The following is a 67,703-nucleotide window of genomic DNA, read 5'->3' as shown; positions in this document are numbered from 1 at the left end:
GGCTGAGAGCCTAAGTAGCCGAGGCTGGCTTCGAGCCTGCGCGATCCTCCTGTCTCAGCCTCCCAAGTGCGGGCCACTACGCCCAGCTGGCTGCGGAGACTGGAAAGGATAGCGGTGGTTTGCAGACAGCCTCAGCTACTTAGTGAGACCCGGTTTCAGAATAAAAATAGGACAGGGAGGTGAATGCCCCTGGGTTCTAAACCCACAAAAAGAAAAAAAAAAAAAAGGTAAAGCCACGATCTTGTCCCCGCAGCCTCCGCCCCCAAATGGGGGGGGGCTTTTTTTGTGGTACTAGGGATGGAACCCAGGGGCTTTCTGCCTCTTATATTCTCAGACCTACTTTATACTTTAATCTGGAAACAGGGTATCACTAAGCCGCTGGAGCCTAAGGAGCTGAGGCTGGCTTCGAACCCGTGCAATCCTCCTGGCTCAGCCTCCCAAGGGCTGGGATTACAAGCGTGGGGCGTTGGCAACGTGTTGGCAACTGGGGGGCCTTTTTCACAGCCCACTCTAGATAAAACCTAACAGGAACCCATCTGTGCCCCACCCTCGGCTCCCCGCGAGCTGCCAGGCACACGCTGCAGGACCCTGCTCAGTGAGACCGGTGAGGTCCCATCCCGTGTCCAAGCAGGAAGGGGGCGCCTCCTCTCCGGTGCGGGGCTTCAAGGCAGCCGGGGCACAACGTTCCCAGAGAGGATATCGAGGTTAGATAGCTGTACTTGACCGGTCTACACGGGAGGCGGCACTGGGAATTGAATCCAGAGAAGTTTCTACCTCTGATCTACGACCCAAACGTTCTTCCCACGCCAGAACCTGGTCTCTTTAAGCTGCAGTCTTCCCATCCCAGCCTCCATGCTCTCCCAGCCTGGCGGTGACCTCCCCACCCTCTGGTGTCCCCAGCCGACGTCAGCGCTGAGACCCGGGGTCCTCCCTTCGGGTTGCTGTTAACCTCAATTCTGATTTTTCTGCTACACTCGTGGAAAAAAAACCTCTGGTCCCGCCCACCCGAGTCCATTTTGCGGACCGAGAAACTGAGGGCTGAGTGCGGTGGCGCAGCCCAGCACGTGGCGTGACTGCCGCCCGCCCGGGGAGAGGGAATCGGGCTCCGCGGCCAGGCCTCCGCACGCGGCGCGCGCCATGTTGGCCGCAGCGGAGGGCGTCGGCGCGCCGCCCCGGGGACCTGGACGCGGGCCCGCGGCTCCCGCTCGGACCACGCCACCCGACCGGCCCCCGGATGCGGCCTGTGCCCCCCACCTCAGCCCCCAGGACCCACCGCACCCGACTTACTGTGCCCGAGGCCTTCATGGCGGTCTCTCCGCGTCCGCCGCCACTCGAGAAAGGAAGTGCTCGCCTTCGCGCAGCCGCTCTCCAGGGTTCATCGCCGGACGTCCCGCCCTCTCCAATCTGCGCTCCTATTGGTCTACTGAACCGTCGCTCAAAGTGGTCGGCTTTCTCATTGGCTGCAGATCCAAGCCTAGTCACGACCGGGCCGCGCTTTACGGAGGGACTACATCTCCCAGGAGGCAGTGCGGTGACAGGTACCTGTGTTCCCGGCGTGCCGCGGCGGCACGCAAGGCACGCTGGGAGCTGCTGCCTTCGCTGGTCGTGCAGTGGTTAGGGTTGTTCATCTTCCAGGGATGCTTAGGCACAGAACGAACCTCGGAGGCGGTTAGGAGGAACTGGCGAGACTTCTTCCCACTCGGGGCTTCTTTCCCCGGGAGATGTGTCATGGGATCTCGAGCCTCGTATCTAAGAGAACTCATCTGTTAAATGGGAAAAAAGCCGGGCGTGGTGGCGCATGCCTGTAACCCCAGTACTTGTGAAACAGACAGGAGGACCGCAGGTCAAAAAATAAAAAGGGCAGCCGGGCGTGATGGCGCCCGCTTGTAATCCCCGCGCTTGGGAGGCTGAGACGGGAGGATCGCACGGGTTCGAAGCCAGCCTCTGCTACTTAGTGAGGCTCTCAGCAAATTAGTGAGACCCTGTTTCCAAATAAAGTATAAAATAGGTCTGGGGGTATAGCCTGGAGATAGCCTCTGGGTTCCACCCCAGTACCACCAAAAATAAATAATAATAATAATAATAATAATAATAATAATAAAATAACGCCCGGCGTGGTGCCACAGGCTTGTAATCCCCCGCGCTTGGGAGGCCGAGACAGGAGGATCGCGCAGGTTCGAAGCCAGCTTCTCTGTCTTAAGAGACTCTGTTTCCAAATAAAATATAAAATAGGTCTGTAGGAGTGTAAAATAGGAGCGTAGCCCGGAGGTAGAAGGGTACCATCTCCAGTACTACCAATAAATAAATAAATAAATAAATAAATAAATAAAATAAAAAGGGCAGAGGATGGCTGGGTGTGGTGGTGCCCGCTTGTAATGCCAGCACTTGGGAAACTGAGCTGGGAGGATCGCAGGTTCGTGGACAGCCTCAGCAAGTAGTGAGGCTCATCAACCTAGTGAAACCCTGTTTCAGAATAAAAATAAGGGGCTGAGATGTAGGTCAGTGGCAAAGCGCTTGCCTTACAGGTGCACTGTGCTAGGTTCCATATCCAGTTCCAAAAAGGCAAAAAGAATAATAAATTAATTAGTTAATTAAAAATAAAAGAAAATAAAATCGGGCCGGGATTGTACCTCAGAATGCCCTGTGGGACAGCCTCCACGACTTAGTGAGGCCCTCTGCAACTCGGTGAGACCCTGTTTCAAAAACTATGGAATAAAAAATAGGGCTGGGGGTGTAGCTCGGAAGTAGAATGCCCCTGGGTTCTATCCCCAGTACTGCAATAAATAAATAAATACATAGGAATAATTTTTTTTTTTTTGGTGGTACTGGGGGTGGAACCCAGAGGTTCTCTACCTCTGGGCTATACTCCCAGACCCATTTTATATTTTATTTGGAAACAGGGTCTCACTAAGTTGCTGAGAGCCTCACTAAGTAGCTGAGGCTGGCTTCGAACCTGCGCGATCCTCCTGTCTCATCCTGCCAAGCACGAGGATTACAAGCGTGGGCCACCGCGCCCGGCTAAAAATATTTTTCTTAGAGATGCTCAGTATGAACTGTGAAGGGCTGAAATGCTAGTGGTTATTCCTGGAGGTCTTGTATTTTATAAGTGGAAATCAAACTCTGGTGTTTGCCTACCTGTTATAGAGTCCTGGGGAGAAGTAGGAGTGTTAGTGTTGACCACGTGACACCCCCAGCCCTATTTTACTTTGATTAATTAATCAGTTAATTTATGATACTGGGGACTCAACCCAGGTATATTCTAGCTCTGAGCTACACCCCCAGCTCGATTTTTCTCTTGTTTATTTGAAACAGGGTTTCCCTAAGTTGCTGAGGGCCTCGTTTAATTGCTGGGGCTGCCGGGCGTGGTGGCGCACGCTTGTAATCCCCGCACTTGGGAGGTGGAGACAGGAGGATCCCGCAGGTTCGAAGCCAGCCATGCTGGCTTAGGAGACCCTGTTTCCAAATAAAAATATAAAATAGGTCTGGGAGTGTAGCCCGGAGGTAGAAAGGTTTCCAGGAACCCCAGTACCACAAATAAATAAATAAATAAATAAATAAATAAATAAATAAATAAATAAATAAATAAATAAATGGTGGGGCCGTCCTGGAACCTCTTTTCCCAAGTCCTGGGATTGCAGGTGTGCACTGCCACGGCCGGCCGAACTTTTCTTTACTTTTGTTGCTTGCACTTCTGGTGTCATGCTTAAGGCACGTTTACACCACTATGTTCTCTTCAAAGAAATTCGTCGTTTTGCCTGTAGCTTCTCCCATGCTCTGCCCCCTTCCCTGAGTGGACTTCCATCTACGCTGCGCTCCCTCTAGCATCCACTAGGTGGCAGAAGAACATCGTTTGCGCCCCCAATTCCAATCCCACCTATCCTTCGGGGGCGCCTCTCCACACTGAGCCTCAGTTTCCCCATCTGTAAGATCAATCTAATAATTGTGCCCAGGTCACCTGGCGTGGTGGCGCACCCATGTACTCCCAGGACTTGGGAGGGTGAGACGGGATCGCAGGTTTGCAGCCAGCCTCAGCAGGTGGGGAGACTCGCCCCAACCTAGTGAGACCCTGTTTCAAAATAAAGCTAAGTTGGGCGTGGAGGCGCACGCTTGTCCTCCCAGGACTTGGGAGGCTGAGACAGGCGGACCCCAGCTTTGCGGTCTGCGTCAGCCACTTAGTGAAGCCATTTGCAACTCAGTGAGACCCTGTTTCCAAATAATGAATAAAAAATAACCGCAAGCTTGTAATCCCAGCATTTGGGAGGCTGAGACAGGAGGATCGCGGTTCTAGGACAGCCTCAGCTACTCAGTGAGGCCCTTTGCAACTCAGTGAGACCCTGTTTCCAAATAAAGAATAAAAAATAGGGCTGGGGGTGTAGCTCGGGGGTCGAATCCCTCTGGGTTCCATCTCCACTACTGAAAATAAAAAAAAATAGAATAAAAAATAGGGCTGGGGGTGTAGCTTCAAAATAGACCGTCCCTGGGTTCCATTCCCAGTACCACAATGAATGAATGAATGAATGAATGAATGAATGAATTAAAATAGGGCTGGGGTGAGGCTCAAAGGTAGAATGCCTCCAGGTTCAATCTGCAGTGCTATAAAGTGTCCCCAGAGCCGGGCATGGTGGTGCACGCTTGTAATCCCTGCGCTTGGGAGGCTGAGGCAGGAGGATCGCGCAAGTTCGAAGCCAGCCTCAGCTACTTAGTGAGGCTCTCAGCAACTTAGTGAGACCCTGTTTCCAAATAAAACATAAAATAGGTCTGGGAGTATAGCCCGGAGGTAGAAAGCCTCTGGGTTCCACCCCCCAAAAAATAAAAAATAAATTAAAAAAAGTGTCCCCAGCTCATAGGGTCGCCCTGAAATTCAAATGGAGGCCCAGGCTCTGTGTTTTCCCGAGTTGCAGTGGGGGGCAGAGGGGGCTGGAGATCTGGGACGCACAGGATGACGTTGAAGTGGAGGCTCAGATGGGGTGCAGAGGGGGCCAGAGGGAGGACAGGGCGGGGCTGGAGAGCTGCTGAGGCAGAGCCCAGCCTTGGCCTTGGGGCCGCTGCTTGTATCTGCAAGACCCAGGTCAGAGTGACCCTCGCAGCTGGAGAGGAGGGGGGGGTCCTGAAGTTCTGCCCAATGTTTGTTTAAAGCTTATTTATTTGCTTGTTTTACATGTTGGCCTCTCCTGGTGATCCCATGGCCCTCTCCTTCTTCCTTCCTTCCTTCCTTCCTTCCTTCCTTCCTTTCTTTCTTTCTTTTTTTCTTTCTAGGTACTGGGGATGGAACCCAGAGGCATTCTACCTCCTAGCTACATCCCCAGCCCCACAGCCCTATTCTTTATTCTTTATTTATTTATTTATCTTTTGGTGGTACTGGGGGTGGAACCCAGGGGCTTTCTACCTCTGGGCTATACTCCCAGACCCATTCCATTTTATATTTAATTGGAAACAGGGTCTCACTAAATTGCTGAGAGCCTCACTAAGTAGCTGAGGCTGGCTTCGAACCTGCGTGATCCTCCTGCCTCAGCCTCCCAAGCGCAGGGATTACGAGCGTGCGCCACCACGCCCGGCTACTATTCTTTATTTTGAAACAGGGCCTCACTGAGTAGCTGAGGCTGTCTGTGAACCATGAGCCTCCTGTCTCAGCCTCCCGAATGCTGAGATGACAAGCGTGCGCCACCAAGCCTGGCCCTATTTTATTTCTTATTTTGAAACAAGCTCTCACTAAATTGCTGCTTGCTGAGGCTGTCCTGGAACCTGCGATCCTACTTTCTCGGCCTCTCAAGTGCTGGGACGACAGAGCCACCCCGCCATGCCCGGGCCAGCGCTGCTACTGCTCAGGACATACCTTCTGCCCGGAAGCAGTCTGTCCCCAGCCCTCCCCTCTGCAGGAAGCCGAGCGGGCCAGCTGGCCCTGGACCACCACGGGGCCCACAGTGAGGGCCTATCCCGGGCTTCTGCTACCAGCCCGCAGCCAGCCCAGACGGTTCCTGGTGGGCGAGGCTGCTGCTGGCCCCGTCCCCACAGCTTTCTTCTGCAGGACCCTTAAGGCGCCAGCTCCTTAATCCAGGGTCGGAGCGCTGGTTGGCCTCCTGCTGTCACGCCTGTCCCCAGCGCCTGCCCTGGGTCCCCAAATGCCCCGAAGCCACGGATTCCTTTGTGCCTTGGATGCCTCCTTAGTGATTATTCCTGCCCCTCATTCATTCATTCATTCATTCAAAACCATGTTCAGGGCTTTGTACTTCACCAAAGACAGTTGTGACCAGGACAAGAGCCCGAGCCAGGCGTGGTGGCCCGTGCCCGTCAGCCCAGGACTTGGGAGGCTGAGACAGGAGAACTGCAGGTTCACAGCTAAGCGCGACAATTTAACAGGGCCCTCTTCAACTTAGGGAGACCCTGTTTCAAAATAAAGTAAAAAAAAATAAGGCTGGGAGTGTGGCTCAGAGGTAGAATGCCCTTGGGCTCGATACCTGGTACCAAAAGTAGATAAATTTAAAAAAATAGGGCTAGGGGTGTAGTTTGAATATAGAATGCTCTTAGGTTCAAGTCCCAGTACCAAAGATAGAGAAGGGGAGGAAAAAAAAGAGCCTGGCATGGGGCGCACACTTGTAATTCCAGCATTCGGGAGGCAGAGACAGGAGGATCGTGGTTCTCGATCCAGCCTCAGCTACTTAGTGAGGCCCTCTGCAACTCAGTGAGACCCTGTTTCAAAATAAAGAATAAAAAATAGGCCGGGCGTGGGGGTTGCATGCTTGTAATCTTGTAATCCTTGAGCTTGGGAGGAAGAGACAGGAGGATCGCACAGGTTTGAAGCCAGCAGCGCTGGCATAAGAGACCCTTTTTCAAAAATATAAAAATATGTCTGGGAGTGTAGAAGGGCTTCCAGGAACCCCAGTACCACACACACACACACAAAAAAAAAAAGAATAAAAAATAGGGCTGAGGGTATAGGTTGGAGGTAGAATGCCCCTGAGTTCCATTCCCAGTACTGAAAAAAAAAAAAACAAGGAAAAGAAAAAGAAAAAGAAAAGGAAAATCAAAGAAAGGAAGAAAGAGAAAGCTAAATTCTAGTCCCAGTGCTGGCGTGGCGCCAGTGGTTAGCCTGGACCAGCACAAGGCCCTGGGTTCCAGCCCCAGCACCACACACCCCAAAACCCAGAGAAAATACCTCAAAACCACAAAACCAGCCCTGCAGAGTTGACAGGGAAAATAATGGGGTAACAAGACAAGGCCCAGGCACGGGCGTGTGCTGAGAGCTCTCCTGCCCTGCGGCGCCCGTCCCTGCCCTTGGTGCAGTGTGGGGTCCTCGGCTTCGTGCACAGGAAGCAGAGCAAGCCGGGTCACCCTGGGGACCCTGGAATGAGATTCCAGTGTGCCCCGCCACCAACCCCGGGCCCCTGGGCCGTTCTCAGAGAGAACAAACCTGGGCCCGGTTCCCAGCACTCGGCTCTTCTCCCGTCCCGTGCAGGGAACACGTTTCTCTCTCAAACCAAAGGCTCAGCTTCCCAATACCATGATTTATAAACAAAACGCTGTAGACACAGGAGGGAAATGACGGGGACCCTCCCTCCATCACCCTCCCCGGCCCCCCAGGTCCCTCCCTAGTGGATGAATGACTTGTGTTCCCTTCTAGAGACAATCCCTGCACATCAGCGAAGACCCTCTTGTCTGTCTCCTTCCACAGAAACCGAAGCTCGCTGGCTGATCGGCCAGTGTGCTCCTGCCTCCAACCGCCATTCTCCCGCCTCAGGCTTCTGAGTCGCGGGTTACAGGTCGGCACACCAGCCCAGCTGGCTTCCCTCCTCCTCCTCCTCCTCCTCCTCCTCCTCCTCCTCCTCCTCCTCCTCCTCCTCCTCTCCCTCTTCACACACACACACACACACACACACACACACACACACACACACACACTTTGGCACAGGAGATGAACCCAGGGGTGTCCTAACTCTGAGCTATACTCTCAGCCCTATTTTATTTTATTTTGAAACTGTCTTGGTAAGTCGCGGAGGGCCTCACTAAGTAGTCCCTCCTGCCCACCCCCCACAAAAGCCCCCAACAAAAGAAGAGTCCTAAACCCTGGAGGGGTTCCCCTCCCTCCCGAGATGGCCCACAGTCTCCAGTGACTGTGCTTCCCGCTTTTCTAAATAAACCTCTGTCCAAGTCTGACTGACGCAGGCAGCCGCGACCCTGAGTTCCCGGGCTGGGTGTGGCCGCCCCGCACTTGCCGGGGAGGACACTGGTGCCCTAGACACTGTCGTGGCTGGGGTCATCGCTGGGAGCAGCCTTTCCGCCGAGCTGCTGGACGCGGTCTGTGGGACGCTGCACCTGCCGGAGGGTTTACTGGAATAAATAAGCCGGTCGTTGCGGGGGAGCACGTCTGTGATCTCAGTGCTTGGGAGGCTGAGACAGGAGGACGGCAGGGCCACCCCAGCATGACTTTCTTTTTTCTTTCTTTCTTTCCTTCCTTCCTTCCTTCCTTCCTTCCTTCCTTCCTTCCTTCCTTGTACTGGGAATTGAAGCCGGGGCATTCTACCTCCAAGATACACCCCCAGCCCTTTTTCTTTTCTTTCTGCAGTACTGGGGATGGAACCCAGGGGCATTCTACCTCTGAGCTATATTTTTCATTCTTTATTTGGAAACAGGGTCTTGCTGAGTAGCTGAGGCTGGCCGCGAACGCGGATCCTCCCGTCTTAGCCTCCCAAATGCTGGGATTACAAGTGTGCGCCGCCACGGCTGGCTCTCCTTTTAATTTTCAAACAGGGTCTCATTGAGTTGTGGAGGGCCTCACTAACTAGCTAAGACTGGCCAGGAGAATCTGAGATTCTCCTTTCTTAACCTCTCAAATACCGGATTATAAGCCTGTACCATCATGCATGGCGACCGTGTTTAAAAATTAAAATAATATAGCCGGGCGTGGTGGCGCACACCTGTAATCCCAGCATTCGGGAGGCTGAGACCTGGAGGATCGCGGTTCGCGGACAGCCTCAGCTACTTAGTGAGGCCCTCTGCAACTCAGTGAGACCCGGTTTCAAAATAAAGAATAAAAAATAGGGCAGGGGGTGTAGCTCGGAGGTAGAATGCCCCTGGGTTCCACTCCCAGACCCGCAAAAAAAAAATAATAACAATAATAATAATAATAATTAATAATAATAATTAATAGCATTGGAGGTGCAGCTTGGAGGTAGAATGCCCCCTGGGTTCCATTCTCAATACCAAATAAAACAAACAAAAAAAGCAAGTAAGTAAAAGTAAAGACAAATAAAAAAATGTTTTTAAAAAATTTGCATTACTGCTGGGCGTGGCGGTGCATATTTGTAATCCCAGCATTCTGGAGGCTGAGACTGAAGGATAGCAGTTCCCAGACACCTCAGCTACTTAGTGAGACTCTGTTTCAAAATAAAGCATACAAGCCTGGCGTGGTGGCGCACGCTTGTAATCCCCGCTGAGACAGGAGGATGGCACAGGTGCAAAGCCAGCCTCAGCAACTTAGTGAAACCCTGTTTCTAAATAAAATATAAAAAATAGGTCTGGGAGTGTAGCCCAGAGGTAGAAAAGCCCCTGGATTCCATGCCCAGCACCACACACACACACACACACACACACACACACACAAAATAAAGAATACAAAATAGGGCAGGGGGTGTAGCTCAGAGGTCACATGCCCCTGGGTTCCATCCCCAGACCCACCAAAAGAAAGAGAGAGAGAGAGAGAGAGAGAGAGAGAGAGAGAGAGAGAGAGAGAGAGAACGAACCTTTCAGCCTAGCATGGTGGCGCACCCTTGTAAGCCCAGCATTCGGGAGTTGGAGACCATCTCCAGTTCGGAGATAGCCTCAGCTACTTAGTGAGGCCCTTTGAACCCAGTGAGACCGTTTCAAAATAAAGAATAAGCCGGGCGTGGTGGCGCACGCGCTTGGGAGGCGGAGACAGGAGGATCGCGCAGGTTCGAAGCCAGCCGCGCTCACTGGCTTACGAGACCCTGTTTCCAAATAAGAATATAAAATAGGTCTGGGAGTGTAGCCCGGAGGTAGAAGGGCTTCCAGGAACCCCAGTACCCCCCCCCCCACACACACACAAACTGATAAGAGGAAGACAGGCTTTAAGACAGAGTCAGCATTATTTAGGACTGGGCTAAAACTCTATTGATGTACAATCTCTAAAGGTAGGCTAGTTCATTGGTCCTATCTTAACATATCTATACTATTAATTCAGACTAGAACCTACACATTTGATTAAAGGCATATCATAACGTTTCTTCACTTTAGAGCAACTTATACAGAAAATTTTAAGATAACAGGGGCCTTTCTGAGGTGTGAAGCCTGGACACAGGCGACTGTTCTTTAGCTGCTTTGGGAATTTTCCTATAAGCTCTTTCCTGCCCTGTGCCTGGGTTTAAATCTCAAGAGGAAGTTAAGCTAAAAACTTAAATTTAAGACTAAAATAAAACTTATAGAATCAAACTCTATCTCAATATAATTTCTAAAAACACACTAAGTTATTGATCTTACTAATGATTATAACAAATTTTGTATTAGCAAAACTTAAACTAAGCCTTAATACCTAACTTAAAACACTTAAAGCGAGGCACAACAACGCAGCCGGTCGCGGTGGCGCACGCTTGTAATCCCCGCGCTCGGGAGGCAGAGACAGGAGGATCGCGCAGGTTCAAAGCCAGCCTCTGCTACTTAGTGAGGCTCTCAGCAACTTAGTGAGACCCTGTTTCCAAATAAAGTATAAAATAGGTCTGGGAGTATAGCCCGGAGGTAGAAAAGCCCCTGGGTTCCACCCCCAGTACCGCCATATAAATAAGTAAATAAATAAATAAATAAATAATAGGGCTGGGGTTGTAGCTCGGAGGTAGAATGCCCCTGGGTTCCAGCTCTAGTACCCCAAAATAAATAAATTAATTGGGCATGTTCTGGACTTTGTCCCTGCCAGTAATTAATCCTGGAGGCGGCTAAAAGTCCACTCTCTGCCCCCCCCCCCCCCCCCCCCCGCCTCTCCCCGCCCAGCTTCCCCTCCCGCCCTTTCTCCACCTGCGTTGCTGGGAAGCAGAGACCGCGCCTGTCCTGAGACGGGGGGCCTCTGCTTGGGAGGTTGGACACCCGGCCACCGCTTTCACTCCTGTTGGCTGAAGCCATCAGCAAACCGAGCCAGCCCCCAGCCCCAGCCCCAGCCCCCAGCCCCAGCACTTCCTGCGCGGCCTCCACCCTGGCCCCAGTCGCACCCCGAGGTCGTCCCACATCCGGACGCCCCATCTCCTCCAGCTTTGCTCTGCCCCCGGCCCGCAGCTCTCTGGGGCCGACAGGTGGTCATGGCCCCCTGGCTCGGGCATGGGGGGGGGTGAAAACCCCCTGGGGGTGACCGAGTGATTCACGTGCACCAGCAGCCTTACCGCGGGGCGGGAAGGAGAAAGGAGGAGGCTGCTCGCACCGCCCCATCCCAAGTGAGGCGGGAGGAGGATGCAGGCTTGGGCCCAGCCTCTGCGATTTAGCTAGAACCTGGCATCACAGAGAGACCCTGTTTGGAAAATGTACAAGATGGACATTCAGGATATATAAAAGTCAATCGCTAAGCCAAGCAGGAGCAGGAGGGGGGAGGGAACGGCGTGGGAACAGGGCAAGGGCTAAATATGTGCTCTCTACCATCTTGGACTCCGCTAAGATGTATGACCACCGCCAGGCATGGCGGCACACGCTTTCGGGGGTGGAGAACAGAGGATCCTGGTTCAGGACAGCCTCCGCTAAGTAGCCGAGGCCCTTCGCAACTCGGTGAGACCCTGCTTCAAAATAAAAATACAGGCCGGCCGTGGGGCGCATGCTTGTAATCCCCAAGCTTGGGAGGCGGAGACAGGAGGACCCAGAGGTTCGAAGCCAGCCGCGCTGGCTTAAGAGACCCTGTTTCAAAATATAAAATAGGTCTGGGAGTGTAGCCCGGAGGTAGAAGGGCTTCCAGGAACCCCAGTACCACAAAAAAAAAAAATAATAATAAATAAATAAATAATACAAATACAAATAAAAGGACAGGGGGTGTAGCTTGGAGGTCAAATGCCCCTGAATTCCATCCCCGGACCCACAGAAAAATAAAAGAAGACAAAAAATAGGGCTGGGAGTGTAGCTGGGAGGTAGAATGCCCCTGGGTTCAATCTCCAGAACTGCAAGAAAAAGAAAAAAAAAAAAGCACCAATAAACAATTTCAGAATAAATACATTTCTCATTAAAAAAAAAAAAAATAGGGCTGGGGTTGTAGCTTGGAGGTAGAATGGCCCTGGGTTCAATCTCCAGTAAGGGGGTGGAGGGAGGGTAAGTCCACTCAGGACCTAGCTCAGGTTTGCCACAAGTGGGTAAACTGAGGCACCAGGGGCCCAGACACAAGTGGGTGCGGAGCCTACTGGCACACAGACAGGACCTGGGCCCTGCCCTTGAGTCCCAGGCCTCCAGCAGCCCGAGTAGGGCCGCCTGGGCCCCGCAGCAGTTCTGGAAATTTCTGCCCCTCCCTGGCCAGGTCCTGTGGCCTCCCCTCCCCCGCCCCACATCACCCTGACTTTCGGTAAACGACTCAGGAAGCCGAGGGGCCGCACAGGAAGAGCCGCTGGGGCTTTCCTGCCCGCCGCCCTGCCTTCCAGAGCATCGCCAGGTCCCCACCCACCAGGTAAGCGCTGGCCTTACCCCAGGCCAGGCCCGGGATGGACGGCGATGGCGGCGGGGGGCAGAATCGGGGCAACCAGCCGAGCCGGCCTCGCCGGCGGGGAGCGCTGCGGCCTCGGCCTGGCTTCCTCCTGCACCAGGCAGGTCCCGGCGCTCGGCTGAGACCCAGCACTGGGCATGCGCAAGGCCTGCGGGGCTGGGGCCTGGGGCGCGCCTCCGCCCCCAACCTGAGCTCCCGGGTGACCCTCCAATGGATGCCGGAGGTTAGGGGTTCAAGCACGCTTGTCATCCCAGCATTCGGGAGGCTGAGACGGAGGACTGTGGTTTGCAGACAGCCGCAGCTACTTAGTGAGGCCCTTTGCAACTCAGTGAGACCTTGTTTCAAAATAAAGAATACAAAATAGGGCTGGGGGTGTAGCTCGCAGGCAGAATGCCCCTGGGTGCCATTCTCAGTACCCCCCACAGAATCGGGGCGTTTCCTAGGTCCTTTTTTTAGTCTCCTTATTTTGGTGCTGGGGATGGAACCCAGAGGCATTCTACCTCCGAGCTACACCCCCAGTCCTTTTTATGCATTATTATTATTAATTATTATTATTATTGTTACGGTCTGGCGCCCTTAGAAAGAGGGGAGCTAGAGCTTAGACCACAGCACCACTCCACAGAGTGACCTAGCGGGATGACCCGAAACAAAGTCAGCCCCGCGTGGGCACAAAAATGTTACAGATTCGGAGAATATGGTTTTGGGGGACCTGTCCCCGAGGACCCCTGTAAGGGGCCCGGACACAATTTCCCTCAAACCACAACAAAACCCAATAAACAGAAAAACAGAAAAAAAAAAAACCGTAGGTTCTTGTCCTGAGCTAAGGATAAGTATTCATAACTCGAACACTTGCTGAAGGTTTAAAGAAGTTTATTAAAAAGACAGAAATACAGCCGGGCGTGGTGGCGCACGCTTGTCATCCCCGCGCTTGGGAGGCGGAGACAGGAGGATCGCGCAGGTTTGAAGCCAGCCGCGAGTGTTGGTTTAGGAGACCCTGTTTCCAAATATAAAAATGTAAAAATAGGTCTGGGAGTGTAGCCCAGAGGTAGAAGGGCTTCCAGGAACCCCAGTTTCACCAAAAAAATTTAAAAAAAGATAGAAATACAGAAGATAGTTACAGCCCCATGCCTGAATGGCATGGGGGGGTGGTCCGAGCCAATTCACCCCACCCCAAGATATAGCACGTGGACCGGACTTTTTATACCCATGGCCTCCATCTTGTTTACATAATTCTGTGGCAGTGAATGTCCCTGTAAGGTACCTCCCCCCAGCAAGGTGTGCAAGGTGTCTCCTTTCAGGAAGGTCAGAGGCCAACCCCCTGCTCCATCCTCCCTAGATCAGTCTTTAGAAAGAGGAAGCCCTAACTCTCCCCTATTGACTTGTTAATTACTTTTAGCTAGGTTAATTTACATTGGAATAGCTGCCTGCTTTTAAGCAGGAATCAAGTCCTTTCTTTACCCAGGTCTGCCGCCATTTTGACACAATTATTTTTGAAATATATGAATAATCAGAGCTTTCTCAAATCTTCCTAGGCCATTCCCAATACTGATACAATTATTATTATTATTATTATTATTATTATCACCATTATTATCATCATTATTATTATTTGTGTGTGTGTGGTACTGGGGATGGAACCCAGGGGCATTCTGCCTCCAGGGTACATCCTCAGCCCTGTTTATTCTTTTATTTTGAAACAAGGTAGATGTATGCCCCTTGGTTCAATCCTGGTGCTCCCCAGAAAAAGATTAAGGGGGGCTAGTGGGGGATGTGATGAGGGGACAGAGATGGGGCGGGGTGGAGAAGGGATGGGGAAGACAAGCACAAAACCCCTCATTGACTGTCCTCAGGCTGGCCCCACTCCCAGGCTCACAGCAGCTACAGGAGCCCCCCACCCCAGCTGCAGACCCCACCATCACTGACCCGCTCAACTCCCACAAACACAAACAGCACCCCTGTCTGCTCCCTGGCCAGACGATCTGCACATCGGTGGTCAATTGCTCATGCCTGCATGGGATCTGGGCTGGGCTGGCTGGGAGCGCACATGGAGCCTGCAGGTTGACTAATGATGTCTGCCCTGGGCACAGACCAGAAGCTGTGGTGTGATTTCACCAAATCTGTGCGGAGGCCCTGCAGCTGTGTTTCTGTCCCCCTCTTCCTTCTGTTTTTCCAGCTCTCCTCTGCCCCACGCAGAAGCCGCAGACCCCTGCCCAGGACTGAGGGGCTGCCTCTCCGCACCGGGCGGTCACACTCATGGTGCCTCCGAGTGAGGAGACACCGCTGATCCCTGAGCGCTCCTGCAGCCTCTCCTCCGCGGAGGCCGGCGTCCTGCACGTGCTCCTGCCTCCTCGGGGCCCTGGGCCTCCCCAGCGCCTGTCTTTCTCCTATGGGATCTACTCGGCAGAGGAGCTGTGCGTGCGGGCTGCCAAGGCCAGCGGTGTGTGCTCGCCAGGGCCGGGGCCAAAGGGAAGGAACTAGTTGCCTCTAGGAGTTGGCGCGGGAGTTTGGGAAAGGAAAGGGGTAGGTGTTTAAAACTTGGAGTTGTGCCCGGCGTGGTGGCGCACGCTTGTGACCCCAGCATTCGGGAGGCTGAGACAGGAGGATCGCGGTTCGAGGACAGCCTCAGCTACTTAGTGAGGCCCTTTGCAACTCAGTGAGACCCTGTTTCAAAATAAAGAATAAAAAATAGGGCTGGGGGTGTAGCTCGGAGGTAGAATGCCCCTGGGTTCCATGTCCAGTACCGGGGAAAAAAGAAAAAAGAAAAAGAAAGAGATGGGAAGTAGTGGGGAAGTACCTAAGAAGTTGGTCCAGTACTGGCTTCTCACTTGAGGGCAATAGGGAGCCACAGAGTGTGTTTGAGCAGGGATGCACAGGATGTCAGAACTAAAGGGGAGAAGGAGCCCCTGTGAGGCTGTGGGGGGGACCCAGGGGGTGAGCAAGGGAGCTGATATCCCCACCTCCGCAGGCATCCGACCCGTGTACCACTCTCTGTTCGCTCTGGCCACAGAGGACCTGTCCTGCTGGTTCCCCCCCAGCCACGTCTTCTCCGTGGACGATGCCGGCACCCAGGTCTTGCTCTACAGGCTGCGGTAGGAAGCGCCTCTAACCCCCAGGGGCCGCACAATGTTTCCATCTCCCTGTCCACGCCACAGTGAGCCCCGAGAGGGTGGGCCACTTGCCTGAGGCCGCTCCCGGGCCTGGGCTCCCCGGCGCCTGGAGGGTCTGCCCCTGCCCCTCATCCCCCGGCCCTCTCCCTCCACCCCACAGCTTTTTCTTCCCCCACTGGTTCGGGCTGGAGAAGTGCCATCGCTTTGGGCTGCGCAAGGACCTGGCCAGCGCCATCCTGGACCTGCCGGTCCTGGAGCACCTCTTCGCGCAGGTGGGTGGCAGGGCCAGGCGGGGCGGGCGCCGAGGGCCAGCGGCCTGACCCCCCTGTGCCGCCAGCACCGCGGGGACCTGCTGAGCGGACGCCTCCCGGTGGGCCGGGGTCTCCCGGCGCAGTGCGAGTGTCTGAGCATGGCTGTGCTGGACCTGGCGCGGATGGCCTGCGAGCAGGCCCGGCGGCCGGCGGAGCTGCTCAGGACCGTGAGGTGAGGCCCCGCTGACCCCGCCAGCCTGTCCGGGCCGGGATGCCCCCCCACCCCCCCCACTCCCCCAGCCGGCCTGTCCGGGCGGGATGCCCTCTGTTCCTCAGTCAGCCTGTCCGGTGCCGGATGCCCCCCGCTCCCCCAGCCGGCCTGTCCGGGGCGGGATGCCCTCCGCTCCCCCAGCCGGCCTGTCGGGGCGGGATGCCCTCTGTTCCTCAGCCGGCCTGTCCGGGGCGGGATGCCCCCCGCTCCCCCAGCCGGCCTGTCCGGGGCGGGATGCCCCCCCCCCGCTCCCCCAGCCAGCCTGTCCGGGGCGGGATGCCCTCTGTTCCTCAGCCAGCCTGTCCGGGGCCGGATGCCCCCCCCCCCGCTCCCCCAGCCGGCCTGTCGGGGCGGGATGCCCTCCGCTCCCCCAGCCGGCCTGTCCGGGGCGGGATGCCCCCCGCTCCCCCAGCCGGCTGCGGCCCGGGCCCTCCCCACACCGAGGTCCGCTCCACCCCCCCGCAGCTACAAGACCTGCCTGCCCCCCGGCCTGCGCGGCCTGATCCAGGGCCTGAGCTTCGTGGCCCGCCGGCGGGTGCGCGGCACCGTGCGGCGCGCCCTGCTGCGCGTGGCCGCCTGCCAGCCTGACCGGCACGCGCTCATGGCCAAGTACGTCATGGACCTGGAGCGGCTGCACCCGGCGGCGGCCGCCGAGACCTTCGGCGTGGGGCTGCCCGGGGCCGGCGGCCGGGACGCGCAGGGGCTGCTTCGCGTGGCTGGCGGCAGCGGCCTGGCCTGGAGGCCCGCGGAACAGCAGGTGCGGGTGGGCGGGGCCGAGCAGCAGGTGCGGGGTGGGCGGGGCCGAGCAGCAGGTGCGGGTGGGCGGGGCCGAGCAGCAGGTGCGGGTGGGCGGGGCCGAGCGAGGCACAGGTGGGCGTGGACCGGAGGGCGGGCCAGAGGAAGGGGTGTGGGCGGGGCCAGCGGGGCGGGCCCATAAACAGGCGGCGGGCGTGCCCAGGAGGATGGGCCTCTGGGAAGGTGGGTGGGCGTGGCAGAGGAGGGCGGGGCCCCGACGGAAGTGCAGGTGGTGGGCGTGGCCGGAGAGAGGAGGGGCCAGAATGAAAGGGGAGAGTGGGTGGAGCTTATAGAAAAAAGGCTGGAGCCGGGCTGGGTGGTAGACCCTTGTTACCCAGCAGTTGGGAGGCTGAGACGGGAGGATCGGGAGGATCGCGGTTCGCGAACAGCCTCAGCTACTTAGGGAGGCCTTTGCAACTTAGTGAGACCCTGTTTCAAAATGAAGAATAAGCTCCGCGCAGTGGCGCACGCTTGTGATCCCCGCGCTTGGGAGGCGGAGACAGGAGGATCCCGCAGGTTCGAAGCCAGCCGCGCTGGTTTAAGAGACCCTGTTTCCAAATAAAAATATAAAATATAGGTCTGGGAGTGTAGCCCGGAGGTAGAAGGGTTTCCAGGAACCCCAGTACCACACACACAAAAAGAAGAAGACGATAAAATCGAAAGCCGGGCGTGGTGGCGCACGCTTGTAATCCCAGCATTCGGGAGGCTGAGACGGGAGGATCATGGTTCGCGGACAGCCTCAGCTACTTAGTGAGGCCCTCTGCAACTCAGTGAGACCCGGTTTCAAAATAAAGAATAACAATAGAGGTCGAATGCCCCTGGGTTCCATCCCCAGAGCCGCAAAAAAAAAAAAAAAAAAAAAAAGGGGGCTGGAGTAGTTTGGGGTGGGGCTCCGGGAGGGGTGGGGTCCGACAGGCCTAAGGGGCGGGGATTGAGCGGGGAGAGGAGGGGCCGGCCTGGTGGTGGGCGGGGCCAGGTGGGCTAACCCAAGGTCCGGGAGGCGAGACCGAGGGAAGGGAAGAGCTGGGGCCCCAGAGGGAGGAGGGTCCGGGTGGGAAGGAGCGGGGTGGGCGTGGCCTGGATGGCGGGCTCTTGGGCGGGGCGGGCGCGGTCCAGGCCCAGCCGATCCAGGGTAACGACACCCCCTTCCCAGGTCTTCCAGCTCTTCTGCGACTTTCCAGAGATCGTGGATGTCAGCGTCAAGCAAGCCCCCCGTGGGGGCCCGGCCGGGGAGCACCGGCTCGTCACCGTCACCAGGACCGACAACCAGATCCTGGTGGGTGGGAGGCCCCCCCTTGCCCCAGGGCCGGCTCGGGGGTCGGGGCCTGCGGCGGGCTGACCCGGTCCTGGTCCGTGCAGGAGGCCGAGTTCCCGGGGCTGCCCCAGGCGCTGTCCTTCGTGGCGCTCGTGGACGGCTACTTCCGGCTGACCACCGACTCCCACCACTTCTTCTGCAAGGAGGTGGCCCCCCCGCGTCTGCTGGAGGAAGTGGCCGAGGGGTGCTATGGCCCCATCACGTAAGACCCTCGCCCTCGCCCTCGCGGCCGCGCCCCAGGCTTTCCAGCGTCCTGGCCCAACACGCGGGGAAGCCGTCCAGAGGGGCAGCCCCTGCCTTCGGACTCTGGGGCCCAGGGCCATTTTCTGGGGAGGACGGGGAGCAGGAGCCCCACCTGTGCCGGATTTTGTTTTTTGGTAGTGAAGGTTGAGCCTCGTTCTACCTCCGAGGTACAACGTCAGCCTTTTTTATTTGGAAACAAGGTCCTGCTGGGTTGCCGAGGGCCTTGCTAAGCTGCGAAGGCTGGCCTCAACCCTGCACTGCAGTCCTCCTGTCTCAGCCACCCATGGACCAGGATTACGGGCACGTGGCACAATGCTGGATTCCACACTTCTCTTTTATTTTTATTATATTGAGGATGGAACCCAGGGGTGTTCGAATTCTGAGCTGGCCTCGAACCTGTGATCCTCCTGTCTCAGCCTCCCAAGTACGGGATGACAGGCGTGTGCACTACGCCTAGCCGAGCCAATTTTATAACTGGGGGGGGGGGGAGAAAGTTAACCGTTGGGGTCCCAGAGCGTGAGAGGGCCCAGCACTGAACCCCGTGGGGACCTGGTTTCTCTGCCTCTCTCTCCCCCCCTCTGGCCGCCCCACAGCCTGGACTTTGCCATTAACAAGCTGAAGGCGGAGGGCTCCCTCCCCGGCTCCTACGTCCTGCGCCGCAGCCCGCAGGACTTCGACAGCTTCCTCCTCACGGTCTGTGTCCAGGTTGGTTCTCCACCAGGAACAGGAGGGCGGGGTGGGGGGCTTCCTGGCGGAGGTGACCCTTGAGCTGAGGAAAGGGTATGTGCAAATGCCCGGGGGTGGAAAGAGCTCCCGGGGCCTAAGGGGAGAGGTGAAGGGAGGGCGCTCCTCGCCCCCACTCAGGGACCCGTCCCCTCTGCAGACCGCGCTTGGCCCCGATTACAAGGGCTGCCTCATCCGGCGGGACCCCTCGGGAGGCTTCTCCCTGGTTGGCCTCGGCCGGCCCCACAGCAGCCTTCAACAGCTGCTGGCAGCCTGCCGGGAAGGGGGGCTGCATGTCGATGGAGTTGCACTGAAACTTACGTCCTGCTGTACCCCCAGACCCAGAGGTGAGCCCACCTTCTCCCCTGCGCTGTCCCGTCCCTCGGGGCCCTGACTTCTCTGTCTGTAGCAGCGTCCTTGTAGAGCAAGTGGTGGAAAGCACAGGCCAAGGGGTTTGCTGGCTCAGGGCTGGAGGTCAGCCTCCAGGTAGAGCTCGGTCCAGGAGTTGGAGCCAGGCAGTATCACTCTGTCCCTTCTGCTGCTTGTGGGTGAATTTTGATTCAGGCAACTGCCCTTTGTGTGTGCGTGTGTGTGTGCGTGCGTGTGTGTGTGTGTGTGTGTGTGTGTGTGTGTTACTGGAATGGAACTCAGGGGCATCTACCTCCAAGCCACACCCCTAGCCCTATTTAATTTTTATTTTGAAACAGAGTCTCACTAAGTTGCAGACGGCTTCACTAAGTAGCTGAGGCTGGCTGCGAACCTGCGATCCTCCTGTCTCAGCCTCCCAGGTACTGAGATGACAAGGGGGCGCCACCAGGCCCAGCTAGGCAACCACTCATTTTGCCCTTTTTTTTTGTGTGTGGTACTGGGGCTGGAACCCGGGGGCATTCTACCTCCGAGCTACACCCCCCAGTCCTATTCTTTATTCTTTATTATTTGAAACGGGGTGTCACTGAGTTGTAAGGGGCCTCAGTCAGTAGCTGAGGCTGGCTGCGAATCTGCGATCCTCCTGTCTCAGCCTCTCAGGTACTAGGATAGCAGGTGTGCGCCACCACGCCTGGCTCAGGGGCGTCCTTTGAAATAAACCCTGTGCCCGGAGTTGTGGTCTCAGAGCGGAGGTCTGGGCGTGTTCTCAGCTCGGCTGGGGTCCAGGAACTCTCAGGGACCCTTTGACTTGTGCGTTTCTCCCTCCGTTTCCTCCCTGTAGAGAAGTCCAACCTGATCGTGGTCCGGCGGGGCTGCAGCCCGGGCAGCGCGCCCGCCGGGCAGCCGCTGAGCCAGGTCACCTTCCACAAGATCGCGGCCGACAGCCTGCAGTGGGTGAGCGCGGCCGCCCCATCGGGAAGCCCCCGGCCCGGCCCGCAGCCGCCTCACAGGCCCGCGCCCCCTCCTCCAGCTCGAGAACCTGGGCCACGGCTCCTTCACCAAGATCTACCGGGGCTGCCGCCGTGAGCCCGTGGACGGCGAGGCTCGGGAGACTGAGGTGCTGTTGAAGGTCCTGGACTCCAAGCACAGGAACTGCACCGAGGTGCCGGCGGCTGGTCAGGGAGCGGCCGAGCTGCGGGGAGGGGGGGGGGGCTTGAGCCCGTCATGCCAGGACTTGGGAGGCCGAGACTGATTCGCGACCAGCCATGTAGCTCAGGGTTAGAATGCCCCTGGGTTCAACCTCCAGTGCCCACACACCTGAGGCGGCTGGAGGTTAGGAGGACCACAGGGCGGGAGCACGGGGAGGAGGCCAGGAAGACCACAGGGCGGGAGCCAGGGAGGAAGCCAGGAGGACCACAGGGCGGGAGCACGGGGAGGAGGCCGGGAGGACCACAGGGTGGGAGCACAGAGAGGAGGCTGGGAGGACCACAGGGCAGGAGCATGGGGAGGAGGCCAGGAAGACCACAGGGCAGGAGCCAGGGAGGAGGCCGGGAGGACCACAGGGCGGGAGCACGGGGAGGAGGCCGGGAGGACCACAGGGTGGGAGCACAGAGAGGAGGCTGGGAGGACCACAGGGCAGGAGCCAGGGAGGAAGCCGGGAGGACCACAGGGTGGCAGCACGGAGAGGAGGCCAGGCGGCCTCAAGCTCTTTCTGGGCCCACTTCTACTGTAGCGTGAGAGCTGGCCAGGGCTCCGTGTCCCACTGGGAAGTCACTATAGCGTCTGTGCACCCAGCGTGGGCTCCAGGCCCACAGAGGCCTTGGCCAGGTGCCCCCGAGGCAGGTCCGTGAGCACTGGCCTCGGAGTCCTGGGTCTCATCCGGAGCCAAAGGAACCCACGTGTCTCCCCCCCTCTGCCCCTAGTCCTTCCTGGAAGCCGCCAGCCTGATGAGCCAGGTGTCCCACCAGCACCTCGTCCTGCTCCTCGGCGTGTGCATGGCCGGAGACAGTGAGCCCCCACCCCACCCCCGTGGCAGCATCTGAGATGCCCTGAGCACCTGGGAGGGGCCGGGACCGCGGGGCCACTGGCCACCTCACCCCTCTCGGGAGGCGGCAGCACCTGATTCCTGCTGATACCAAGCCCAGAATGGTCTTGAGTTGCAGCGGCCCGGGCTCCCACCTCCCTGTGCAGCCTCCAGGGCCGGGCGGGGCAGGGAGCACCGCGCAGCCTCCCACCCTGCCGCCCTCTTGCCGCAGGCACTATGGTGCAAGAATTTGTACCCCTGGGAGCCATAGACACCTACCTGCGCAGGCACGGGGCCCTGGTGTCCGCCAGCTGGAAGCTGCAGGTGGTCAAGCAGCTGGCCTACGCCCTCAGCTACTTGGTGAGCCCCCCACCCCCACCCCCCGCCAGTCTGCTTCACCTGCTTGCGAGGGAGAGGTCTCCTCGGGGTGGAGGGGGAATTGAGAGTGGGCTCCGTAGCATGGGGAGGAGTTTGGTAAGGACGTAAAGGGAGGTGTCTAAGGCTCAGGGCTCTGACAGCACCGGTGGGGAATCAGAGGACGGGCTCGCTGTGAGGGCAGCGCCCAGTGATGACCCGCAGGGGGAGCTTTCCAAACAGGAGCGTTGGAGTTGGGCTTCTTTTTCTTTTTCATTTATTTATTTATTTTTGCAGTACTGGGGATGGAACCCAGGGGCATTCTACCTCCGAGCTACACCCCTTGCCCTATTTTTTTTATTTTTCTTTATTTTGAAACCGGGTCTCACTGAGTTGCAGAGGGCCTCATTAAGTAGCTGAGGCTGGCTGCGAACTGCGATCCTCCGGTCTCAGCCTCCCGAATGCTGGGATTACAAGCGTGCGCCACCATGCCCGGCATCTGGGATTGAATCCAGAGGCATTCGACCTCTGAGCTACAACCCCAGCCCTACGGCTAGGTTAATGAGAGTCTCACTACTTGTTGAGGCTGGCCTTGAATCTGCAATCCTCCTGTTTCAGCCTCCCACGGGCTGGGATTACAAGTGTGCTCCTCCATGCCCGGCTGGCGTTGGGGCTTTGAGGGTTGAGTAGGAGTGCGTCAATAGTCAAAGGAAGGCTGGGGACGTACCTGAGGCTGGGAAGTGCGTGGTGCCTTCTGGGGCCCATCTGGCAGGTCGGTCGGCAGCCGGCACACGAGCTGAGCCAGGCAGTACCGAGTGGGCTCTGAAGGATGTATAGGAGGTTGCCAAGCGCCTGCTCATTCATCAAACCCTCCCTGGCGTTTTCCTGTGCCTGACCCACCTAGGAGGACAAAGGCCTCCCTCACGGCAACGTCTCAGCCCGCAAGGTGCTCCTGGCTCGGGAGGGGGTTGATGGGAGCCCACCCTTCATCAAGCTGAGCGACCCTGGCGTCAGCCCCACAGTGCTAACCCGGGAAAGTAAGTGCCTGCGGTTGGGCTTTGAAGGACGTGTAGGAGTTTGCCACACCGACAGGCGGTCATGACGCTGACGCTGTCCCCATCCCTCAGTGCTCGCGGACAGGATCCCCTGGGTGGCCCCCGAGTGTCTCAAGGAGGCTCAGACTGTTGGCATGGAGGCAGATAAGTGGGGGTTCGGCGCCACGACCTGGGAGGTGTTCAGCGGGGTCTCGATGCCCATCAGTACCCTGGATCCCGCCCAGGTTAGAGCTAAGCCCACCCAGCCCCAGCCTTGAGAACTCCCTGGACCGAAGCCCAGCCCCAGGCGCCCTGGGGACAACCAGCCTCCCCTCCCACCCTCAGAAGCTCAAGTTCTATGAGGACCGGCAGCAGCTGCCCGCCCCCAAGTGGACGGAGTTGGCCCAGCTGATCCAGCAGTGCATGCTCTACGACCCGGCCCGCAGGCCCTGCTTCCGCGCCATCATCCGGGACCTCAACAGCCTCATCACCTCAGGTGCCACGCGGCGGGTTTGCGGGCAGAGCCCTCCGTGAGCCTGCAGGGCTGGGCTGCTTGGTGTCTGCAACAGTCGGGATGAGCCGAAGGCCAGGCCTGGTGGCATACACCTATAATTCCAATACTCTGGAGGCTGAAAGGAGAATTGCAGATTTGAGGACAGCCTCCACAAGTAGTGACTCCCAGCAACCTAGCTTTGAGGTAGAACGTCTGTGGGTTCAATCCCCAGCCCCCCCCCCCCGACACATATAAAGGAGAAAAAGGTAGAGTAGAGGACAGCTTCTGAAACAAACAGGTCCTTCAGCTCAAGATTCAACGGGATGATGTTCTGATCTCTTTTTTCTTTTTCTGGCACTAGAAGTTGAACCCAGGGGCATTTTACTTCAAAGCTACACCCACAGCCCTTTTTATTTTTTTATTTAGAAACAGGGTCCTGCTAAGTTGCTGAGGCTGGTCTTGAACCTGTGAGCCTCCTGTCTCTGTCTCCAGTACTGGGATGACGGGCTGCATCACCGTGCCACCTTTCAGGCCTTTTAGTTCTCATTGGATGAGGGTGTCCAGGTCCACGGGCACCTCTCGCTCTGTGGACCCCCCATGGCCCTGGTTCTGTGCTAACCAGAAAGGCGGTATGGCACACCTGCGCAGGCTCTCCACAGGCAGAAGTAGACGGCCACCCAGCACGTCTCCCACAAGCCCCGGCTAAGTCATGGGGCCACATTTAATAGGAAATAAAGATGGGGGCCTCATCGCGGCCCTCTGTCTCGGTAGCCTCGTGCGGCTTCTTAAGGCCTGCGCCACATGGGAGGGCTGCCTTTGCCCGAGGCCCTTTCCCAGCCCCCATGGCCTTGCTATGAGGCACAGAGAAGGTGAGCATACAGGTGAAGGCTGCACAGCCCATCACCTCAGGAGTGAGGTCCAGAGCCAGCATCCCGCTCTGTACCCCCAGATTATGAGCTGCTCTCACACCCGACCTCCGGGGCCCTGGCGCCCTGCAACGGGGCGTGGGGTGGCACCCAGCTCGATGTCTGCCAGGACCCCACCATCTTCGAGGAGAGGCACCTCAAGTACATCTCGCAGCTGGGCAAGGTGAGGCCGGCGGGCTGGGCGGGGGCGCCGGGCAGGCGCTGGATGCCAGCTCTGCCATCCCCCAGGGCAACTTCGGCAGCGTGGAGCTGTGCCGCTACGACCCTCTGGGCGACAACACGGGCGCGCTGGTGGCCGTGAAGGAGCTGCAGCGGAGCGGGCCGGACCAGCAGAGGGACTTCCAGCGGGAGATCAACATCCTCAGGGCGCTGCACAGCGACTTCGTCGTGAAGTACCGCGGCGTCAGCTATGGCCGGGGTGAGCCTCCCCTGCGCCCGCAGCGCGGACGGGCCTGGGGCCTTCCCTCCGTCCATTCAGCAGACACAGAGCCGTGGTGCAGGTCCTGGGCTGCCCCTTCCCCCCGGGCGTCCTCCAGCAGGACGCCGACCATCTCTGAGTCTCAGTTTACAAGCGGCCGAAACATGGATCCCTGTGAGGTTTCAACGAATCCATGCGCATCGTAGGTGCTCGTAGGCCGTGGTGGCCACGCTTGTAATCCCCGCGCTTGGGAGCGCCAGTTCGAAGCCAGCCTCAGCTACTTAGTGAGGCTCTCGGCAACTTAGTGAGACCCTGTTTCCAAATAAAATATAAAATAGGCCTGGAGGTGTAGCATGGAGATAGAAGGCCCCTGGGTTCCATCTCCAGTACCACCAAAAAAATAAAAAGCTGGGGTGAGGCATGGCGGGAGGGGCGTGACCGTGCCCTGGTGACCCCGCCCCTGCAGGGCGCCAGAGCCCCAAGCTGGTCATGGAGTACCTGCCCAGCGGCTGCCTGCGTGACTTTCTGCCCCGGAACCGCGCGCGCCTGGACGCCAGCCGCCTGCTGCTGTACGCCTCGCAGATCTGCAAGGTGCGGGCTCGCCAGGCCGGCCGCCTGGAGGTGGCGGAGCTGGAGCTGAGGGCGGGGTCTCACCTGAACCGCAGGATGGGTCCCAGCCTTGGCCGGGGGGTGGAGTCCAGACAAAGCTTGGGGAACACCCCCCCACCCCCCCCTCATGGCCGCCGCGCGCCCGCAGGGCATGGAGTACCTGGGCTCCTGCCGCTGCGTGCACCGCGACCTGGCTGCGCGGAACATCCTCGTGGAGACCGAGGTGCACGTCAAGATAGCCGACTTCGGCCTGGCCAAACTGCTGCCGCTGGACAAAGACTACTACGTGGTCCGCGAGCCCGGCCAGAGCCCCATCTTCTGGTGGGGCCCCAAGCCCAGGCCCCGGCCCCGCCCCTGGGCCGGGCCGGTCCACCTCACCCCCTTCGCAGCCTGCTTTCACCCCTGCTTTCACTCCGCAGCCTGCTTTCTCCACCAGGCCCGGCCCCTCCCCGCTATGGCCGTGCCCCCACGGAGCACTGGCTGGTCAGCTGCCACCCACACCCTTCTCCTACCTGAGCCCCGCCCCTGTCCAGGCCCCGCCCCTTTTCAGCAGGCCACGCCCACACGAGCCCCTCTGCTGCTAACACCTGTCTCCAGCCTGAGCCCCGCCCCCTGCTCAGGACACGCCTCTTGAACGTAGCCACGCCCGACGCTGACCCAGCCTCCTCCCGCTGTCAGGCCCCGCCCACCTCAACTTCGCCCACCACCCTGCTGTCCCTGGCTTTCCTCGCATCTCTGGCCCCTCCCACCACCACACCTCGCACACCGCCCAACACTGGCCCTCTCTTCCTGCTGGCCTGCCTACCACGACCTCTGCATCTGCCTGTCCCTACCTGCATCTCGGGCCTCTTCCTCTGCCCAGGCCCCCACCCACCACCAACACCGGTCCCTCCTGTTGTCTGGCCCCACCCACCACGGCCTCCCCCCCCCCCAAAACTGGCCTGGCCCTTCTTACATCTCTCACCCCTGACACCCACTTCCCAGCAGTGGCCCCACCTTCTGACATCTGGCCCTGCCCATCGTGGCTCCGCCCACTGCCCACCCCTGGCCCTGTCTCTGGCTGCTGGGTCCTGCCTGCTTTGCCCCGCCCATCACCCAGCTCTGGCCCCGCCTCCTGCTCTGAAGCCCCGCCCACCGCCAGCACTGGCCCCGCCTTACTGCGCCCATCACCCACTATCGGCCCCTCTCTTCCCCTCACCCCGCCCACCTTCAGCCTTAGTCCCGCCCCTTCCCCACCCTGCTCCACTGCAGGACCTGTCCCTCCGTCCATCATCGTGGCCCCGCCCCTTAGCACTGGCCCCGCCTCTCCTGCGGGGCGGGGTTTTCCACAGACACCTGGCAGGGTGGGAGAATCCCCATCCCACAGCCAGGAAGGGTCCCCCAGGCCGGAGCTGACCTCGCAGCGCCGCTCCCCTGACCGGGCCTTCCGGACGCCTGTCCCGTCTCCCCTGTCCCCAGGTTCGCCCCTGAGTCCCTCTCGGACAACGTCTTCTCGTGCCAGTCGGACGTCTGGAGCTTCGGGGTGGTCCTGTACGAGCTCTTCACCTACGGCGACAGGAGCTGCAGCCCCTCGGCTGTAAGTCCGCCCGCGACGCCGGCCCGCGCCCGCGCCCCGCGTCCTGGGCGGGGCGGGCTCACCTGGGCTCCTCGCACCCCCTGTGCGCAGGCGTTCCTGCGGATGATGGGCTGTGAGCGCGACGGCCCCGCGCTCTGCCGCCTCCTGGACCTGCTGGCCGAGGGCCGGAGGCTGCCCGCGCCTCCCGCCTGCCCTGCCGAGGTGAGCACTGCGCGGCCGGCCTCAGTTTCCCGGCCTGTAGACCCGGGCCTCCAGGTAGCCGCTCTCTCCCGGTGTGGCGAGTCACAGGTGCTTCCCAGAACCTCAGTTTACCTATTTCCAAAATGGGAATAACAACAGCCTTGTAGGGAGAGGGGTCACCCCGCTAGCTACCGCAGCCAGCCCCGAGCGTCAGACATGACGGGGACTCCTCTGTGCACGTGTCTGGCCTGGGGCTGGTCATCATCACCCCCCACTCGCGCCACTAACACTTATTGAGCGCCAGCTGTGTGCCCGCCGGGTTCTGGGTTCTAGGGACTCGTGGAGTAGAAAAGAGAAGGTAACAGGAGCGCCGTGAGCAGCCGGGTGTGGTGGCCCATGCTTGTAATTCCAGTACTTGGGAGGCTGAGACAGGAGGATCACGGTTCGAGGTCAGCCTCAGCTACTTAGTGAGGCCCTTGGCAACTCAGTGAGACGCTGTTTCAAAAATAAATAATTAAAAAAAATAGGGCAGGGGGTGTAGCTTGGAGGTAGAATGACCCTGGGTCCAATACCTAGTAACATAAAAGGAAAAATAAGAAAAGAAAATAGGGCTGGGGGTGTAGCTCGGAGGTAGAATGCTCCGAGGTTCCATCCCCAGTATTGCAGAAATAAAATAAAATAAAATATAAATAAAAAAATATGAAAAATAAAATCGGGCTGGGGGTGTAGCTCAGAGATAGAATGCCTCTGACTTCAATATCCAGCACCCCCCCCCAAAAAAAAAACCTCAATAAACAAAATACCAAGGGCTGAGTGTGCAGCTCAGAGGTAGAATGCCCCTGGATTCAATCCTCAGCCCCCAAAACAAAACAAAAAAAAAAAAAGTGTTCTGAGCCCAGCGCGGTGGCGCAGTCCTGCAACCCCAGTACTTGGGAGGCTGAGACAGGAGGATCACAAGTCGGGGGCCGGTCTTAGCAACTTAGCAAGACCCTCGGCGACTTAGTGAGGCCCTGTTGCAAAATAATAGAAAATTTAGAAGGTCCAACCCCCAGCACCACAAAACAAACAACAAACCCAACAAAACGGAACAAGAGCCTCGGGGGGGGGGGGCGAGCAGGGGACGGCGGGGTGCGGTGGAGGCCGGGGAGCCCTGCCCGGGAAGGCCCGCACCCCCAGTGTCCGCGGCGTGGGCTAAGACAGGCCTTGAAGAGACAGGAGCTGGGCCCGCGGAGGCTGGCGCGGGCGGGGTGGGTTGTTTTTATTCTAGACTCTAGGGGGCGCCCTGGGGGGCTTTGCGCCGCGGGGAGGAGGCCCACGGGTGCTTTAAAGGCGCCCGAGGGGGCGTCCCGGCCTCGCTGCTCCAGCGCCCCTTCCCCTCGCCTCCCGCAGGTGCACGAGCTCATGAAGCTGTGCTGGGCGTCGAGCCCGCGGGACCGGCCGTCCTTCTGCGCCCTGGGCCCCCAGCTGGACGCGCTGTGGAGCGCCAGCCAGGGGTAGCCGCCGGCGCCACCCCACCCCGCGAGCCCCCGTCCTGCCCCTCGTGTCTGCGCCCGGATCCCTGTGGGGGCTCAGAGGCCTCGAGGGCCCTGCTTCACGGACCCCTGCGCGCAGATGAGCCGGGACCCGTCCCCGCATGCCGCACCGCCAGGCCCACGCTGACGCCCTTCCCAAACCCCCAGCCCCTTCCTGGCCTGGCCCCTTCCCCTGGGGACATTAATGCAACTTAAGACACAGGACCGACGCCGGGCGTGGTGGCGCACGCTTGTAATCCCCGCGCTTGGGAGGCTGAGACAGGAGGATCATACGGGTTCGAAGCCAGCCTCAGCTACTGAGTGAGACCCTGTTTCCAAATAAAATATAAAAAAGGTCTGGGAGTGTAGCCCGGAGGTAGAAAGCCTCTGGGTTCCACCCCCAGTACCATGAAAAAAAAAAAAAAAAAAGACACAGGGCCCCAGGCTCCAGCCCATCTCACCGGGAGGCGCTTGGGAATTGGCTTTTGGGACGCTGGGCGCTGGTCCACCCTGGCCCTGCCCGGTGGCCCGGCTCCAGCTCCCGCCCCTTTCTGTCCTGACCCTGAAGGGTCACATGGCAGATAAGCCCAGAGCCTGGTGACATCTTTTTGGAGAGGGAAGACAGAGAGGGGTCAGAGGACAGAGGTTAAGGTTTTGGGGTACCGGACCCCACATGTCCCCCCACACACACTCTGGGTCTTAGTTCTGTTCCTTGTAAAATGGGCAAAACCGGCACTCGGCTGTGCAGAGTGAAGGTCTTAAAGCTGGTGGGGAGTCACCTTGTGCATTCCTCCCCTCCCCTCCGCCTGCCTGAGGGTTTTGCCTCCCTGGGGGACTCTTATTCATCTCTCAAAACCCCAGCTGCCATGCCCTTGCAGGTTTCCCTTGACGTGCCCCTACCCACTTCTCCAGCCCTGCCCTGCTTGCAGACCCCAGGGCTGCCACAGTCTGGTGTCTGTCTCCCTGACTTGGGGGCTTCTTGGGGCGGGGCTGAGGCTCGGCATGGGACTCAGGATGGGCTGTGTTTTGTTGAATAAAGGATCTACTTTAACAAATGTCAGTGTCAATCACTCAGCCATGACATGAGAAAGAGGGAGGGGGAGGGAGGGGCGGGGACTGGGTAAGGGCTAATAGGGTGATGTGTGCATTATGTCTCCACCATCTTGCATCCCATTAAGATGTATGAATACAATACACCAATAAGAAATTTAAAAATAAAGAATAAAAAATAGGGCTTGGAGCCGGACGTGGTGGCGCACGCTCGTAATCCCAGCATTCTGGAGGCTGAGACCGGAGGATCGCGGTTCGTGGACAGCCTCAGCTACTTAGTGAGGTTCCTGCAACCCAGTGAAACCTTTTTTTTTTTTGGTGGTACTGGGGGTAGAACCCAGGGGCTTTCTACCTCTGGGCTACACTCCCAGACCTATTTTATATTTTATTTGGAAACAGGCTCTCACTAAGTTGCTGAGAGCCTCACTCAGTAGCTGAGGCTGGCTTCGAACCTGCGCCATCCTCCTGTCTCAGCCTGCACCATCACGACAGGCTAACAACAGCTCCCCTTTTTCAAATAGAATAAAAAATTGGGTTGGGGGTATAGCTCAGAGGTAGAATGCCCCTGAGTGCAATCCCTGGTACTACAAATGAAAGAAAGAAAGAAAGAAAGAAAGAAAGAAAGAAAGAAAGAAAGAAAGAAAGAAAGAGGAAGGAAGGAAGGAAGGAAGGAAATCGGGCTGGGGGTGTAGCTTGGAGGCCCCCAGTTTCCATCCCTGGTACCACAGAGAAGGAGGATTGTTGGCTCTGGGAGGCGAGAGGGTTGCAGGCTGGGCCAGCTGCGGCAGGCCTTGGGCGCTGGGGTTGGGCTGGGGGCTGGGAGCAGCCTTCTGGCACCCTGGAGGACGCCCCCTCCCTCCAGCCCCAGCTGGCGGCCTTGGCTCTGCCCCCGGGAGCTGATTAAGGGTCCTGGCGGGTGGAAGGAACAGCCCGCCCGGGGGGGTGGGGGGGGTGGGGGGGGTGGGGTCAGAGGGCAAGGCTGGATCTGGGGAGGCAAGCCCCCCCATCGGCTGGGGCCGGCTCCGCCTGTGGGCCGCCTCGGGACTGCTGGAGAGATCTGGAGAGACGGAGAAGCGGGAGAGAGGGGCGGCCGAGGGGGCCCAGGGGCGCGGGGCTCCAGCCGGGCCTCATGAGCGCCCTTCGCCCGCGAGGCCCTGGCGTGGCGGGCGGAGCGGGCTGGCTCTGGGCCCCCTCCCACCTTTGAATTCCTAACTGGCACAGTATAAGAGACAGAGGTCCTCAGAAGACCCTCCCCACCATCAGGGGCCCCTGTCCTTCTCTCTCCTTTCCTTCCTCCCTTTCTGTTTGTTTGTTTATTTATTCAGAACTGGGAATCAAACCCAGGGGCCTTCTACCTCTGAGCTACACCTGTAGCCCTATTTTTTATTTTTTTGGTGGTACTGGGGGTGGAACCCAGGGGCTTTCTACCTCTGAGCTTTACTCCCAGACCTATTTTTCTATTTTATTTGGAAACAGGGTCTCACTAAGTTGCCGAGAGCCTCACTAAGTAGCTGAGTTTGGCTTCTAACCCGTGCGATCCTCCTGTCTCAGCCTCCCAAGTGCGTGGATTACAAGCGTGCGCCACCACGCCCAGCTACAGTAGCCATATTTTTATTCTCCTCTCTCTCTCTCTCTCTCTCTCTCTCTCTCTCTCTCTGTCAAGGATTGAGCCCAGAGACATTCCACCTCTGGGCTACACCCCTAGCCCTATTTTTTATTCTTTATATTTTAAAACAGGGTTTCACTCACTAAGTTGCAATGGGCCTCACCAAGTAGCTGAGGCTGGCTGTGAACCTGTGATCCTCCTGTCTCAGCCTCCCAAGTACTATGCTCACAGGCGTGCACCACCACTGTTTTTTTCTTTTTTTCTCCACTGGGGATGGAACCCAGGGCCTGGCACAGGAGAGACAAGTGCTAACCACTGAACTACACTGTTATTTTTCAGTTCTCTCCTCTCTCTCTCTCTCTCTCTCTCTCTCTCGTTCTGCTGTACTGGAACTGGGATGGAACCCAGGGGCATGCTACCTCCGAGCTACACCCCCTGCCCTATTGTTTTATTCTCTATATTTTGAAACAGGGTCTCACTGAGTTGCGGAGGGCCTCACTAAGTAGCTGAGGCTGTCTGCGAACTGCGATCCTCCAGTCTCAGCCTCCCAAATGCTGGGATTACAAGCATGCGCCACTACACCCGGCTAAAAAAACAAAAAATAAATAAATAAAAACAAAAAATATATATATACACAAACACACATATATATACATATATATATACACATACATATATATGTATGTGTATATATATAATACACATATAAATACGTGTGTGTGTGTGTGTGTGTGTGTGTGTGTGTGTGTATGGCTGGGGTGTAGCTTGTAAGTTGAATTTCCCTGGGTTCAATTCCAGTACCTAAATAAAGAAATAAACATAAATAAAAAATAAATAAACCATACATACATACATACATACATACAAACATACAATAAAACATAAAAGGCCGGGTGTGTAGCTCAAGGCAGGCAGCCGGTTCAGTCCGCAGCAGCAGCACGGTTGCGCACCCCGCTTGGGGGATGGATGGGGGGGCGAGCCCTGACCCCACCCTTGACCTGGGGGTCCAGGGACCGGCCCTCCCGCGCGGCGGCGCCTATAAGCGGAGCCCGGGGCGGCGCCGGGCTGCGCCATGGACCCCCGCGCGGCCTGGGCGCTGCTGCTGCTGGGCCCCGCGCTGGCGCCCGCCCCGCGCCCCGCCGGCCCCGCGCCCGGAGAGAGGCTGTGCGGCCGCCGCTTCCTGCGCGAGCTGGTGCGCGCCTGCGGGGGCCCGCGCTGGTCCCCCGCCGCCGGCGAGCCCAAGGCCGGCGACCGTGAGTGGGGGCCGGGGGGCCGGCAGGTGCGCCTGGATGCGTGTGACACCAGAGACAGGCAGGCACCTGGAGCAGCCCTGTGCAAAACAGGCAGAACCTTCCAGATCTTTATTTAAAATTTCAACCTTTTTTTTTTTTTTTCCCAGCACTGGGGACTGAGCCCAAGGGCATTCTACCTCTGAGCTACATCCCCAGCCCAATTATTTTATTAAGTTTTGGAGGGCCTAAGTAGCCGAGGCTGGTCACAATCCGCCGATCCTCCTGTCTCAGCCTCCCAAGGTCTGGGATTACACGTGTGCACTGGCTTAAGTGACCACGTGTGATCTTCATAAATTTCTGCATTATTATTATTATTTTTTTTTGTACAGTGTATTGAACTCTGCTGAGGCTGGCCCCGAACCTGCTATTCTCCTGACATTACGGGCCTGCGTGGGGAGGAGGGACTGCAAGTGCCTGCGTGCGTGCGTGTGTGCGTGTGTGTGTGTGTGTGTGTGCGCGCCCACTTCCTGCACTTGTGTGAATACATACAAGTCCCTGCCTTTGAGGAGTCCCCGGTCCATGCCGGGTGCTTCCCAGGCCGCTGAGCCCTCGGGTGGGGTGGGGGGCTGCACCTCTGCAGCTCCAAGGACCCCTGCGGCCCGAGCTGAGAGTGGATAAGGAAACTGGACAGGCCTTGGTAGGCAGTGAGCGCTCAGGAGTGCTCAGGAGTGCTCCCTGGTGCGCATGCACGCTGTGGGGGAGGAGTCCCGGGCTCTGTTCCTGCTGAGCTCTGCTCTGTCCGCAGGTGAGCTGCTGCGCTGGCTGGAGGCCGGACATCTCCTCCTTGGGCCGGCGGCCGCCGACGGGGACCACGCGCTCCTCCCGGCCCCGCAGCCCTGGCCCGGGGCGCCGCGCCGCCGCCGCCGCCGCCGCCGGGGGGCTCCGCGCAACCCCGCGCAGCGCTGCTGCCTGAGCGGCTGCACCCCCCAGGACCTCAAGATCCTCTGTCCGCACTGACCTTCCCGGGGCGCGCGGCCGGGGAGCCCCAGGCCCGGAGGCAGAGCACCAGGGGGCCCCCTGGGTACCACTCGCCTCTGCGGATGGGGCGCCCGCCGCCTTCCCGGGCCGGCGTCCTGCCGCAGGGGCTGGGAGAATCCAGGGCGTTGCAGGGATGCCGGACCCTCCCCCGGGGAGCCGCCCACCGCAAATAAATCACCCAAAGCAGCTCTGTGCGTGTTTTTTCTTTCTTTTTCTTTTTTTTTTTCTTTTTCCTAGAAAAAGACCTAATTTCCGCCTGCGTCCGCCCCGACGCCCGGCCTCAGTTGACCCGGGCCTGGCGGCCGCAGGGCGCCCCGGTCCGGCCGAGCGCGTCCCACATGAGCAGCTGCTCGTAGGGCACGAAGCGGTGCACCAGCAGCAGCTCGCGGTAGAAGCAGGGGTCGAAGGACGACTGGCGGCGGCTGGGCGAGCGCAGGCCGACCAGGCGCACGCCGGCATGGCGGCCGGGCCGCAGCCCCGCGCGCTGCAGGCACATGCCCAGGAACACGTCGTCGATGGGGAAGAGGTCGAGGCGCGGGGCGGCGCGGCGCAGCGCGGCGGCCGTGAAGCGGGACAGCAGGAGGCCGCCGCCGCTGCAGTAGGGCGGGTAGCGCGGCTCCGCCATCACCAGCGGCGGCACGTAGTACTTGCTCCAGGCGCGGCGCACGGGGCCCACGTTCTGGATCAGGTGGCCCACGAACAGGTGGCGGTCGGGGTCCTGGTCCTGCAGGTAGGCCACCATGTTGTCGGTGTGCGCGAACACGTCGTCGTCGCCGTTCAGCACGAAGCTGGCGTTGGGGCACTGCGTCTTCTGCCACTGGAGAAAGAGGACCTGGGGCGGGGGGCGGCAGAGCTCAGGCCCGGGCTGGGGCACCCAGGTCCCCGGCTAGAGCCCCCCACCCCACCGGAGCCGGCGTCGGGGCCCCGCTCGTGACCCCTGCAGGCGGGGGGCTGAGACCCGAGGGCCGCGCTTGGCGCACAGCCTCACTGAGGCCCTGTTCCAAACAGAAGAATAAAAAATAGGGCAGGGCGTGTAGCTCGGAGGTCAAATGCCCCTGGGCTCCATCCCCAGACCTGCAAGAAAAAAAAAAAAAAAAAAAAAAAAAAAAAAAAAAAAAAAAAAAAAAAAGGGCAGCAACAGCCCTGGGGTCCCAGGAGAGGTGTTGGCAAGATGTCACAAAGCGCTTGGGATCTGTGGTCCTTATTAGGACTCTTGGGTGGCCCTGTCGTGTGTGTGTGTGTGTGTGTGTGTGTGTGTGTGTGTGTGAGAGAGAGAGAGAGAGAGAGAGAGAGAGAGACAGACAGACAGACAGACAGACAGACACCAGGAATTGACCCCAAGGGCATTCTGAACTATACTCCAGCCTTATTTTTTTTTTAATTACTTACTTATTTGCGGTACTGGGGGTGGGACCCAGGGCCATTCTATCTCCAAGCTACACCCTCAGCCCTATTTTTTACTCTTTATTTTGAAACCACATCTTACTGAGTTGCAAAGAACCTCACTAAGTAGCTGAGGCTGTCTGTGAACCGCAATCCTCCTATCTCAGCCTCCCAAGTACTGGGATTATAAGCGTGCATCACCACACCCAGCCCCCAGCCCTAATCTTTATTCTTTTTTTTTTTTTTTTTTTGCGGGTCTGGGGATGGAGCCCAGGGTCATTCAACCTCCGAGCTACACCCCCTGCCCTATTTTTTATTCTTTTATTTGAAACCGGGTCTCCCTCAGTTGCAGAGGGCCTCACTAAGTAGCTGAGGCTGTCCGCGAACCATGATCCTCCCGTCTCAGCCTCCCTAATGCTGGGATTACAAGCGTGAGCCACCACCCTGGCTTTTTAATTCTTTATTTTGAAACAGAGTTTCACTGAATTGCAAAGGGCCTAAGTAGCTGAAGCTGGCTGGGAACCAACATCCTCCTGGTTCAGCCTCCCAAGTGCTGGGATTACGAGCATTTGGATTATAAGCGTGCGCCCCCACGCCCGGCTCTTTATTATTACTGTTGTTGTTGTTGTTGTTATTATTATTAATATTATTATTATTATTTTACTTTTTGTTTTGAAACTGGGTCTTGTCTCCCTACACTGCCGGGGCTGTCCTGGACACTGCAACCTTCTTGTCTCAGCCTCCCAAGTAGTACTGGGATTACAGGCCTGGGCCACCGACAGCCCGGGGGTGGGGGTGGGGGATGGAAGCCAGGGTCTGACACCTGCTGGGCCACCGCTAACCACTGAGGGGCACCGCCAGCCCCGGGAGCCGCACTGATCAGGTCTCTGTCACCCGCAGGGGGGAGCTCGAGCATCTCCTTTGCAGGTCCTTTTGCAGGTGAAGAGAACCAGACAGAGAGGCGCCAAGGCACTTCCCCAGGGGGCCGCCCCGTGTGGGGCGCAGGTCCCCCATCCCCGCGGGGCCCACCTGCTTGAGGGTGAGGTTGAAGAAGGTGTCGTGGAAGGCCCACTGCAGGATGTCGCCGTGCGCGCGCGCCTCCAGCTCCAGCAGCCGGTCCACCTTGGGCGCCTCGAGCGGCCGCGGGGCGCTGCCCACGAGGAAGAGGCGGCGCAGGGGGGCGCCCCGCACGCGGCGCTCGCGGCCCCAGGTGCGGCGCACGAGGTCGCGGCGCTCGTAGTTGGCGGGCGCGGACTTGATGACCAGCAGCAGGAAGGGCGGCTCTGCGCACTTGTCGGGCGCGGGCTCCTGCAGCAGCGGGAAGGCGCGGCAGTGTCTGTACAGCAAGAAGTCGCGCACCTGGCGCGGCTGCCCTGCGAAGTCGGGGTGCGCGGCCACCGAGGCGTTGGGGGCGCAGCGGGGCGCGGGCGGGGGGCTGCGCGGGCCCGGGGCGCGGGGCCGGCGCGGGGGCTCCTCGGGGCCCCCGTCGGGGCGCGGCGGGGACACGTGCAGGCGCAGGAGGAGGCCGAATGCCAAGATGACCGCGGCCGCAGCCAGGCCCACGCGGGGCCGCAGGGGCCGGGGACACTTCATCCTGGCCGGCCCAGGCCCCGGGGCCGCCGCAGGGACCCCTCAATGGCTCCTGTGGAGAAGGGCGCTAGAGGAAACCTGTCGGTGGGCCCAGAGATTGCCCTGGGCCCCCTTCCCCGTCCCCAGCACCTGGTGGTTCCCGGCCGGTTGCTCAGGTTGGCACGACGCCGGCCGGCTCCTCCGTCCACTCTGGCAAGGTCCCCTTCGGCGGCCGGGTCGGCGCTGACAGGCCCTGCTGGGTGATTATTTTCGCTTTTTACCATGCTGGGGAGGGACCCTGGGACTCCCCCCAGGCCAGGCGGGCACCCACCGGGAACAAAGCCCAGCGTGGGGGTGAAGTGGCTGGACCAAGTCTTGTCTTCTCTTTTGGTTGCTGGGGATGGAAGCCAGGAGCATTCTACCTCCAAGCTACACCCCCAGCCCTTTTATGTCTTATTTTGAAATAAGGTCTGGTCTGGCTAAGTTGCTGAGGCTGGCCTCAAACCTGCAGTCATCCTGTCTCAGCCTCCCCAGTGCTGGGGTTACAGGCATATGCACCTCATTTTACAGGGAGAACCAGGAAATGGCGATGCCTCAGCAGCCCCCAGCCTCATCGTGCCCGAAACCCCCTCCCCAATCTGGGCCTTAAATTTCCACCTGAGGAGGCCCAACCTCCTCCCTGACAGAAGCCAGGAGCTGTTTTATCGGCTGCGAGCTGCTGAGATCCCTCCTGCTTCCCTTTTCTCCTGCCCACTAGGAAGCTCAGGGCTCCTGCCTACAGCCCTCACCCATTCTTCCCATCTGGAGTAAGTCTTCTAACCTGAACCTGGCCTCTGGCTCCTTCAGGCCTCGCATGTGTGTTTGACAAACTCGTGTCAGTCCCTGAACCCCCTCTCAGATGGCCCATTCTCCAGGAAGCCCCCATCCCTCCTTAGTAAGGGCCCCGGCTGGCGGATCAGCGTCTCTGGTCCCTGTCGCCCTCTGGCCCAGTCCAGGTTCCCTGGAGGTGTCTGCGCCCGGCTTTGTCTCCTCCAGATTGGGTGGGGGGCAGCTGAGGGGTTCTGGTCTCACCCAGCATGAGGCAGACACATGGAGGAGGCAGGGGGCTGTATAAATAAAAGACACACACACGCATACACACACACACACACACACACACACGCTCGCAGAGCGGGCATAGCTCGGCGGCCTAACGCCCCTGGGTTCAATCCCCAGTGTGCACACGCGGACTTCTGCACACAGACACCGTAACGCTGGAGGCGCTATAAAATATACGGATATTATAAAGATGGAGAGGTGCGCGGGGCGAGCCTCCGCGGGCTCCCTTCTCCAGCGCTCTCTAGACCCCGACCTTCTGGGCTTATGGTGGCCTCGCTGGACAGCGGAATGGACGACCTCATGGCCCCCGGGGCGGCCGTCCTCCAGCCCTGGGTTGGGACGGAAACCGACTCAAGGTTATGGCCCTGGCCGGGCCCTGCCGTCGACCATAAAGATTTTACAGAAGAGGGGAACGGGCGGGCGTGGCCGGGAGCCACAGTGGGTGGGGCCACTTATGAGAGAGGGGGCGGGGCCTCCAGAGTGGGCGGGGCCACGGGCAGGGCCGCCTTGTGCTGTGGGCGGGGCTGCAGAGGGTCTTAGTGAGAACTTGTTTCCAAATAAAATAATAAAATAGGGCTGGAGAGCCAGGCGTGGTGGCGCACGCTTGTCATCCCAGCATTTGGGAGGCTGAGGCAGGAGAACTGCGGTTCACGGACGGCCTCAGCTACTTAGCGAGGCCCTCCGCAACTCAGTGAAACCTTGTTTCAAAATAAAGAATACAAAATAGGGCTGAGGGTGTAGCTCGAAGTTGGAGTGCCCTTGCGTTCAAACCCCAAGTACCTAATTAATTAATTAATTAATTACACAGACATAAGGAGCCATCCCAGGCAGGCTCACAGGTGGAGAATCCTTGACTCCTGGTCCTCCCGATGAGTTAAAGGGCTGGATAGTCACAGCCACCGCGCATGCGTGACACAGCTAAAGGGCGCATGCGCAGGATGAGCGCCCTGAGGCTAAGACCCTCTGGACTTGCAGGAGGTCCAGCAGCTGCAATGTATGAACACAGCCGCCCTCCACATCCCCAGAGACGCCCAGACTCACCCCCACCCACACGCACCCCAGCCCCTGTGCTCAAGGCCCTCCAAGAACGTGCGTGGTATACTAGCCGGGCCTGGTGGCACATGCTTGTAATCTCAGTATTTGGGAGGCTGAGACACGAGAATCACATGTTCACAGCCAGCCTCAGCTACTTAGCAAGGCCCTTTGCAACTTAGCGAGACCCTGTTTCAAAAATAAATAATAGAGGCCGGGCGTGGTGGCGCACGCTTGTCATCCCAGCATTCGGGAGGCTGAGACAGGAGGATTTGGGTTCGCGGACAGCCTCGGCTACTTAGCGAGGCCCTCCGCAACTCAGTGAGACCCGGTTTCAAAATAAAGAATAAAAAAAATAAGGCTGGGGGTTAGCTCAGAGGTAACATGCTCCTGGGTTCCATCTCCAGTACTGCAAAAAAGAAAAAAAAAAAAAAAGGAATAAAATAATAGGGCTGGGGGTGTAGCTCGGAGGTAGAATGCCTCTGGGTTCCATCCCCAGTACTGCAGAGAAAAAAAAAAAAAAAAAAAGGTGGCATATTGTTTGCCCAGGACCTGTGCGATCTTCCCACAGGCCTATGAATGGCCTCTGGGTGACCTCAGAAACCTGATAATGTGTATATGTTGTAAACATAGTTGTTACTCTATATTATTTAAGGGAGTCCTCATAAAAGAAAGCCTGTACAGGTTCAATAAAGGTCCAAATTGTGTGTGTGTGTGTGTGTGTGTGTGTTACTTTTTTTTAGTTTTGAAGCAGTCTCACTAAGTTGCTGAGGGCCTCATTAAGTTGTTGAGTCTGACCTTGAACCTGCAAGCTTCCTATCTCAGTTTCCCAAGTCCTGGGACGATGGAGCCTCTGTCTTGATGGGCTCTTTTCTTTTTTCTTCCTTCCTTTCCTCCCTCCCTCACTCCCTCCTTCCTTTCCTGCCTGTTTTCTAGGTGACCGGTCATGATGTATATGGTGAGTGCTCCTGTGTGGCCCGGCAGCGCCCGGCTGAGGCCGAGCCTGGCGCGTGTGCGAAGCGCCTGGGTCCAGTCGTGCGGGGACTCAGCCAAGACGGCAGAGAGATACTGGATCTTACGGCACACGTGTGCTACCAGGAGAGAGAAGCCTTGGACACGATAGTTTCCTGGAGATGCATGAACTCCGGGGGTGCAGAAAATCCATTGATTCGCACGGAGCCTTTTAGTTGGGTGAGCCAGGCACAGAGACGGCGCCCAGCTGCCTGAGCGCACACAGCCCACTGAGCCGGGGAGGGCTGGGGAGGTTTGAACCCTGACACTTTCAACCTCAAGAGTGGCTCCCCACCAGCGTGGGCCAGGTCGCCCTCCCAGTAACTATGGGCAAGTCCATTAATTAATTAATTAATTAATTTATTTATTTTTGTAGTAACAGAGACAGAACCCAGAGGCCTTCTACCTCTAGGCTACACCCCCGGCCCGACTTTAATTTTTATTTGGAAACAGGGTCTCACTAGATTGCTGAGTGCCTCATGGAGTTTCCGAGGCTGACTTTAAACCCGTGATCCTCCTGTCCCAGCCTCCCGAGTGCCGCGCTCACAGGTGCGCGCCCCCACGCCCAACCTGGGCAGGTCCATTTTTACAAGGAGCTGGAACTGCTTTTATACGCAGAAAAGAAAGAGTGTAATAAAGATAATTCCTTAAAAAGGTTTGTCATGGCCGGGACCTGCTTCATAAAATTATATGCCCAGTGGGTTTTATGTCAGCACACGCCCTGCCCTTGCACCCAGGCCCGAGCGGGAGGGAGAGGGCACAGCCCGCCCCTGGAGACCTCGCTTCCTGGTTTCCAGACCGGGCTAGAGCAAGACACTTATAATCCGCTGGGTGAGCTGCTCTCAGTAAAGAATACAAACAGGGCTGGAGCCGGCGTGGCGGCCCAGGCTTGTCATCCCAGCATTCAGGAGGCGGAGTGCAGAGTTCGTGGACAGCCTCAGCTACCTAGCGAGGCCCTTCACAACTCAGTGAGACCCTGTTTCAAAAAATAAAAAAGACCAAAAAATAGGGCTGGGGGTGTAGTTCGGAGGTACAGTGCCCCTGGGCTCCATCCCCAGTACCGCAAAAGAAAAAGAAAAAAAGGTGCAGAGTGAATAGCTTGGAGGTTGAATGCCACAAGCTTCAATGCCCAGCACTGCAATAAGTAAACAAATAAATTACATAAATAATAAATAAATAAATAAATGCAAGCTTCAAAAAATCTCTCTGGGCTCACTTCCTAGGTGAGGGGACGGAGGCTGGGTAAGTACACAGCCTGGTCACCATCTAGGGGTGGACCCGTTGTTCTGGGGAGGGAAACTGAGGCACAGGGTACCCAGGTGGGAGCCGGGTCTCTGCTTTAACTGCCACCCAATGGGATTTCTCTTAGGTTGCAATATTGGTAATGAGCTCTCCATCATGGGTGGCAATCAAGCCAAGCCAGAATCCCGCCAGGATGCGGACTGTTCCGGTCGCCCTGCTGGCTTGCGAGGCGAGTCCCTGCCCTGTTCCGGCCTCAGAGGCCGCTGGCAAGAGGAGGGCAGCTGCGTGACACCTTCCTTATTCCTGTGGACTGGCCCAGCCCTGCCCCTGGGTCTTTGGGTTGGTTTGTCTAGATTCTCTGAGCTCTGGCCGGATGCAGAGGTGCTCCAAGGCCCCCTCCTCTTGGCTCACCCCAACCCAGAGAAGCCAGCACACCCAGGGCTGGGCAGACACCTGAGCCAGGCGGGGCACCTGCTTCCTGCTCACTCCCAGCTCCTGCTCTGCTCGGCCTCGGGACCAGCAGGGTGCGGGGAAACCCACAAGCCTGGCAGAGGAAGTGTCCTGGGGGGGGGGCAAAGCCCTGAATCCCACACAGGAGCCTCGGGCTGGCCGGGTGCGCGGAGGTCTCGGTCCCCACATCTCAACAGGTGGCCGGCAAAGAGAGGAAACGACCGGAGAGAGCCGGCTGAAGGCGCCAGGGGATGACCAGTGGAGTCACGGCGGCCAGGGGCGGCCACCTGGGGCCACTGCCCTCTTCCTCTCTGCGCCCCTTCTGCACGGTCCCCTGCACTAGCCCCACTTGATTCAGAGGGAAACTGAGGCCCAGAAACTTCAAGTCACCTATCCAAGGGGCCCGAGCGGCCAGGAGTGCGCCCTGCCACGAACACTTTCTCCCCAGCTGGTCTGGGCAGTGCACACCTGTAATCCCAGGAGGGTCGCGGGTTCGAGGCCAGCCTCGGCTACCTAGAGCCTCCCTAGCAAAAAAGAAAGACTGGGTGTAGCTCAGAAGTAGATGCCCCAGGTTCCATCCCTAGCATGGCATCACACAAAGCAAACGAAAAACAAAAAACGTCCTCCCTGGCTGAGAACGTCAGGCCTGTCCCCCTTCTCAGGAGGGGAAACTGAGGCGCGTCCAGAGAACAGGAGCCGCCTGCGGGCCCCACACAGCCAGCGGGCAGAGCTAGGACCTGACCCCGGGGGACCCCCTCAGGGTGGGGGAAACGGCTCTTCCCGGCCCCCCACAATCAGAGCGAGCCACCTCCATGATAAAGACCCCGTCCCCGGGCCGCCAGCAGCGCCAGGGAGGGCTCCCCGCCCGCCTGGTCATCGGGGCCGGGGGCCTGCAGGAGAGAGCTGGCCGGGCTGACCGGTGGGACCACGGTGGCCAGGGCCGGCCACCGGGGCCACCGCGGGGCTCAAGGCGGCGCCTCCCGGCTCCCACGCGGGACCCCGCACTCACCCTCAGGCGACCTGCCGGCCTCAGGCCTCCGGGCGGGAGGGGGAGGTCCTCTCGGAGCCGGCCGCCCGCCCCGCGCAGGGAGCCCCGCTGGGCTGTTTTATCCCAGGAGCCGCGACAAAGTTGCCCGGAGGCCCCGCCCACTGCCGCGGCCACGCCCACACAATGCCACGCCCACCACAGACCACGCCCGCTGCCCTTCCTCTCCGGGTTCGAGTCCCTCCCCCACCGATCCCGCTGCCCCGCGCCGCGGACTGGCTTGGGGAGACTCTGCAGTTTGGCTGCGCGTGTGGATTTGAGGGATCGGGGTTCGGAGAGGACTCGGCCTCGGCCACCTGCTAGAAGTTTCCCGACTGGCCCGCTGCGGAGGCCAGGGTCCAGCCGGCCTTCCCGGCTCCCAGCCCTGCTGCTGCCCAAGGTGGACAGGGGGCAGGGCGGCCTGCCGGGCCTCAGTTTCTCGCCCGTAAGATGGAGGGAGCCCTCTGGTTGCGCAGCTCTGCGGCTGATCCGCAGTGACCTTACAAAGGGCGGCGACGTCACACCGGCTCCCGGGCCGCAGGGCGGCGGGCACCGGGCTTCCCACTGGACCCGCGGGCTCCCCTCCGGCCCACCGAGGGATGGAGCCGCCGCGGGTCCGACCTCCGGCAGGCAGGGCCGAGGAGTGAGCGGAGGCCCGAGCCCCACCCCTGCAGCCAAGGCGAGCCCAGGCCTCCCTGGCGGAAGAGCACAGGTGCTCACAGGAGCCCAAAGGCCAAAACACCCACGTACCCACCCGCGGACGAACTGACGCCGCCTGGGCCACCCGTGCCGTGGAATATAACTCAGCCCTGAAAAGGACCGCAGCACTGATGCCGGCTACAGTGCGGATGAACTTCTGTCGTTAGTTTGTGTGGGCACTGGGGGTCCATCCCAGGGGGGTTCTGCCTCCTAGCTATACCCCCAGCCCTTTTCTTCCTTCCTTCCTTCCTTCCTTCCTTCCTTCCTTCCTTCCTTCCTTCCTTCCTTCCTTTCTCTTTCTTTCTTTCTTTCTTTCTTTCTTTCTTTCTTTCTTTCTTTCTTCTTTCTTTCTTTTACTTCTTTCTTTCTTTCTTTTTTTATTTTGCGGCACTGGGGATGGAACCCAGGGGCATTCTACCTCCGAGCTACACCCCCAGCCCTATTTTTCATTCTTTAATTTTTGAAACAGGGTCTCCCTGTGTTGTGAAGGGCCTCGCTAGGTGGCCGAGGCTGTCCGGGAACCGCGATCCTCCGTCTCAGCCCCTGAATGCTGAGGTCACAGTTGTACAGTTGTGCGCCGCCGCACTCAGCGGGGTGGACCAGGCTCGCAGGATGCCCAGGGCAGATGCCAGGTGCAAAGGGCCGCACCACACGCAGCTCCTCGGCCGCTGTGCGGTGTTCAGGCAGAGCCGCAGGGCAGGATGCCTTAGAGAGGGGCCGGGGCCAGGCGGGCAGGGGTCTCCTTCTGGGGGTCGAAAATGTGCCAGGACGGGACGGAAGTGAGGGTTGTGTCCTGCCACAAGTGAGTTGCACGCTTGGAAAGTTTTAAGTTATGTGAGTTTCTCCTCAATTTAAAAACCAGACTGGAGCAGGTTTGCAGACAGCCTCAGCTACTTAGTGAGGCCCTCTGCAACTCAGTGAGACCCGGTTTCCAGTTAAAGAATAAAAAACAGGGCTGGGGGTAGAGCTTGGAGGTCAAATGCCCCTGGGTTCCATCCCCAGTACCTCAAAAAAAAAAAAAAAAAATTGAAGCCAGGGAAATCCTCACACCAAAGCTCAGCGAGATGCCAGCCGCGGCCCTGCAGGCAACACCCGAGTCTCGGCTCCAGGAGACACAGGCCGCCCGCCTGTGCCCGGGGGCTGAAGAGCTGCGGGCCCCAGTGGATGGGCGCAGGCTCTGAGCTCACACACAGGCGCTGAGGCCCCTCGGGTGGCAAAGACCCGCCGCCGCCAGCCCTGCAGGTCAGGACAGTGCTCTGGGCTGAGGCATCCCCAGGCCCCTCCCAGATGCACGGTTTACCTCAGTTTACAGATAAACTGGAGAAGGAGGAGGGATTAGAGGAATCCAGACTGAGGACACGGGTTGGGTAGACTGCTGAGGAAGGGGTACCATTGACGGGGCTTTGAGAGGCAAGTAGGAGTTTGCAGGCTGTGGCAGGGCATCCCCTTCAGGCTGGCGCAGCCAGACTTTCTGTCTCCATGGAGGAGGGTCCGAAGCCACATCCTGCTTCCTGTTTTCGGAGCCGGCGCTGTCTGGAGCCTGGTTCCTGGCTCTGCACAGCCTCAGCGTCAGGCACTGAAGTTTCCCGCGATTCTCTCAGGACCCGGGCCTGTCGGCAGAGCTCAGCCTGCTCCCCACTGGGGTCTGCAGAATACCACGGCGTCCTGGGCCCCCGCCGGCCCTCGGCCTGGCGCACTGCACAGCCGCCCTGCCCAGCGTGCGGCCCCCTCTGCCCACCCAGCCAGGCCGGCTGCAGATGAGAAGCCAAGGCCCACGTCACCTGCTCGGTCACACGGCCTCTGGCTCCACAGAACTTTGTCCTGGCTACAGCCGGGTCCCCTCTCCTGGGGGCACACCGTAGGTGCTCAATTAGTGCTCACAGGAGGACTAACTCTGCGGAACTCCAAGCCCTGCCTGGGGTGCCTGCCCCATCTTGTAAACGCCTACTCGTGCTTCTAAACCCTGCTTATAATGCCCCTCCGGAGGAAGTCTTCCTGACTCCCTGGGAGGAGCCCGAGGGCTGTAACCTGGTTCCTCCTGCTCTAGCCCAGCTCTGGAGCCATGGGCTGGGGGCTGGGGGTGGCTCTTCCCCCCTGGAACAGCTCTAAGGAGGATGAGCAGATGTGAACAAATGTGTCCCCATCCACCCATCCATCATCCACCCATCCATCATCCATCTACCCATCCATCCATCCATTCACCCATCCATCCATCCACCCATCCATCATCCATTCCATCCATTCACCCATCCATCCATCATCCATTCCATCCATCCACCCATCCATCATCCATCCATCCACACATGCATCCATCTATCCACCCACCCATCTATCCACCCATCCACCATCCATCAATCCACCCATCCATCCATCCATCATCCATTCACCCATCCATCCATCATCCTTTCCATCCATCCACCCATCCATCATCCACCCATCCACCCATCCACACATGCATCCATCTATCTATCCACCCACCCATCATCCACCCATCCATCCATCTGCCCATCCATCCATCATCCACCCACCCACCCATCCACTCCTCCCTCCCTCCGTCCCTCTCTGGCTCTATGAGCCTGTGTCTACGCACCCTAGAGCAGGACAAGGTTGCCTTTTTTTATTTTGTTAGAAAATAGTGTTTATTGAAAGAACATTAAAAGGCCGGGAACGTGCGGGCTTGGCGACAGGAGGTCCTGGCTGTGCGGGGCTGGGGTGGCTCGATGTCGGCTCAGCAGCTGGCCAGGTACATGCCTGCGGGGCGGCGGGCGCTGAGCGGCCGAGCTGCCCGACCTCCCCGCGCCTGAGCGAGCGGGGCTTCTCTCTGTCCATTTGTGGGGTGGGGATGGGGCCCAGCGTCCTCACCCTGCTGCACCCCCGGTCTGGCTGAGCTCCTTGGGGCCGAGAGCCCGGCCTCCGTCCCTAACCCTCCTCTCTCTTTTTCCCCCCTTTATGGTGGTGGTGCTGGAGGCTACCTAGCCCTGTTCTCCCTCGGAGCTACACCTCCAGCCTTGTTTTGTTTGTTTGTTTGTTTTGGTGGTACTGGGGTTTCTGGAAGCCCTTCTGCCTCCAGGCTACACTCCGAGACCTATTTTATATTTTTGAAACAGGGTCTCTTACGCCAGCGCGGCTGGCTTCGAACCTGCGCGATCCTCCTGTCTCCGCCTCCCAAGCGCGGGGATTACAAGCGTGCGCCACCACGCCCGGTGATTGATTGATTCATTGATTGATTGATTTTTGTGGTACTGGGGATTTGAGCCAGGGGCATTCTACCTCTGAGCTACATCCCCAGCCCCTCCTTCCTCTCCTCCCCTTCCCTCGATCCTCCTCTCCTCTCTCTCTCTCTCTCTCTCTCTCTCTCTCTCTCTCTCTCTCTCTCTCTCTCTCTCTTTCTTTGCGGTACTAGGGATGGAACCCAGGGGCATTCTACCTCCAAGCTTCACCCCCTGCCCTATTTTTTATTCTTTATTTTGAAACAGGGTCTGAGTTGCAGAGACCTCACTGAGTAGCTGAGGCTGTCCGCGAACCGCCGATCCTCCTGTCTCAGCTTTGCATTTTTTTTTTTAAATTTTGAAACAGGGTCTAACAACGTTGCTGAGGCTGTCCTCGAACCTGCGACCCTCTCGTCTCAGCCTCCCAAGCTCTAGGAACAGAGGCATGCGCCACCATACCCGACTCTTTATTTTTTTCATTTTGAGACAGGGTCTCAGGAAGTTGAGAGGCTCGCTGTGCTGCTGAGGCCGGCCTCGAACCTGCGACCCTGTCTCTTGCCCCCACTCCTGGGTTTACAGGGGTGTGCACCGAGCCTGGTGCCCGCCTCCCCATCCTGGGCCTCGTGCCTCCTGCGTGCGCGCAGATACCTGTGGCGAACCTCCTCTTGACCAGTGACATGCGGTAGCCGCTGCCCACGAGCTCCACGTCCATCCCCGACAGAGTGGCCCCCTCGCTGGTGAACTGCGCCGCCACCGGGCTGGGGGTGCTGGGCCCCGACAGTGGCTCCCAGCTGGCAGAGAGGCGGCCCGAGCCTGCGGGGGCCTGAGGTGAGCCGCGCCTGGCGCCCTGGGCCTCTGCCTGCGGCCTCCTCGCGCCCCGATGTCCTGGACGCCTCCTGCCCACCTCGCCCGCCCCCCTGCGCGCTCCCGATCCTGTGTGCCAGGTGCCTCCCCCAGACCCACCGCCCAGCCGCCACTCACCCCCCGCTTCCGACACATCTGGAAGTTTCCACAGGAGCCGCTTCTCCTCCAGGCTCCTGGAGGTGAGAAGCGCCTGGTCAGGTCTGTCCTGGCAGAGACGCCAGACGCCCTGGGGACCCAGCTCGGCCACCTCCTGGCCAGCTGCGTGACCCTGAGAGCCCACTGCCCACCCTCGCCTCAGCTTCCCCATCTGTGAAAGGGCCGTGGGTAGGAGCGGTCAGTCCCCTAGAGCCCAAAGCTTTGCATTTGCAGCGTTTAAGAAGACGCCTTCAAAGCCGGGCGCGGTGGCGCGCGCCTGTCATCGCAGCATTCGGGAGGCTGAGACAGGAGGATCGCAGGTTCGCGTCCAGCCTCAGCTACTTAGTGAGGCCCTCTGCAACTCAGCGAGACCCTGTTTCAAAATAAAGAGTAAAAAACAGAGCTGGGGGTGTAGCTCAGAGATAGAATGCCCCTGGGTTTCATCCCCAGTACGGGGGAAAAACACACACATTCAATTAGGGCACAGTGGTGCACACCTGTGATCCCAGTACTTGAGGGGCTGAGATAGGAGGGTCGCAGGTTCAAAGCCAGCCTCAGCAATTCAGGAGGACTCTCAGCAACCTAGTGAGACCCTGTTTCAAAACAAAAAAATAACAAGGGCTGGGGGTGTAGCTTAGCCCCCGGGTTCAATTCCCAGGACAAAGAAGGAAAAAAAGACAAAAACGAGGGCACCTCGAGGCGCGGTGGCACCTGCTTGTAATCCCAGGACCTGGGAGGCTGAGACAGGAGGACCGTGGCCACTTCAGCAACTTAGCGAGGCCCTGTTTGAAACAAAAACTAAAATAAGGTACGGCTGGGGGTGCAGTTCAGAGGCAGAATGCTCCTGGGTTCAATCCCCAGAACCACACACACCCACAAAAAGCTCATCAGCCTGATGGGAGGAGCATGTGACTCTGGGTAAGCAGCCTGGCCTTCCTGCGCCTCAGTTTCCCCTTCCGCAAAGGGGGCTGATGATGGTCCGCACCCCGTGAGGTTGATGAGAGACCTAAGTGAGTGTGGCAAGCTCTCTGTGTCCAAAATTATTGCTATTTCAAGTTAAGTTTCTTTTCTTTTCTTTTCTTTTTTTTGGTGGTACTGGGGTTCCTGGAAGCCCTTCTACCTCCGGGCTACACTCCCAGACCTATTTTATATTTTTGAAACATGGTCTCTTAAGCCAGCGTGGCTGGCTTCGAACCTGCGCGATCCTCCTGTCTCCGCCTCCCAAGCGCGGGGATTACAAGCGTGCGCCACCACGCCCGGCCTTTTCTTTTTCCTTTTTTTTTTTTTTGCGGGTCTGGGAATGGAACCTAGGAGCATTCAACCTCTGAGCTACACCCCAGTCCTATTTTTTATTCTTTACTTTAAAACAGGGTCTCACTGAGTTGCGGAGGGCCTAAGTAGCTGAGGCTGTCCATGAAGCACAATCCTCCAGTCTCAGCCTCCCGAATGCTGGGATGACCAGCGTGCGCCACCACGGCCGGCTGAAATGAACTTCTTTTGCAGCACTGGGGATAGAACCCTTGCATGCTAGGTAAGCGATCTTCTGCCAGTTTCTCTCTATCTATTTGAGACAAGCTCTTGCTCTGATGCCTGGCCCGGCCTGGCTCCTCAGCTCCTGCCTGGGCGCCTGGTGCAGCTGGGACTCCGGGCACCAGCAGATACCTGTTTCAGAGGTCATTAATCAGCCTCAGGCCCGGAGCCAGGCGGGTGCAGTTAGGTGAGGCCTGAGATGCCCCTGAGCCCCTGTGTGTGTGTGTGTGTGTGTGGGGGGGTTCCCTGCAGGTCCTCACCAGGTGGCAGCCGGCTGCAGGCGGACGTTGGTCACGGGCTCGCCCACGGGCAGCAGGATCTGGACATTGGTGAGCGGCGTGGGCACGGCCGTGGCCCCAGCGCGGTATCGGTACTCCACCGACACCTGCGTGAGCGTGGCCCCGCACTGCCAGTGCGCGCTCAGCTGCAGAGGCACGGATTGGGGGCCGGGCCGGGAAAACTGGGGGGGAAGCAGAACAGGACGGACGTGGCTCGGGCCGTGATGTCCTGCCACGCCCTGTCTCACCATCCCACATTCAACCTCGCTAAGCCCAGGCGTGGACATACTGTCCACAGCTGCCCAGGCCCCTTAAAGGAAAACTTAGGGTTTCCGGTGTGTATTACACCCTGCTTCCAGCAGAGGGCAGAAGAGCGCCTCACTCGAACAAAGTAGCAGCTGGGACTTTGGGGGCGGGGCTTCTGGTTTGCATAATCTGCATAATCGGCACCAAGGGGCGCGGGCCCCGCCCCCCGCGCCCGCGGCCCCGCCCCGCGCACCTGGTAGCGCAGTAACACCACGTTGTGGTAGGAGGCTGCGGGGTTCTGCTCCGCCTGGCGCTGCAGGGCCTCGGTCAGCGCGGCCATGTTGAGCCAGAAGTCTTTGGTGTCCGGGTCACTCTGGGAGGGGTCGCTGTAGAGAGGGACACTCATCACCGCTGACCCTCAGCCCGCCCAGCAAAGCCCTACCTGGGTGGGAGGGGAGGGCGGGAAAGGAGGCTCAAGGGCCAGCGCCCTGACCCAGGCCACACGGCAGGGCAAGCCCGCCCCTGCCGCCGCGGCAGTACCTGAAGACCAGGTCAGTGCTGGGCTGGAAGTGCTCCACGGCGGCTGTGTGTACGAGCCGGAAGCTGAGGACAGGGGGCGGCGGGGTCCCGCAGAACACGCGCGTGATGCCGGCCGGGAAGGTCATGGTCAGCTCCCCGGTGACCCGCGCCAGGCAGCTGGGGGCGGCAGGGGGCACTGGCTCCGGGCGCTGCCGGGCACCTCATCCTTCCCTTCTCCTGGGTCGCCTGCATCTCCTGGCTGCCCAGTGCTTGCTTTTTTATTTTTAAACTGGAGATTAAATGCAGGAGCATTCTACCTCCAAGCTACAACCCAGCCCTTTTTATTGTTTTGTTTGGAAACAGGGTCTTGCTGGGTTACAAGTTGCAGGGGCTGATCTCAAACCTATGATCATCTTGTCGCAGCCTCTGATTATACCCACCTTCCCTCCTCCTCACACCTTCCTTTTTCAGTACTGCCTGGATAGGAAGACTCCTCCCTGAGCTGAAGGAGGCAGAATACCCCCTTCCCTAGTTCCCTTTTCTTCTGGGCCACCAGGAAGCTCAAAACAGTTCATATTTTCAAAAACTGTCCTCAGCTTGGGTTTGGGGTCTAACACTCCTCCTCGCTGTCATTTGACTTTAAGGTCTTTTCTGCGGCTATAACCCCAGGGATGACGGACCCATCCCTGACTCCCAGCTCGCCCCTAACCTGCCCTCACCAGGTTTGGCCAGGTCTTTTTCCTTCTAGCTTCATGCCCATGGCCGCCACGGAGGGGTTTGCAGCAATGTCTAGCGCTACTCAGCTGCCCCCACGGCTCCCACCGCTCTCGGCCAGCGCCTGGTTGCTCCTGGCATTCGAGGCCTTTCCGTCTGGCCCTCCCTGCGGCCCCAGCCCCTCTGCCCGGTCTCTGCATCACTCGTACCTGGGGCCGTGGCCCCGGAAGTAGGCGTGGACGTATTCGGTGAAGGCGGTGGCCACAGGCAGGGCGTCCTGGGAGCCCAGGACCACGGGGCTCGGGCCCCGGGACACTCCTGGGACGGTGGAGGTAAAGGAGTCAGGCAGGTCCCAGGCTCCGCCCGCCCCCCCCCCCCCCCCCCCCCCCCCCGCTGCAAGGCCGCCATGGAGCCGCGGGGCTGCCTGTCGAGGCCTGGAGGCGGGTGGACAACCCACATACCGTGTCCCGTCAGGGAGGAGAAGCTGGGCCGATCTGGGCCGATGCTGGGGGCCGAGGAGCCCAGTGGGGAGGGGCTCAGGGACCGAGTCTGGAGGGCGGGAGAGAGGCAGGGCCGTAAGGTGTCCATCCGAAGGCCGGGAGGTGACCGCCCTCCACCATCCCCACGCTTACCAGGTCGCCGTTGCTCCGGGTCAGGGGGCAGGACACCTTCCTGGAGCGGGGCCTGCGGGGTGGGGCGGCCAGCCCCTCCCTGGCTGCGAGGTCGGCAGGGGTGGACACGGGGTCTGGGGAGTGGGTGCAGAGAAGACGGTGCTGAGCTACGCCCGGCCTCTGGGGCCTCCAACGCCAGTGTGGCGGGTGGACAGGGGAGAACTGTCACTGCGGGTATGCAAGCAAGTCTGGTGGCTCAGAAGGAAGGCGCCACCCCATCCTCTGAGAGGTGAGGAGGCGCCCGTGCCACGGAACAGACCAGGAGGGCACATCTGGGACCTCTACTTCCTTGAGCTCGGCCTTGAACTCGCTCATCCGGGGATCTTTTCCGGGAAAGGTGCTGTGCTGGGGATGGCGCTGGTCAACCCGTCCCTCTGACCCGGGGCCCCTCTTCCGGGTACCCCACAGCTCAGCCCTGCCCGCTCTCCTGCCGCCTCGGGCAGCCCCGTCCCCATCTGACCACGCACCGGCCCTGGTTCTGCCGTCCTCACCGGTCAAGCCTGGCCTCAGAGGTCCCCTCCCCAGGGCGGCCCCCACCCACAGCTCCATCCCCGCCCCCTCCCCGGCCTCACCTTCGCCAGCCTCCAGAACCCAGGGGCCTGGGGATGGCGCCAGGGGCTGTGGCGAGTCCGGGGGTGGAGGGGCCCGAGTCCCCCTTGAGTCAGGGGGCTGCGCCCTACAGGTGGGAGGGCTCTGCGGGGTGCCCGGGCGGGGCACCCAGGAATCTGGGGAGGGGCCGGTTGCCGCATGGGATGGAGAGTCCAGTCCAGAGTCCTCCACATTCTCAGGCGACGAGGAGGAGAAAGGGGAGGGGCTGGAGGTAAAACCCAGGCTGCTGGAGCCTAAGGAAAGGCCAGGATGTCAGCTCAGGACCCGCCCCCCCAAGTCCCGCCCATGACTGCAGGCCACACCCATGCGAGAAAAGGCGCCCCCATTCCTGGTTCTCTCTCCACTAATGCCCCACCCATTGGCCACTATCACCACTCACTGTAGAGAAGGCCTCTACCCACAGCCCCGCCCACATACACCATGGCCCCGCCCACTAGCAAACACCGCCCCTGACTCCTCCCACTCTAGCAAAGCCCTACCCTCTATGGCCACGCCCACTCTAGTAAAGGCCCCCACAGGCTATGTCCCCGCCCACTCACGTGCCACCGGCCCGTGGCTCCACCCTCCCTCCGGCCTGGCCACGCCCACTCACCAGTTGGCCACGCCCACTCACCAGTGAAGTCTTCTTGGTCGAAGGCTGACTCCAGGGGCGGCCCAAAGAGGTTTCTAGCCCCCTGCTCGTCCCAGGGCAGCCTCTCCGCACAGCTGGGGACCGGGAGGCAAGAGGGGCGGGCTCTGCCTTCCGGGCCTTGCCCCACCGCAGGGCCTCTGCAGGCAGGACTGCCCGGCCCCCGTGTTTCTGCTGGGGCCACCCCTCCTCCTCTTGGGGCCCAGCTCGCCTCACCCCGCAGGGAGCCCCCTTCCTGTCTGCATCGGTCACCCGCTCACTTGCTGGCCTTAAAGCGCACGGCTGGAATGCGGCCTGGGGAGGGGGCCTCCTTGGGTCGTATGTGCCCCCCAAGCCTGGCGGGGGTAAACAGGGCCCAGTGAACCAGAAAGCCCCGGCGGAGGCACGGGAGGGCTGCCTGTGGGGCCCACCTGCTGGTCCTTGGGGCTGACCGGGGCCTCTGTGGCTTTCCAGCGGCGTCCCCTGTGGAGACAGGCCTCCTGAGCCTTCTGTCCCCCACCTCCGGGGTCCTGCCCTGCACACCCAGGCTGCGGGGTCTGGACCCCCGCCCGCCTGTGTCCAGGTTTGGGCTCGTCCCCGACCCCCGCTCCTGTTTAATCGGCCTAATCATGCCCAGCACGTGGTGCAGGTGGTAATCCCAAGACTCAGGAGGCTGAGACGGGAGGTTCACAGGTTCGAGGACAGCCTCAGCAAGCAGTGAGACTCCATCAAGCTAACCAAACAGAGACCCTGTTTCAAAATAAAAGCAGGGCTGGGGTGTAGCTTGGAGGTAGAATGCCCCTGGGTTTCATCCCCAGTATGACAAAAGCAAATTTCCTAATGACCCTATTTTACAGAAACAGAGACTGGGGTCAGGGCGGTGAAGCAGCTCGCCCCAGGTCGGGGGTAACGGGTCTGAGTCCACACGCCGCCCAGCCCAGTCCAGCTTTCCCGCCACGGGCTCCTCCCCAAACGAAGACAGAAGCCGGCTCACGTGAAGAATGGCGTTTCATGGTGCCCTGTGGACAATACACGGCCATCAGGCACGGCGCCTGCAGCAGCCCCGCCCCCTGCCCTGCGCCCTCCCGCCCCTCACCCCTGGTCCAGGGGGCAGGATGAGGCTGCCCGCGGTGGCCCGCAGCTGCGCCGCTGCGGCCTCAGAGCTGCAGGGGGGGCCCCGGGCGGGCGCGGGCGCGGGCTTGATGTGCACGTAGAATTTGCGGGGCTCCTCGTCGTCAAAGTCCGAGTCGCTGGAGGAGAAGCGGGAGGGCTCGGCTGTGCGTAGGCCGCAGTCAAGGAGCCAAGCCGACCCTGCCCGGGCTGCGGAGCCAACCGCGGCCCTCCGTGCGCAGGCCTGCCATCACCCTTGCTGGGCTGACCACCCCAACTCCTACTGAGCTGCAAAACCCAAACCCTCATGCCCCTTCCTCCAGAAGCCCTCTGGCTGTCCCTCCAGAGCAGTGCAACCCGCTCTCTCGGGCCCCGGCGCCCCAGGGCAGGTTTCTGCATCTGTGTCTCCTTCAGCAACAAGGGAGGGGCTATCTCTAGGATGGGCGCAGAAGAGCAGAGCTAAGGGTGGACGGCGGTATTTATGGACAGATCTTTCCTTCTGCTGTGGCCACAACTATCCCCAGGGGGCATCAGAAGGATATTGTTCTGGGTCACATCAGGCCGGACAGTGAAACCTTCTTCATCCACCTCTGGACACACCTGGGGGCGGGGAGTGGAGGGTCAGCTCCTCCCTGCCAAACTCCACTACGCATGCGCGCGTGCACCTGCCGCTAGGTCCCGAATCAAGCCCAAAGCTATGTCCCCAGGGGAGTGGGCAAGTCCAGGGGCAGGCGGAAGCCCGGTGGGGACGCTGGTCCCTCCCGCGTGGCCCACCAGGGTCTTTGGGAAAACCCAGGGGTGGCAGACTCTGGGCCCAGCCCCCAAGCTGGGCTCCGCGGCTCGAATCCCCCCATCTGCCGCCGGCTGCCCTCCCCTGGCACTCACCCCTGTGCCCGGTTCCAGGAAATCCCTGCGGGGGGAGGAAGAGATGTTTATGGGGCTTCCCCATCCCACCGGAAGCCCCTCCCCACACGCAGACTGGCCTGGAGCTGGGGGAGGCTGCGAGAGTGTTCTGAGCTGGACCTGGAGGAAGCGGGGCCCTGGGCACTCGGGGATGGGGAGGGATCTGGACTTGGCTAAATGGCACTTTTATTTGTTTCTTCAAAACAGCTTTGAGGGACTAGACTTGAGGGGCAGCCTGAATATGGAGGAGATGGGGGGTGGCCTTGGCCAAGGGAGGGATCCTGGGCCGGCCTGGGCGGAGTAACCTTGGCTACCCTGAGCCAGGAAGCGGTAAAAGGGCAGGATCCCAGCTAAGCGTGGGTACCACCAAGAATGAGAAGATCCTGCCCTAGCCCGGGGGTAGGGAATCCGGGTCCGTCCGTGTGGGGCACTCAGGAGGGGATGCCTGAGGCCACCTGAGGGGCGGGCGGGCGGGTGCGAGCTCACACAGCGGCCGGAGGCTCCCGCTCCCGCCGGCTTAGTCCCGGAAGGCGGAAGACCTTGGCTCCCCGCAAGCGCTTCATGGCTGAGGGCAAAGGAAGGCAGCTGAGCCCCAGGAGGCGCGCCCCCTTGTGTGGGCTCGCCCCCACCCCACGGTCCAGCCTGGGCACCCGGCCCAGACGTACTTGCCTTCCTGCAGGGCGGCTGCGCTGTACGCCTCGAAGTCCAGAGGTCCTGAGACGAGGAGAAGAGACAGAGGCCCAGGTGAGGAGGCCCGGCCTCGCCGAGGCCGAGACCTGAGCTGAGCAGGGTAAAAGCCAGCCGCCCGGCCGGCCCCAGCGCCAGCCAGCCCCGGTGCAGTTCAGGAGAGGGGGTCACACAGGCGATGAGGAAAGGACCACACCCACACCTGACTCCACGCCCCTCCCCTCCCACCCCCGAGGCCGGCACGGTGGGCATTTGCAACAACCCTCAGTGGCTCCCTGGACCCCTGGGGGTCCCCACAGCCGCGCTGGCTTCCAGGACCCCGCTGGGGCTCGGTCCTAAACGTTTACGTAAGAGCCGGCACCGAATCCTTTCCCGACGTGAGCAGGAGCCGGAGCGGCCATCGGCCCATTTCCCTGCCAAGCCGCGGGCGCACCTGGCTTCTCGCGGCCCGTGCCCTTGCTCTCTGCGAACTTCCTGAGCAGCATCTCCACGCTCACGTTCTCGATGTTCTGCTTAAACTCCTCGTGCACCTAGGGGCGGGCGGCTGCTGAGCGCACGGCCTCCCGGCCTCCCCCGCCGGCCTCCCCCGCCGGCCTCCCCGCCCCGCCTCACCTGCCCGATCTGCACGTGCGTGTCCTCCACCGAGTGCGCGTAGGAGCCCAAGAGCGCCTTCATGTGGCGCAGGTGCGTCTCCTCCATGGCTTGGAAGCGCTGAGGCGGGCAGGGAGGGGCAAATGGAAGCCCAAGGCCACCAGCAGGCCATGTGACCCAGCCTGGACAATCAAAGCACTCCAGATCCCCCCTCCTCAGTGATGGATTTGGACAAGAGCCAATGAGAGTCTGTCCTAGGACTTTTGCTGGCACTCTGGCCCAATGAGATGGCAAGATGTAAATGAGGGCCGTTGGCTCTCTGCTGTGCCCCCTACCCACCCCGGCATGCAGAGGCCTGTCTGGGGTCCACCCGGGGATGAAGTCCCCAGGGAAGAAGGCAGATCTGAGGAGCAGAGAGAGACAACTTCCCGCCAACACCATCTGAACACCTGGATCCAGCCATGCTGAAACACCGCCCCCCTAAAATAACTTGTAAGTTTGCTGAGCCCATTAATTTTGCAGGTTTAAATAAATCACTTGCAACTCGAAAAAAAAAATATGATTCCTAACCCTGGGACCAAAATCTGCTTTTTGTCCATGTGGGTGGACAGAGACCCAGACAAGGCGCGGAGCTTAGCAAGAAGTCTCAAAGATGGTGAGGGACAGAGGCTGCTCACGAACTCGAGCCTTCCAGACACCAAGAAACAGCCGGAGATGCTTGGCTAAACTCTAACTTGTTTCAAAAACCTCATCAATGTAATAAATAGCTAAGCTGCACACAGTGGCGCACACCTGTAATTCCAGGACTCGGGAGGCTGAGACAGGAAGATCACAGATTGGAGGCCAGCCCCAGCAACTTAGTAAGACCCCCGTTTAAAAAAGAAAAACGAAGCCGGGCGTGGTGGCGCACGCGCTTGTAATCCTGCGCTGGGGAGGCTGAGACAGGAGGATCGCGCAGGTTCGAAGCCAGCCTCAGCTGGTTTAAGAGACCCTGTTTCCAAATAAAATATAAACTAGGTCTGGGAGTGTAGCTCGGAGGTAGAAGGCCCCTGGGTTCCATTCCCAGTACCACCGAAAATAAAAAATAAATAAAAAAGAAAAGAAAAAAGAAAAACGAGCTGGGGTCTGGCTCGGAGGCAGAATGCCCCTGGGTTCAACCCCCAGACCCCAAAAAGAAAGCTCATGGAGTGGTTTCTCTACACTGTACCAGTGTGAAAACATCCCAGGGTGACTGAGGGGCCGGCGCTAAGAGCATCTCCGCGTTCCAGATGGGGAAACTGAGTCACAAAACACTTTGGCTTCTGCCATACTAGTCAACAACAGTAATAGCAGGCTTTAAGCCTATGGCCCTAAGGATCCAGGGGCGGGGGCTTCGGAAGTCCTGGGGTCTGTGGCCCCCCCGGCGGCGCAGGCCTGGCTCTCAGAGCCCCAGGGGCCTCTGGGTTCCTACCAGGGCCGAGTCCAGCATCTTCTGCTCGAAGTCGGCTCGGGCCGAGTTGTACTTCTCCACCGAGCGCCGCAGGCTCTCGGCAGCTTTCTTGGTTTTGGTTTCTGCCTAGGAGGCACAGGGAGGGGGCGGCTCTGGGATGGAGACCCCCCCAGGGCGCTGCCCAGCCCGGCCCCATCACCTGGGAGGTGGGGTCCTGGGGCGCCCGGGAACCCACGGACCTTGTCCATCTCTTTCTGGCTGGTACTTTCCCTGCGCAACCGCTCCTGGTCCATGCAGCGGCTCAAGTAGTTCTCGCGAGACTTGGGCAGCAGCTGGCTGACCCCCGCCAGCACCTGCACGGCGTCCAGGGTGCCCAGCGCTTCCTCCTTGCACTGTGGGTGCGAGAAGGGCGTGGCCGAGAGCCCGAGCCGCCCCCCAGCCGCCCCCACCCACCCCGCAGGTCCCGGGGGCTGGAGGGCCGCGAAGGCCCGGGGTCGGGGCCCCCCCGGCCCCCACCTTCTTGTGCGTCTTCAGCTGCTCCTCCCCGTAGCGCAGCACCTCCTTGATGAGGTCCTGCAGCTTCCGCGTCAGCTCCAGGTGGCAGAGCGCCAGCTTGTCGGAGGACACGCGGAAGACCTCCCAGAGCGGGGCGAAGGTCCTGGGGTCAGCGGGGCAGCGGGGGCAGCAGCCCAGCCCCGAGCTGGTAAGGTCCCTGCTGAGCACTGACCCATCTTAACCAACCCCGGGCGGGCTACCTCTGAGCCACATTCCCCAGCCGTATTTTATTTTGTGCTTAGAAACCGAGTCTAAGTCGCTGAGGGCCTCGCTAAGTTGCTGCGGCAGTCCTTGAATCTGTGATCCTCCTGTCTCAGCCTCCCCAAGTATTGGGATTACAGATAGGCTTCATCGCGCTTAGCTAATTGATTAATATTTAAAAGTATTTTGCGCGGGGCGTGGTGGCACAGGCGCGTAATCCCAGTGCTTGGGAGGCTGAGACAGGAGGATGGCAAGGTGGCGGCCGGCCTCAGCTACTTAGCGAGGCCCTCCGCAACTTAGTGAGACCCGGGTTCCAAATAAAGAATAAAATAGGGCAGGGAGTGTAGCTCAGAGGTAGAATGGCCCTGGGTTCCATCCCCAGACCCACAAAAAAAAAAAAAAAAAGAAAAGAAAAAAAGTAAATAAATAAACTGGCCCCGAGGCCCTGGGAATCCTCCCTGGAACACTCAGAGTTGCCGTGGGCTCCAGGCCCCGCCTGAACGTCACAAGTGGTAGGGTCCCAATTTAGACTATTATTTTATTTATTTATTTATTTATTTATTTTTGCGGGTCTGGGGATGGAACCCAGGGGCATTTTACCTCCGAGCTACACCCCCTGCCCTATTTTTTATTCTTTATTTTGGAACCGGGTCTCACTGAGTTGCAGAGGGCCTCACTAGGTAGCTGAGGCTGTCCACGAGCCGCGATCCTCCGGTCTCAGCCTCCCGAATGCTGGGATGACCAGCGTGCGCCACCACGCCCGGCTTAAAGTCTCAATTTAGGCAAGTACATCTGTGCAGCGGAGCCCTCCTCCCGTTTCTCTCCCCCATGACCCCACTCGTCTTTGTGGGACTTTGGCCCTAGAGTGGCCACGGGGACTTTGCAAGTGCCATGGGACCATATCACAGGTCTTCACCTGACAGTCCTGTGACCCGGCCCCAGCGGCTTCCCCAGCGCTGCCGTGGCTGCACCCAGACCCTGGCCCACCCGCTTTGAATGGGGTAAGCATAGCCCTGCCCCAGGGCCTTTGCCCTGGCTGAGCCCCTGCCTGGGTGTCCTCACTCCCAGCCCTGGCCCCCTTCCATTCCTTCCCAGCACGTCCGTCCTTTGTTTATGGCACCCAAGCCCCACTGGGTGCTGCTAGCGTGGCACCTGGAAGGTGCTCAGCGTGTATCTGTGGAATGATCGAAGCACATCCCTCGACAACACTCGGCTCTGCACGCTGCCGGGGGCAGGCGCCCCCCCCCCCCCCCCCCGGCCCGGCGCCCCAGCCCCCACTCACCCCACGGGCGTGCCGTTGCTGGCCAGCTTGGAAAGCTTCGCCATGGCCTTCGAGTACGTCTCCTCTATGGTGGCCCTGGGGAGGACAGGGAGAAGATGGGGGCTCCTGGGCTCCCTGGGGGGGCACGTGCCCTGCCTGTTTTCCCACCCAAATAGCTACGCAGTGGCTCCCAGTGGAGCGTTTTGGAAATTCATGATGGCGGGCCCCTGCCTGCTGCCTGCTGAGTACCGCTTTACCAACAGCAGCAGCACCTGTAGCAGAGATTTTTTTCTTTTTGGTAGGACTGGGGATGAACCCAGGGGTGCTCTACCATTACACTACCCCTCAGCACCTTTATTATTATTATTATTATTATTATTATTATTATTTATTATTTTGGTACTAGGGTTGAGCCAAGGGGGGTCATACATATGAGCTACACCCCTAGACCTTTTTATTTTTTATATATATTTTTTTATTTTTTGGTGGTACTGGGGTTTCTGGAAGCCCGTATCCCTCCGGGCTACACTCCCAGACTTATTTTATTTTTGGAAACAGGGTCTCTTAAGCCAGCGTGGCTGGCACAATCCTCCTGTCTCCGCCTCCCAAGCGCGGGGGTTACGAGCGTGCACCACCACGCCCGGCTATTTTTTATTTTTGAAACAGGGTCTTGCTAAATTGCTGAGGCTGGCCTTAAACTAGGAATCCTTCTGTCTCAGCCTTCCATGTAGTGGAAGGAGAGATATGCACCACTGTGCCTGGTTTTAGTATTTATTATTTTATTGTGTTACTGGGGATTGAACCCAGGGACATTATACCTCCAAGCTATACCACCAGACTGATTTCATTTTATATTTAGAAACAGGGTCTCACTAAGTTGCTGAGAGCCTCACTCAGTAGCTGAGGCTGGCTTCTAACCTGCCCGATCCTCCTGTCTCAGCCTCCCAAGCGCGGGGATTACAAGCGTGCGCCACCACGCCCGGCTCCTCATTTTATTTTTATTTTTATTATTTTATTTATTTATTTTTGTGTGGTACTGGGGGTGGAACCCAGAGGCTTTCTACCTCTGGACTATACTCCCAGACCTATTTTTGGAAACAGGGTCTCACTGAGTTGCTGAGAGCCTCACTCAGTAGCCGAGGCTGGCTTCGAACCTGCCAGATCCTCCTGTCTCAGCCTCCCAAGGCGGGGATGACAAGCGTACACCACCACGCCGGCTCATTTTATTTTTAGAAACACGGTCTCAGTAAGTTGCAAGAGTCTAATTTGCAGAGGCCAGCCATGAACCCGCAATCCTCCAGTCTCAGCCTCCCAAGTACTGAGATTACAGGCCTGTGCCACCGTACCCCGCTTTATTTTTTATTTCGAGACAGGGCCTAAATTGCCTGGGCTAGCCTCGAACTTGCCATCCTCCTGCCTCAGCCTCTGGAGTTGCTGGGATTACAGGGGTTCATCACCACAACCAACTTGGGAAAAAAATTTTTTGCACATGTTATAACAATACTATAACATAGCACCGTGGTAAATTCTTTATATGGTTGGTCTCATTATACTGCAGAAGAAAAGCTGTTTTTCTTTTCCTCTCTGAACAGACACTGCTAAGTGCCCGCCTCGTACCTACTCACATCTCGCTCCTAACAAAACCTCGGTTCTGCCAGGGGACGCGCTGGGCCGGGTCAGAAGCGGCACCGGGGAGCCCAGGCGGCTGGGCCTCTGGAGTTCCCGGCAAGGATGCGCGCCGCCCCGGGCGGTGGGCGGGGCCACGAGGGCTGTGGGCGGGGCCTTTGGTGGGCGGGGCCTGGCCTACCTCTCCCGGATGAAGTCGGCCAGCTCCTTGGTGGAGGTGGGCCCCTGCTTCACACTGTGGTACAGGACCTCAAAGCCGTGGTTCTTCTCACCCTGCGGATCCAGAAGGGACAAAAGAGGGTTTCAATGTTGCCTAGCAACGAGGTCAGGCAGAGGAGCTACCCAGCAGAAAGCCAGCCCATCCCTTGGCTGCAGGGATTGGTTCAGGCCTCAGCCAATCGGCAAGTGGCATTTCCCCTTGGCCACGGAGATTGGCTCCTGGACCTGAAAGTTGCTCCAATCATAGAGACGCCTGGGATTTTTGTCCCAGAGTTGAAAACAATTTCTTTTGCGCTCCCTCCCTCTCTTTCTCTCTCTCTCTGTCTCCATCAGCCCCTTCCCTTGTTTTTTCGCCTTTTCAGAAAGGAGGGTATGTGTGGCGACAGGCCGTACTAGATGCCAAGTGAAACCGCCAACCTTGGAGGGATGTTGAGTCCGAGTCTAAATAATTCACGTGCTCAGTGGAGTTGCTGGATCTAACGAGCCCTGAAAACAACTCACCCTACAACTGCTCGATTTTGGAAACTGGATTTAACGTGACTTAACGTGGATTTTGATTCCACGTTAAGTCACTGTAGTTGTGTTTTCTGTTCTTGGGGGGGGGCACTGGGGACTGAACCTGGGGCATTCTTCCTTGGAGCTATACTCCAGACCTTCATTTTTTATTCCGAAACAGCATCTAAGTGGCTGAGGGCCTTCCCAAGTAGCTGAGGCTGGCCTCGAACCCGCCATCCTTCTGTCTCAGCCTCCCAAGTACTGGGATGACGGGTGTGCGCCACCACGCCAGCTATTTTCTGTTCTTTTCAACAAGGGAACTCTAAGACCTCAGAGCAGGGTCCAGGTCTGGATTCTTCCTAGGATTTAGCAAAGCCCAGCACAGGTTGAAGCTCAGAAAACACAAGTTTTTAGTATGTTGAAAAATAAACAAATGTTATTGTGCTGTTTCTTACTCGCGCTGGAGAGAGCCGAGCCACTACCCCAGTGCTGGCTGGTTTCTCCCACAAGACCTCTTTCTTCCAACGCCTTCCCTTCTTCCCCTGCGATGCGGGGCCGAGAGTCCAGGGCCTCACGCACACGCTGACCACCCGCCGCCCCGCAGACGCCTGGATGAGTTTAATTCCCGACAGGAAGCGCTGACGTCACCGGCGTTGGCCCCGGGGTGGCTGAGGGGTGCAGCTAGGCTCCCGCACACTCCCGCAACCTACTGCCCTGACCGCCAGCCGCCCCGGAGGCCTGAAGGTCAGAGCAGCCAGAAGCCCCTGCCTGTGGCCGCACACACGGAGACGCTGCAGCCGAGTCTCCCAGAAGGCCCCCCTCACTCTAGAATCATCGGTGGCCTTGGCTTGAAACTGCCTTCCCCCTCCGGGCCAGTGGTGATGGTGGCACCCAGCCCCCCGGGGTCTTAGTGAGAGGGGGCTGGTGCAGCCTGAGCACAGGAGCCCCCGGGGTCATGGTGAGGGTCCTGCAAAGAGCCCAGCAGGGCCCCCAGGACCCCGCCCGGGTCCCTGGGTGACGCTGCTCCAGGCACCGCCACCCTAGCCAGCATCTGGGGCTGACTCAGAGCCAACCCCTGGCCCGGCTCCCGGACCTGGCAGCACCCCAGCAGCGTCTGCCGTCCTCGGAGGGGCTGGTGGCAGGGTCCTCGGAGGGGTTGTCTGGGGCCCCTGGGCTCCTGTGCTGCCCCAGGGCCGGCTGGAAGAGGAGCTTTCTAACAGAACGTGGCTGCGCCCCTCTCTGCCTCCCACTCCCCCATGGCTCCCCAGGGCCTTCGGTGCCTCTTGCCCCGGCCTGGCTCAGCAGGACTGGGGCGTCCCGGTCTGTCCTGATCACCCCGATGGCATTCTCCTGTGGACCATCCAGGGCCCAGCGCCACCCAGCGAAGACCAGCCAGGTCCGCGGTCTCCAGCGTTCAAAACTGATTAAAGGAGCCGGGCGAGGTGCTGCACACCTGTGATCCCACTACTGGAGAGGCTGAGACAGGAGGATCGCAGGTTCAAGGACAGCCTCAGCAAGTAGTATGACTCTCATCAACCTAGCCAGACCCTGTTTCGAAATCAAAATAAAGCCGGGCGTGGTGGCGCACGCTTGTAATCCCAGCATTTGGGAGGCTGAGACGGGAGGTTTGCGGCCAGCCTCAGCTACTTTAGTGAGGCCCTCTGCAACTCAGTGAGACCCGGTTTCAAAATAAAGAATAAAAGCCGGGCGTGGTGGCGCGCAAGCTTGTAATCCCCGCGCTTGGGAGGCGGAGACAGGAGGATCGCACTGGTTCGGAGCCAGCCTTGCTGGCTTACGAGACCCTGTTTCCAAATAAAAAAAAATAGGTCTGGGAGTGTAGCCCGGAGGTAGAAGGGCTTCCAGGAACCCCAGTACCACCAAAAAAACCAAACAAACAAAGAGTAAAAAATAGGTCAGGGGGTATAGCTCAGAGGTCAAATGTCCCTGGGTTCCATCCCCAGACCTGTGCAAAAAAAAAAAAAAAAAAAAAAAAAAAAAAAGGAAAGAAAAGAAAAGAAAAAAGAAAAAAAGAAAAGAACATTCCAGCCAAGTGTGTGGCTGGCACACACCTATAATACTGTCCTGGGGAGGCTGAGACAGGAGGAGCACAGACTCGAGACCAGCCTCAGTAACTTAGCAAGAATCTTAGTAATTTAGTGAGACCCTGCTTCAAAATTAAAAAATAAAAAGGGCTAGGGGTAGAAGGCCCCTGGGTTTGCCAGTACCCAAAATAAAAAACAAAAGGAAAGAAGAAACGTTTCTAGATACTTTGGTCATGAAAAGATATCCTAGGGCCTCCCTGAGAGCCAGGAAGAATGAACATTACATCCCCCTTCCCAGATGGGGAAACTGAGGCTCAGGCCAGGTCGCCTGGCCAAGGGCTCCCCCTGAGCAGGATTCACATCCGGGGCTCAGCGCCCTCAGCGCTTGCCTCGGGCGGGTGGGAGGGCTGGGGGGTGGTTTCTATTTTCTCTCCTCTCATCTGAATTTTCTGCAAAGAGCTGGCGCACCTCTTGCAATTAAAAAGAACTTAAACGTAGGTGCCCCGTACCATTAAAAGATGTTTAAAATAAATGTAAATGTCAGGGTTCCAAAATGCGGGTGATGTCTGAGGCTCACATGGAGGTCCTAACAGGGGCTCAGAGAGGGAGAGCCCCTCACCGGGGTCACACAGCCATTCCAAGGCAGACGAGGCGGGGAGGCTGACCCCTGGGGAGAGGGCGGAGGTCGGACCCCCGGATGTGGCAAGGGGGTGCGGCCCCTTTAAGGGAGCCAGTGCCTGCAAGAAGAGTCCCAGCTGGGGAAGGAGCAGGGCAGGACAGCTTGTTGCCAGGGGCAGTGGTTGCCTGGCAACGGGCTGGGCTTCCTCTGCGGCTGGTAAGGAAGGGGCTTTCTGGCCGGGTGCTCCCCCTGCTCCTGGGCTCTCCTGTTCCCCCTCCTCTCTGGCCCCACCAGCCTGGCCCTGCAGGAGGAGGCCCGGGCGGCCTCCCCACCCAGCGCCACCTGTTCCTGGGCAGTTGGCTCTGCGGGGGACCCCCACAGCTGGGGCTCTAAACCCACACCTGGGGATCCAGCTTCAACCAGGCAAGCGCAGCCTGCGTCTGGCTCGGCCCTTAGCCTAAGATCGGGGTGTCTGGCCAACGGTGCCGGGTCTGGGCTCCTCCCCGGCTGGAGCAGAGGCTCCCGCCCGCCTCTCTGCACAGCTGGGCAGGAGGTCGTGGTTGCAGCAAGACAGGGGATGAATGAATGAATGAATGAATGAATGAGTGAGTGAGTGGGGTCTGGCTCTCCTGGCCCCCAGGCAGCAGGAGGCCCAGCCAGGATGGTGAAGAACCGGGGCGTTGAGGGGTCAAGCCAGGAAAACGCCAAAAATCTCCGGGACGGGAATCCCCTAGCTGCAATGGCCTGGATCCTGGAAGCTCAGCCTGGCCCCAGGTTTGAGTCCAGAGGAGTGTGCGTGTGTGTGTGTGTCTGTGTGTGTGTGTGCATGTGTGTGTGCGTGTGCGCGCGTGTGTGTGCGTGTTGCTGGAACCCAGGGGCATTCTACCTCTGAGCTACACTCTCAGCCTTTTCTTTCTTTCTTTTTTCTTTCTTTCTTTTTTTTTTTTTTTGGGTGGTACTGGGGTTCCTGGAAGCCCTTCTACCTCCGGGCTACACTCCCAGACCTATTTTATATTTTTGAAACAGGGTCTCTTACGCCAGCGCGGCTGGCTCCGAACCAGGGCATCCTCCTGTCTCCGCCTCCCAAGCACGGGGATGACAAGCGTGCGCCACCGCGCCAGGCTCTTTTTTAAAATTTTTGAAACAGGGTCTCCCTAAGTTGCTGAGGCTGGCTTCGAACCTGCGATCCTCCTGTCTCAGCCTCCCAAATACTGGGGTTACAGGTGCGCACCACCACACCCTGCAGGACAGTTTAGTTTTCAGGAGTCTCTCCTTCTGGCCTCAGTGAGTCGCCCAAGCCCCAAGGCCGCTGGCCATAGATTCTAACCCGACCTGCCATTCCCACTTTAACGCCAAGCCCCTCCAGCCACCTGTGGGGGCGCTGTCCACAGAGGCCAGTCCCTCCATCTCCATCAAAGCCCTTCCCCCTCCAAGATGTCTCACCCAAAAATGTTCTCCAAAGTACGACATTCTGATGTCCTCTGCGGAAACCCCTGCAGGCCCCGTCCAGGATCTGCCTGAAGAGAGATGCAGGTTTGAGTCAGAGTTATAAGCAGCGTGGCCCTGGAGAGGGGAAATTCCAACCGCGCTGTGGAGGGTGGGGAGAGGGGAGGGGGATGCACCGTGGCCGGGAGCATGCCGGGGCCTGAGCTGTCCTGCCTGTCCTCATGTAGCCCCTGGTCTAGGGAAACACAGCTGGACCCAGTGCCCATCTCATGGGATCGGGGCTGGACTAGACAGAGGGACAGGGCTTAAACTGAAGGGGACATGGAAGGTGGGGTCTTTAAGCATGTGTAGGAGTTCATGGCAAGGGTGGGCAAGGTACTGGAAAAGCCCAGTCTAGGCAGAAGAGCTCAAGGCCCTTTCAGAGATGGGGAAATTGAGTGCCCTCTGAAGAGGGGAAGCCACTTGCCAAGGTCACACAGCAACGTGGTGTGCACCGAGCCCGGCGGCGGAGCCCAGGTCTGGGCGCTCAGCTCTGCACTGGCCAGCTCCTGCAGGAGAGGGATCTGGTGAGCCGAGCTGCAGCCCTGGGGCGCCTGGCTGCCCCTCAAGTGCCCGGAAGGTCCCTGGCGCTTCTGAGCACTTCGGTTCCGGTCCCTCCTGCCACAGAGAGCGACCAGCTGGCACCGTGGCCCCCAGAGACCCGGCCCTGCCCTTGGCAGCCTCGTTCACCTGGTGTCCCCGTCACTGTCCAGCCCTGTGCCTCAGCTTCCCCATCTGCAAAGCAAAAGGGAATGTCCAGAGGGGGCTGGCCGGGGCGCCCCGGTCTCTGCACAGGCGGGCTGGGCCGGGAGGAGCGGCCGCGTCCTTGGCGCGTTCTCTGAGCTGTTGTTACTGGAGCGCGCAGCCCCATCTATAATTCATGGCCCCGCAGGCAGCAGCTGGGAGCCCGGAGGCACCGGGCGCGGGGACGGGGCAGTGGCCGGGGAGGGGGCACGCTGGGTCCCCCCGGGGCAGAGCTGACCAGGACCCGCAGGATGGCTGCCCCTCACCTATTACTGTGGGAGTCACAGCGCCTCCCCCTGGCCTGTGTGGTCAGATCGGACTCATGGAGGACGGAGCCTGGGCAAACCGGGCCGTGGAGACCTGCCGCCCTGCACCGTGGCCCCGGCAGTCCCAGCTGCCGTCTTCCCGGAGACTCGGGAGGCTGGGGCAGAAGGATCTAAAGTTTGACGCCAAGCCGGGGGTGGTGGCGCACGCTTGTAATCCCCGCGCTTGGGAGGCAGAGACAGGAGGATCGCACGGGTTCAAAGCCAGCCTCGGCTACTTAGTGAGGCTCTCGGCAACTCAGTGAGACTCTGTTTCCAAATAAAATATAAAATGGGTCTGGGAGTATAGCCCGGAGGTAGAAAGTCCCTGGGTTCCACTCCCAGTACCACCAAAAAATAAAAATAAAAATAAATAAAGTTTGACGCCAGCCTGGGCAACTTAGCAAGACCTCGCCTCAAAATAAACTAAATAGGGCTGGGGGTGCAGCTGGGGGCAGAATGCCTCTCGTTTTCCTACTGAATTGAAGAAAAAAAAACCGAGGGGACATGGCAGTTTGAGTTTTAAAGCACAAATAGAAATTCACCAGGCAGGCCAGGCGTGGTGGCACACGCTTGTCATCCCAGCGTTAGGGAGGCTGAGACCCGAGGATCGCGGTTCGAGGCCAGCCTCAGCTACTTAGTGAGGCCCTCTGCAACTCAGTGAGACCAGTTTCCAAATAAAGAATAAAAAAATATGGCTAGGGGTTGAGCTCGGAGGTTGAACGCCTCTGCGTTCCATCCCCAGTACCAAAA

At 59.0% G+C, this 67,703-nt stretch overlaps 5 protein-coding genes across 5 annotated transcripts in view; 2 read left to right on the top strand and 3 right to left on the bottom strand.

The window, feature by feature from the left end:
* RPL18A (ribosomal protein L18a) overlaps positions 1-1,321 on the bottom strand; it is a 3,350-nt gene extending 2,029 nt beyond the window's left edge. Inside the window, exon 1 of the mRNA XM_080715245.1 lies at positions 1,288-1,321. Within this exon, the coding sequence (XP_080571371.1) occupies positions 1,288-1,305 (18 nt within the window). The 5' untranslated portion in view covers positions 1,306-1,321. The remainder of the gene's footprint in view (positions 1-1,287) is intronic.
* A 13,602-nt stretch (positions 1,322-14,923) lies between these two features.
* JAK3 (Janus kinase 3) lies at positions 14,924-28,851 on the top strand (the record flags this gene model as incomplete). Its single annotated transcript, XM_080715999.1, has 23 exons — positions 14,924-15,107; positions 15,636-15,759; positions 15,938-16,049; positions 16,115-16,260; positions 16,765-17,056; positions 18,248-18,370; positions 18,454-18,611; positions 19,246-19,357; positions 19,536-19,722; positions 20,583-20,695; positions 20,772-20,903; positions 21,664-21,748; positions 21,997-22,124; positions 23,023-23,155; positions 23,246-23,397; positions 23,498-23,648; positions 24,595-24,734; positions 24,800-24,989; positions 25,456-25,580; positions 25,747-25,919; positions 27,057-27,174; positions 27,265-27,375; positions 28,744-28,851. The coding sequence occupies 23 exons, from the start codon at positions 14,924-14,926 to the stop codon at positions 28,849-28,851; spliced, it is 3,297 nt and encodes a 1,098-aa protein (XP_080572125.1).
* A 3,742-nt stretch (positions 28,852-32,593) lies between these two features.
* Positions 32,594-33,770, top strand: INSL3 (insulin like 3; the record flags this gene model as incomplete). Its single annotated transcript, XM_080715431.1, has 2 exons — positions 32,594-32,774; positions 33,559-33,770. The coding sequence occupies 2 exons, from the start codon at positions 32,594-32,596 to the stop codon at positions 33,768-33,770; spliced, it is 393 nt and encodes a 130-aa protein (XP_080571557.1).
* Positions 33,771-34,071: 301 nt separating this feature from the next.
* On the bottom strand, positions 34,072-36,767 carry B3GNT3 (UDP-GlcNAc:betaGal beta-1,3-N-acetylglucosaminyltransferase 3; the record flags this gene model as incomplete). The annotated part of the gene is made up of 2 exons (XM_080715430.1): positions 34,072-34,623; positions 36,204-36,767. The coding sequence occupies 2 exons, from the start codon at positions 36,765-36,767 to the stop codon at positions 34,072-34,074; spliced, it is 1,116 nt and encodes a 371-aa protein (XP_080571556.1).
* A 3,197-nt stretch (positions 36,768-39,964) lies between these two features.
* On the bottom strand, positions 39,965-65,889 carry FCHO1 (FCH and mu domain containing endocytic adaptor 1; the record flags this gene model as incomplete). Its single annotated transcript, XM_080715429.1, has 29 exons — positions 39,965-40,053; positions 42,385-42,488; positions 42,812-43,295; positions 43,868-44,044; positions 47,157-47,321; positions 47,490-47,545; positions 49,298-49,497; positions 49,815-49,947; positions 50,102-50,257; positions 51,004-51,112; positions 51,256-51,343; positions 51,427-51,539; positions 52,038-52,307; positions 52,688-52,779; positions 53,113-53,164; positions 53,676-53,700; positions 53,778-53,956; positions 54,304-54,391; positions 54,677-54,701; positions 55,181-55,259; positions 55,364-55,408; positions 55,815-55,911; positions 55,994-56,092; positions 57,423-57,527; positions 57,641-57,793; positions 57,918-58,059; positions 59,440-59,514; positions 61,226-61,317; positions 65,863-65,889. 29 exons carry the CDS (start codon positions 65,887-65,889, stop codon positions 39,965-39,967), a joined length of 3,519 nt encoding a protein of 1,172 aa, XP_080571555.1.
* Between the last annotated feature and the right edge of the window lie 1,814 nt (positions 65,890-67,703).

This window comes from Muscardinus avellanarius, assembly GCF_963383645.1.
Source record: "Muscardinus avellanarius genome assembly, chromosome: 18".
Taxonomy (NCBI): Eukaryota; Metazoa; Chordata; class Mammalia; order Rodentia; family Gliridae; genus Muscardinus; species Muscardinus avellanarius.
Note: the sequence above shows the minus strand (reverse complement) of the source record. Positions and strands in the feature narration are given on the sequence as shown.